The sequence below is a fragment of the Adiantum capillus-veneris genome, chromosome 2 (genome assembly GCF_014529385.1).
Source record: "Adiantum capillus-veneris isolate H3 chromosome 2, ASM1452938v2, whole genome shotgun sequence".
Lineage (NCBI taxonomy): Eukaryota > Viridiplantae > Streptophyta > Polypodiopsida > Polypodiales > Pteridaceae > Adiantum > Adiantum capillus-veneris.
The window spans coordinates 81,299,767-81,371,855 of record NC_140932.1 but is presented as its reverse complement, the minus strand read 5'-3'; the positions used below and the strand labels follow the sequence as shown (position 1 = coordinate 81,371,855).

Here is a 72,089-nt window from a genome sequence, read left to right as displayed (position 1 = left end):
CATAACTTGCTCAACCAGAGTTCAAACTAAATTTTGTGAGTGGACAAAGCATAAGGGGGCTACTGAGAGTGAGCATAACCAAAATAGTCTAAATCTGTGAAAAAGGACATCATACGCGTATAATGTCTTTTTCAGCATAACTGCAACAAAATTTTCACTTGATGAAACAGAAGTTGTCCAACTGACAAGATTAAACAATTGACAAAGTATCAATCAGTTTGGATCAATTCTGACCACAAAAACTTGGGGAAAACAAATTGCTGAGACGGAAAAGTTAAAGTCCTTTAGGGGAATTGATGAATTTGAGATCGAGCAAGAACCTCCAGAATAACCAACCAAAACAAGGGGAACCAGCAAGTGTCATATCAACCGAGGGAAGTGTAAACCAAAGTTGGGTGCAACCATTAGAGCCGATCTTTGAAGGAAGTGTCTCTGATACTTCTTCGGAGAGATCTTACGAGATTTTCACTGAACACTTGGAACACTTGAACCTGAACAACAGAGAAAATATGGCAGCAGGATCATCAAACCCTTCCGCCACAATGAAGCTATTGTTCATAAAATACCAGTACGACAATGAGCAAGGTGCCAAGATCTACAAAGATGGAATGGACCGCTATTGTGTAAAGATAGAGGAGAGACCTAGTGAGTTCAAAGACTTAGTGCCTGTGAGCTATAGCGGAGATAGATATCTAGATGACGAGGGTGCCATGTACTTGGTAGTCCTAAACCCTAACATTGTGGACAAGTGGGGATTGATGGGCACCAAAGCCAAAGTAGATGAAGAACTTGAGGAGAAAGCACCAATAATGAACTTCCCTGATGCGAGGTTAAGAAGAGAGAATGAAACTACAAGGATCAACACTGATAACATCTATGTGGGGCTATACAAATATAATAATGGGGAGCAGGATCTCTATTATAGATGTGAAGAACCCTACACTGGAGAGTTGACAGACCGAAAAAGACTTTATGTCTTTATCTACACAGAGGGATCGGAAGTGAAAATTACCGCTTACAACAAGTATGGGAGGCAATACTCAACAATGGGCAAGAAAGAATTAGAAGGATATACATACTTTGGGGGACCACTACATCAGTATTATGTTACTTCTAGCTCACTAAGACCAACACCAACAAATGGAGTGCAAAACCCAATGACGACAGGAGGACAAAGAACTCAGGCTGCTGACTCTTTCAGTCAACCTCAGTACTCGAAGCCCGGACCAATGGGATCATTACATTCCAGAGAGTCAATGGATACGAATGGAGGTAGTGCAGTTCCAATCCCCACGTATACCACTCCAGGTCCAAGGTTTGAAGCGGAACCATCACATTTACCTCCTAGTAGTAGATTCAGAGCGGGGGAACCGACAAGGGTAACCCATGAAGTCCATGATGCTAGAGAAAGCTTTAGCCGAGACACAGGAGCAATGAGATTGGTAGCAGACCATAGACATATGAGACCATCTCAAGTAGCGAAGTGTATGCCAAAGAAGTATGGTGGTTCAGGAGATCCGTATGCACATGTGTCACTCTTTAAGCAAGTCTTAAGAGCTGAGCAGATAACAGATTTCCATACACAATACGAGGGATTTGGTCTTACTCTAGAAGGTACGGCATTGACATGGTTTCAACCACTGAACATAGGGGGATTCCATGACATTGACCATTTGCTAAGAGAGTTTACTGAGGAATTCTCAAAACGAGGGATTAAGCACAATATGGTCTCACAAATATATGCTTTTAAACAGAGAGAACACGAAAAAGTGAAGGAAGCTTCACTTCGCTTCAAACAATACATTGAGAGATGTCTAGTACGTGAACGACCACAAGATGACAGACTATCTGTTCTCTTTATTGAGGGACTGAGAAACGACACTCTCAAGAAGGACTTGCACTTGAAAGCTTGTACAAGTTTCGAGCAAGTAACGAGAGAGGCATTGTACTTAGTGGATAACTGTACGGTTTATGGAGAGGTGTCAGCAGATACAGATTTTGCATCCAGTAGCTCCTCCTCCGTAGCAAGCGAGACTACCACTAAAAAGAATGTTCAAACAACAACCATGCCAAATGTAGAGCAAATGATAGAAGATGCTCTAAAAAGGATGGCACCATACCAAAAACCATTGCCAAAAACACTGAAATGGTGTGCTTTTGAACAAAAATGGACAAACCATCCAACAAAGGAGTGCTATTACAACAAAGGGTATGTAAGGGAGCGTCAGTATGCACCTCCTGCTCAATTAGCACCACCTCAAGTACATCCAGTACCTCGATACCCAACGGGAAATGTGCCAGGACCTATGGGGATAGAAAGACCGCAACCGGTATTGGGACAACAACCACCTTTACCAGGAGCAAGACCAGTGGGCATTAGATATGCACCAACCTTAGAGAATAAGGAAGAACAATCCCTAGTGCCTGTTCAAGCCTATTATGAAGAATCTGGTGCACACACGTCTCCAACTGTGTATTACCCACCAGAAGAACCCAAACAACCAGAACCATGGGGCATGATTGGGAATGTTGGAATACCAACAATTACAAGTGCTTCTGATGAAGAGAGATACAATTTGGACGCAAGAACATTGATGTTCATAGCTCATGGAGGGTTAACAGGACAAAGACCATCCTATCCACAAAGGACGAATCAAGTGGGACTAAGACCAGCACTAGGACCCTGTTACAAGTGTGGAGGTGACCATCTGATGAATGTTTGCCCACATACGGAAATCATTAGAATTAACGCTTATTGCATTGAGTGTGGGGTTACTCACTTCATTGAGGATTGTTCAAAGAATCCAAACAAAGTGCAAAAGACGACATTGAATATGCTAGAAACTATTCCTACCACCAGTGGGTCTGAAAATGAAACTCTGATACCAATGCAAGTTGTTACTAGAGCTCAAGCTAAGAAAACCACTAGAGAACTTGAGAATGGAAAGTTAGCGACTGAAATGGTTAGTCAAGGACCGCGGAGTCAGAAAAACACATGGAAAGCTAGAAAAGCACGCATGAAGTTGAGAAAAGAACGTGAAGACGCTATTCTAGCTGAGGAACTAAAGCGAACTAAAGATAGATTAGAAAAACTTGAGAGTCAAAACGGGAAACGAGAGATGAGCCCGGAAAGAACGAAACAAAAGAGTATCAAAGAAACAATGAGCTTAAGCTCAGGGGGATCAGTGCTAGTCGACAAAGTACACGAACCATTGGACGCACTGATGAGAGCTTACAAAGCTAGGTTAAAGAACAACCAAACACAAGAACAGAGGTGGATGACATACCCAAACGTGGAATTGGAAAAGTAGAGACTTGAAATGTGCCAGAGAATGATCGAGACTGCACAAGCCTTATTAGAACCACCAAAAGAAACAATGAATTGTGGAACGGAAAACCCAATTCAGGAAGAGACTATTGTTTCACGGGTAGCTGAAAAGACTCCCAGTGCACAAAAGCCTGAAAATACACACAAGGATGACCGCATAGTGTTGAACACAACCGATCAGGAGATAGAGAGTTTTCATCCAGTCATACAGAGGTCTTACGGAAGAGATGATGATTACAATGAATTTTGGAAACAAGTGAGAGAGGCAAACTTTGCAAACGAGCTAAGTTGCCAAGCTAATCAGACAAATTGGGAAAAGGACATCAGGAATCCTCCCATAGTGGAATTTGAGGCAGGATCTCAAGTGGACTTGGATCTGCAATCTTACTAGGGAGATGGGGGCTCTGTTAGAACAATGGAGAGCAAACCTCATTCACTGAATGCCTTACCTTCATACTTAGAAGAGTATGAAGCAAAATCCGAGATTAGAGCACTTCCCTCACGAAGAATCTCATCAGAAAAAGTCATGGACTCGCAAGGATTGATAGAGATCTTGTCAACACCAGTGACATGCACTATCACTCTAGCCGAGCTTTTGAGGCTAAGACCACATATGTGGACCACTATAGGAAAATGCTTGGAGAAATTTGGGATAAAAGACCCAACATCGAGACTGCAAGAGGGTATACAAGAGATGAGTAAACCACAAAAGAACGCTAAGCCTGTACCCTTAAACAAGGTCGGAGAGTATTGCGAAGGTGAAGAGAGGAATACAACCTTACCAGTTGAATTCCAAGGAGTGAAGACGATGGCAATACTAGACAGCGGAGCTGGGGTAGCCATTGCTACAAAAGAAATCTGGAAAAAATGGAGGAAACCAGCAATAAGGAAGACTAGGTTGAAACTCCAATTAGCAGATGGACACATGGAGAAACCTATGGGGTTATTAGAGAAAGTCGTAGTGACTTCTTGCGGCATTGAATACGAACTTACTTTTGCTATTGTCGATTTTGGCAATATGATATCATATTGGGAAGACCATTCATGAGACAGTTGAAAATGGTCCAAGATTGGGGCTACGATCACATATACCCGAGAAATATGGAAACCACTACACGTGTGAACCTGAAAGATCATAGCTACAAAGATGTGAACCGAACACCGGTGGAGGAGTTTGATTCAGCTACTTTGGCGGGATCCGAATTTCCAGCTTGGTTAGGTAAACCCAAGGAGTTATGGATGTGTGGAGCTTCGAAATGTGGAAGTCTGAAACGAGAAGAATATGTTTTAGAAAGGGCCATCGAAGACGAAACTTATATAGGAGAACCCTTTCCAGAGGACACACTTGAACCATTAGAATGGACACACATTCTAGCAACCCTAGATGTTTGTGCAATTCCGGATGGTCCCACAATAAAATTTTGCGACAAGGACGGGTACGACGTGGTTCCGTACTTCATGTTGAGAACTGTACTCGAAAAAGAAACTGAAAAGAACGATACACTGGAAAAGGAAGATGAAGAGGAGGTGTTTCACGAAATTCCCGATCATCCTGAGTGGGGAAATGAAGCAGACAACGAGTCAACGGACAATTCAAGCGAAACGAAGAAACTATAACGGATGTCGATTTTATGATTTTCCGAACCAAACTAAACAACGCCAGAAACGCTATAGAGCAAAGAGAAAAACAAAGGGGGTTAGAACCAATCCGATGCCTAGAATAAGAGGAAAAAATCAATTCCTAATGCTAGTAAAGGCGGAAGATTGTGTTAAGGACAAGGTTTCTGGAAGAATGAGAGGCAATGATCAAAAGAGCTTACGAAAAAATAAAAAAGGCTCAAGAAATCAAGTTCAAAGGAATGGAACGAAAACAGAAACAGAAAAATTAGAAAAGAATAAGCGCAACAGAGAACACACGGAGTCCAAGCTAGAACGTAGAAACAAGTACAGAGAGCTCAAGAAAACTCTGAAAGAAGTTTGGACGACAGAAATTGAGAGTGGAGAGGACGAAAACGCCAAAATCAAGGAAAACATGGATGTTCCCTCTCACTATAGGAAATTCACAATAGAGGATAGGAAGGTGGTATTAACCCAACCTATTCGAGAGAGAAAGGAGAACGAATCTTATGACAAACCGGAGGATGCAAAAAAAGTTGATTTAGCAGCTCCAGGTGAGCCACCTAGACCGGTGTACATAGCCACAGATTTGTCTCCAGGCGAGGAAGAGAGACTTTTGAGTCTTCTCAGAGAGTATAGGGATGTGTTTGCATGGTCTTATAAGGACTTAAAGGGAGTTGATCCATCGATATGCCAACACACAATCCCACTAAAACAAGACGCAAAGCCTAGCAGACAGAGACCATACACATATAATGATACATTTGCTAAGCGAATCAAAGAAGAGATAGATAAGCTAATGGAAGCTGAATTCATATACGAGATTGAACACACCGATTGGGTATCTCCGATTGTGGTAGGACCCAAGAAGAACGGAAAACTCCGAGTGTGTGTCAACTTAAAGAAAGTGAATGCTGCAACAATCAGGGACAATTATCCCTTGCCGATAACTGATCATGTTCTAGAGCGTGTATCAGGGAAAACAACATACTCTTTTCTTGATGGGTTTTCAGGATATAACCAGCTAGCCATAGCATTGGAAGATCAACATAAAACAACTTTTGCAACGGAGTGGGGAATTTATGCTTATAGGGTTATGCCTTTTGGTCTAACCAATGCTCTCGCAACCTTCCAGAGGCTGATGACGCATGCTTTCAAAGAATACTTAAGGTTGTTTCTAGAAATATACATGGATGACTTATGTGTACATTCTCTTCTGAGAGATGAGCATCTAGAACACCTAAGAAAAGTATTTGAGAAATGTAGGACATATCGCATTTGTCTCAATCCTGAGAAATGTGTGTTTATGGTCCGACAGGGCAGAATTTTGGGACATATTGTCTCACAAAACGGAATATCCACGGATTTAGAGAAGATAAAAGTTATAGTGGATATGCCTAGACCAACCAATGCGAAACAAGTACAGAGCTTTATGGGACATTGCGGATATTATAGACGATTCATTTACATGTACGCTATAATAGGCCAACCACTTTACAGGCTAATAGTGAACTTTGAATGGACAGAGGAGTGTGAGGAATCGTTCAAGAAATTGAAAGAGGCACTCATTACTGCTCCAGTCTTGAAATCACCAGATTGGGAGAAGATATTCCATGTGCATATAGATGCTTCGGCATATGCAATAGGATGCATTCTGGCTCAGCCAGAAGAAGGAAACATGGATTTTCCTATCTGTTACGCCAGTCGACAGCTCAACAATGCAGAGAAGAATTACACCACAACAGAGCGAGAAGGATTAGGAATGATATATGCTGTGAAGAAATTTCGGCATTATCTTCTAGCCAACAAGTTTGTGTTTTTTACGGATCACCAAGCCTTGCTCTACCTAGTGAATAAACCATGCAATACCGGGAGAATAGTGAGATGGTTCATTATCTTACTGGAATTCGACTTCACGGTAGTAGTAAAGAAAGGAAAAACACATCTTAGAGCTGATCATCTTTCGCGATTGACGAATGGAGAAGACCCTATAGGAGTAGATGACGACATGCCAGACGCGTACTTGTTCAACATAGAAATGATACCGAAGTGGTCTCAAAATGTCGTTAACCTATTAACCTATGGAGGAGAGTTCGATAGAAGAGAATACAACCAGAAACATATTGCTATTCAGCAATCCAAGAATCTTCAATTGGTTGCAGGAAGGTTGTATCAATTGGGAAATGATCATGTTTTACGACTATGCATCAATCCTGAGGAATATAATATATATCTGCGCGAAGCACATGTTCAGGAATGTGCATTTCATTGTTCAAGAAGGAACACATATAGGAATTTGTTACAATTGGGAGTCTATTGGCCAGGAATGAAAGAAAGCGTACATGAATATGTCACTGTATGTATTGTATGTTCATCAAAACCGCCAGCAGAGTATTCGACATTATATCAGATAATGATCGCTCCAGAATGGAGTCAGTATATTGTTGAATATCTCACAAATAGAACTTTCCCAGAAGGAACGTCAAAAGCTCGTCAGAAATCTGTAGAGACAGAAGCTAGAGATTACGCTTTAATAGGAGATCAACTCTATAAGAGAGGTAAAGACAACCAGCTTAGGATTTGCGCATCAGAGTCTGAGTATGTGATAATCCTGGAGCAAGCTCATGGAGGAGTAGGTGGAGGCCATTTCTCAGGTGATAAGACAACAAAACTTGTCTTAGCCGCAGGAATATGGTGGCCAACATTACATATGGACGCTGAGGAATACGTTAAACGGTGTGATGACTGTCAGCGGACCAAAGTACCACTTAAAAGAGATGATATGCCGCTTAGACCAATGATGGGGGCAAGAGCTTTTGCAAAATGGGGGATTGATTATGTCGGACCCATTTCACCTCCTGCATATAAGACTCATGCACAATACATCGTTGTGGCTACAGACTATCTAACAAAGTGGGTCGAAGCAAAGGCAACTCAAAAAGCAGATGCCAGGACCACGGCACAATTTCTATATGAATACGTCTTTGTACGATATGGATTGCCAATAGAAATTGTGAGTGATCGAGGCACACATTTTATAAATGAAGTGATAAAGATCCTTCTAGATGAATTCATGGTAATCCATAGGAAATCAGCCCCGTATCATCCACAAGCAAACGGACAAGCTGAAGCAACAAACAAAACCATATGCACGGTCCTTACGAAGATTGTATCTGAGTCGAGAACTGACTGGGACCAGAAGTTGCATTCAACATTATGGGCATATAGGGTAGCATATAAAACATCAATAGGAACGACCCCATATAACATGGTTTTTGGGCTAAATGCTATCTTACCAATAGAATTCTTGATTTCAACCTTAAGGGTGGCTAAGGATCTAGAGTGGACAGGGCACGAGCTTTCTGATAGAATAGATGACCTGGAAAAGCTAGACGAGCTTCGCCTAAAAGCAGTAGCTTCTATCTACGCTCAAAAAAGGCGACAAAAGAATTTTTTGATAAGCATGTGCGGACTAAAGAGTTTAAGGTTGGGGACTATGTCCTAGTTTACACTCTGAAACAGCATGCTAAGAAGCTTAAAAAGCGAGGGATGGGACCTCTGGTGATTAAAGATCTATCACCAAGTGGAGCCGTCAAGCTTGCTACATTAGACGGAGAAGAAATGCCCAATTGGATTAGTGGATGCAGAGTGAAAAAGTATCTTTTGCCGCTAACCCAAGACATGCTTCTCAAAATACATCAAGAAAAGCTGCGTGTCCAAAAAAGAAAAAGATTGTGGAGGAAGCGCAAGCCGAGGCGAAGGAAAGAATGGAGAAAAGAAGACTACTGCGTCAGAAACAGCGCAATGAAGGAGCAATACGAATAAACGCAGTCAGTATAACAGAAATGGATAATGACAAAGAAGAACCCATCATTGAATGCAAAGTAGGAACCAACCAAATCAAAGCCAGAGCACTATTGGATTCAGGAGCTCAAGCTAACCTACTTTCACTCAGTTTGTATAGACAATTGACAAATGACACTAAACTACAAACTGCCAAGCAAGAGTTAAAGAGTTACTCTGAGAATTCAATCAAAACTGTCGGATGCACAGTTTTACATATACAGATTAACCAATATGTGTATCCTCATATGTTTTACGTGGTTGAAGACCAAGCTACACAACATCCATTATTGCTAGGACAACCATGGCAGAAGCAATACAATGCAATGATTGACTGGAGTTCTAAATCAGTGCTTATCAAATACGAAGGTGAAAGTCAATCAGTTAAGTTCACCAAAGGAGCAGAGCCAACTCCAAAGGACGAATCCAAAGACAAAGGTAAACAACAACCAGAGAAAAAGAAGAAGCAATGGCAACCAAAAGTTTCTATACAACCGGATTACTCTTCGACGAGGAACTCTCAACAGTGGATAAGGAAGACAAGCAATAATATAACAGCTCAACCTTGGGAAAAAACGGAGTCAAAGTTGGTATGGAGACCAAAAAAGGTTGTGCCAGAGAACACAAAGGTGGAAAACAGAGTCTTCAATACCAGACAACAGAGTGATTCCAGACAATCAAGGACAGTGAAACAGATCTGGATTCCAAAGAAGTTCATGACGGCACAAAGCTATAGCAAGCAAATTTGGATCCCAAAGATTTGTAAACAGGAACTCCCTTCAGTACAATCAACGGAAACTCCTAGGTATTTCAAGGCGAGGAAATCAACACAAAGAACAAAGCAGGTTTGGGTCGCAAAGAGTTTGTGGCAAGCACAAGCGAAGCGGAAGCAGATTTGGATTGTGAAAAGAACAACAAGGTAAAGAAGAATCCATCTACTGATTCTACTACCGAAGTATCACCAACCCAAAACCCGACCACCAATCCTTCAATCAAACAAAGAGCAGCTTTATTGGAAAGACTGTTGTATCATCGCTCTACAATTGCATTGGGAACTTATGACCAAAACAACTACAATGCTTCGCCCACAGACACTTCATAGTCGTCCGGGAGGACTCAGACTAGGAGGGGGGGAGGTATACAGGTATACAGGAGTTACAAAGCAGCTACAAGCGCCAAAAACAAAGAAAAACAAAAATTATATTACAAGGGCAGTGTCTTACATGATTTTGCAATTTTTATGTTTGATTGCGGATATTGATAATATTTATGCCCTTATATACCTTGTTTTGCAACAAGAAGAGATCAAATGATGAATTTGGGTATCTAGACGTGTAAATATCATTAAATAAGAGTGTGTTTGGAGCTAAAAAGTGGTAATCCAAGTCCAGAAATCACAAATAAGTGTATATTCATATACACAGGGTTACCAGCTATTTATCATGTATGTTTGGAATTTTTTGGCTTCAATTTGCTATTTTCCTTTATTTTTTATGATTTTCTTAATAAAAGTAAAAGAAAAATAAAAAAGCAGGTGAAATGAGATCGGAAAAAAGAAAAGAATAGACGGTGATGGTCCTAATGACAAGGGCAACCCATGGTAAAAAATTGGGTACAATTCTGAAAAAGTTGCGGAAAGCCCGAAATGACAGAATTTTGGCAAAGTGGACAGATTTCTCAGAAACAGGTCAAACGGAGTCCAAATTGAGAAATTTCAAATCCTAAAGTGCATTTCATGACGAGATAGGAGCACATGTCAAATTTGGTAACAAGTGATCCGGGAAGTCCGAAGTTAAGTATTTTTCACTTCACTTTCAAGCTCATTTCCACTATTACCTTCTTGGAGAGAGCAAAGAGCACACAGGAGCATCCGACCTTCTACCGCCTTCTACGACTGCTACGAGAGCTTAGAGGACACCAGACATGAGAGGTAGACTCGTTGCCATAAGCTTTTGATGCTTATCGTTAACTTTTGTCGCGAAAACTGACCAAAACCAAGAAACAAGAGCAGACGGGGAATGGGGAGGAACGCTAGGTAGGGGCACAACCGCCTAACCAAACCTTGCAAGAACTTAGAGGTGGGTTGCCCTAGTATAGAAGATGGGTTTCTAACACTCAAAGCTCGAGAAAGAACGACTTGAAAAACCCTAGGTCAACAGAGCCTGCAAGAGGCAAACAGAAAAAAGTTGTCGAAACGACACAAAACTTCTCAGGAAGCTTAACAACATCGAGGGCAATGCAACCATGGAGTATCTCCGGGTTTGGATCACCAAAAGTAGGTCGGAACAACCGATTCGGCTGCGGACACACAAAGCGTCATTTTGGCATAACGGCTAAAATTGACGACCAAATGACATGAAACTTCACAAGCAGCTTCAAATATACATGGATGACTTATGTTTGCAAGCAAAACCCAAAAGAAAGCTGATTCACTTACCGATGGTGAAAAAGACGCTTTCGGGCAACCAAATGGAGAAAGATGGAGAACGGGGAGCCAAAGTCAAGTTCAACCAAATAGGTGGCTTCACAACATATCCAATGAGCTGGAAATGCAACTCTCGAGAAGAAAAGTTGAAGAAATTCAACTCCAAGGCAAAAAGACGACTTCGGAGACTGAAATGCCTATAAGGGGGCTTTTTAGCTAAACTAATGACTTTTTAAGTTGAAAACTAGTTAGCAGGGCTTAGGGCACTAGCACAAAGCATTCTTTGCACAAAAAGACCAACATTTCAAGAAAAGACATCATACGCGTATGATGTCTCACAGCATGATTTTCACATCCATTTCAACATTTGAGTGCATAGCCTCATTCCACATGTTAATCACATCCTATGAACCAAGTATCATGAGAATTGGAGTTAGAAAACCCAAGGAAAACCAAAAAGACGCAAAGTAGGCCATAAAATTGATTTTTGGTCCTAATTTTGTCAAAATAACTCCAAACTCATTGAAACTTTGTAGGATTGTTGATTAACACATCTACAAGCTATCTGGAACCAAAAAGCACCATTTTGACACAAAAGACATCATACGCGTATGATGTCTATTTGCACTTACAGAGCCAAAACTGCTCATTTGTCATCATACATCCATTATATATATCTAATACATGCTACATATGAAGTTTGGAACCATTTGGTCAAGTGGATCACCCCATTAGCTCCAATTGAGGGAAAATCCTTCATCCAAAGCCTATTTTAGCCCAAATTCAACATACTCAAGTCCAAACCAAGATTTGAGTAGAGACAGTCCTTCACTAGTACATGGGGAGTCCACAGAACCAATCCCATGAAAAATTGATGAAAAAGACATCATACGCGTATGATGTCTCCAGAGCCATTTTTAGCCCAAAATCTATCCAAAATTCATAAATCCACTGAATAAGCCTATCTAAAGCCAATCCAAGCTTATAGAGAAATTTGGTCCAAAAATACACTAAAAGACATCATACGCGTATGATGTCTCACTATGTGATTTTGGCACCTCAGGGCTTCAACCACCAAACAGAAGTGATCTACATGCCATTTGAAGGTGAACCACCAAGTTTTATCCAATTTGGATCATAAAATCCAATTCCCTTTCAAAATTTTGCCAAGAGCCTGAACTGGACTAAACTGGCCAAAACTTGACCAAATGGGATCCAAACTCAAATCCAAGCATATGATACTCATGTATACACTATCAGCTACAAGCACAACCAATATGAAGTCATTTTGACACAAAAGACATCATACGCGTATGATGTCTCCAGCATGATTCTGAGCCCAGTTTGCATATTTTTTCACCTACCCTGCATCCTTAGGCCCTGAATAGCTCATGTTTCAATTTTCAAGTCATTTGAATAGTTAAAAGCTTCATTTTGGCTTTCAGTACTAAAAAGACGCTAACTTCTGAAATTGGAGTTACAGGATCCATGGATTCCGCCAAGTTATCGGCAACGAAGAGAAAAAGACTGACAATCAAAGATGCTCTTGCAGAAGCGGAACCCTTTGACACAGAAACCCTCAAGCCAACCAAAACTTGGGTGGAGGAAGCAGTACTGGAACAAGAGGGAATAAAGATCTACCAGGGGACTTTCAGAGATCCTCAAGGGCAAGCGGTGGATATACCGATGATCCCACAAGAATTGGTGGATTATAGCAGCTCAGAGAACATCAGCAGGTACCTGAAAAGGGCAGACTTGCACAGATTCTTCACCTCGAGACCATCAGGTGTAGATACAAGAAGAGTGTATGAGTTGGCAACCTCCATTCAGAAGGATGGGAAAGCCACATTGACAGCAATAGATGGAGAGAAAGTAGAGGTACAGATCACTCCACAGCTCATTGCAGATGCATTGAAGCTGAACAACAAAGGGAGCTCTGTCAAGGAAAGAAGGGAGGCTATAGAGGTTTATGGGTCCAAGAAACAGAATGCAACTTATGGAGATATGGCAGACCAAAGAGCGGCAACCCTTTGCCGACTGTACAACCAATTTCTCGATATTTGCAGTAAAAGACCGCAAAAGTATACGACACCGCCCCATGCCATTGCAACTACCATCACATGGGTTTTGAAGAGCAATATGCCAAAAGAGGTGAATTACGCTCAACACATCCACGAGCAAGTAATTGCCATGCACAACGAGAAGCCAAAGTATATAGGAGGAGCTGAAGTTCTGACAAGAATAGCTTATGAAGGTATTGGAGCTAGAGATCAATGGCCAAAGGTTCCCTCCCAGAATGAGTGGCTTAGAGAAGCCGATGAGGAGGAAGAACAGCCTGAAGTATCCAAGAGGGCGTCCACAAGAGCACGCAAGAAACTAGAAATAGTTTCAGAACCTGAAGAGAATGTGGATGAGCCGATTATGAAGAAAGCAAAGAAGAAGGTTGCTCCCAAGCAAACCAAAAGTCAGAAAGCAGCAAGAATGGAAAGACTGGTGGAGCAGTTTAGAGTGGAAAGAGCTCTAAAGGGGGACTTTGAAGAAAAGTGGGTGCCAGACCCCACTAAAGTCGGAACTGGCTCAGCCAGGCCACATGTTGATCAATATGATCAATATATTAGAGCTTATGAGGAGTCAGAGGCTATACTGGAGCAGCAACCTGTCGAGCCATACACTGAAGAGGAAGTACAGCTTTTAAAAGCTGAGCTGAAAAAGGACGACAAGGGGAAGAAGAAAGTAGATGAGTCTACTGAACCTCAAGAGAAAGGCGGGCAAGCAAACAAAGGGAAAGCCAAGATGACTGAGGACAATCAGCCCTCCTGTACTGATGTACCAAGCCCGAAGAAGACGGAAATCATTGTGGAAGAGACCACAGTAGAGATGGACACGACTGGTATGGAAAAGCCAGAGGCCGGGACCAAGGAAAAGGAGATAGATCCAATTCAGCAAAAGAAAAATGATTATGAGGATCTGGTAGCGATAGGGTACACTGAAGAAGAGGCCCTTGAGGCGGTTTATGGGATCACCCTACAAAAACGAGATGATCGGAGAGGGACAGAGGAAAATACAAAGAGTACAAAAGAGAGTGAAGAGAAACTGGATGAGCAGAACGTACTAGAAGAGCCGAAGCCAGTGGAGGTGGTGGCCAAAAAAGCTTTAGAGTTGACAGATGAAGATGAAAAAGACATGCACATGGTGCATGAACTGCTCAACAAGATCAAAGAAAGATCCAAGGCAAAGGAAGTGGAGATTGAGACAGCCAAACAAAGGGAAGCCGAGTTGCAGAGGAAATTAGAGGATGCTATGACTGAATCTGAAAGTCATAAAGCATCACTCTACGATGCGGAAAACGAGAGAGATGGCTTGATACTCCAGCTAGCCGAGGCTTCAAGAGAAGTAACAAGTGCACAGGAAGCAAGGGAGCGGATGGAAGACGACTTGGAGGCGGCTAAAGATGAGCTCATTGAGCTAAGGGAAAGAGTCAAGCTCCAAGAAAGAACAATCACTAGACTCAGGACTACCCCTAGAGCTAGCAGAGCAGGAACCGAACAAGAGGGAGCTCTTGTACCAGCTCTGGAAGACCAGGTCCGAAGCTTACAAAGAGAGCTAAGATTAGAGCAAGTGCAAAGGTTGCACATTGCGGAGGGATCATTGGCAGCAGAGGAGAGGCTCACTTTAGAAAATCAAACACTAAGAACAGAGAATGAGACCCTCCGCAAACAGCTCCAAGATCTACAAGAGCAACAAAGAAGAGAGACAGAGACACCACAAGAAGGATCAGGTGGAGCAGCCATAGAGCTACCAGAAACTGGAGAGGCAACCACAATTGAAGATCCAGCCCCAGTTCAAGAGGTGGCCTCAACTTCAGGAATCTCTGAAGAAGAAGAACAAAGGCTCCATGACCAAATAGAAAAGTCAACAGAGGAGAGTGCCAAGGCGGAAATGGAATGGGAGAGGAGACTCCTAATCTCCATTAGACTTCAGGGATTAGACACAAAAGTGCTCCATGAAGAGTGGATGCAACCCAGCCTGCCTTTCCCTTTGATGAATTTTGAAGTGATAAAAACAAAAAAGAGAATAGAGGAGGAGCAGTATGTTGCTCTTTACGAAGGCGACATCACAAAAGAGGAACAATCAAAGAAGATGTAGATTCGCAGCCTAGATGGAGGAAAGGTTGGCTGAACAAATACCCAGCCTACCTCATCTACTTGGTAGAGGCACCAAAGGAGATTCGGGAGGATGCAACCTTCTGCCCGGTGCCAAGAGTCAGAAGCTGGAAAGAGCATGGCAGGATTGCAGAAAAGAAGCCAAATTGGCTTAATTACCCAAGGATGCTAGGACCAAAGGCACGAGAGAGAATAGGTAAAGCCTACATGGTGAAAACCCTAACGGGCACCATCAAGCTCTTTACTCGATCTCCTGACCTTTCGTGTCAGATGCTCAAGAAAATTTGCAGGACTCTCTTAGCTTGCATTGAAGTGTTCGCGCCAGATAAAGCCACGACCTCGAGTCTACTATCGACGGCCGACACAGTGACTGATATGATGTATGACCTTTCATTGCAGCCTTCTCCAAAAGTGTTGCACCTCCTATACCAGAGGATTATGTTTTTGCCTAGCTTCCACATGCAAACATTCGAAGAAGCTTTCTACACCGGCTTTTTCACCCACGAAAGCAAAATATTCGGCCCAACCTTGACCATCGGCAACCTGCGGTACGAATCACATTTGCAGATGCTCAAGACGACAGGACTTTATTGACCAAGCATAAAGGTCATGTCAGGGACGACATGAACGCGGAGGGGGGGAGTGTTGAGCGAGCCAGAAGAGGATCACACCCACATTTTTGCTCACACTCATCATTTTTGTAACCATTGATTGTAATAAATGTCTTTCTGACATTGATTTTGAATTGAGCCATTCATTAAGTAACGGGACTCAATTGAGTTTCCAGCTTGTAATCCCGAAGTAATTTCACTTGCTGATATAATTAGTTAGAGATGTTCTCACCTCCAAGGCTGAGGTATATAAGCCAAAGTTTTTGTAACCTAAAGAGATTCAGTTTTAATCAAAGTGAGTTTTTGAGCGCCGTGACTGTGTCTGAGAGAGAGAGTGAGAGAGAGAGAGAGTCTTATCTACTTGCTACGCGAGCTACGGAGCCGCCATTGGAGAAGAGACGCCGCCATTGTGTTAGCAACGGCGAGAGCTACGCACAGATACCAAGAGTGCGCGCTATCGGCTTCTATGTGTGGTAAGTTCCTACGAGCTTCGGTGTGAGTTTTCTTCCAACTCGTGTGTCAGAATGGAGCGTGCAGCATATCTATAGAACCACAACGAGTAGAGCTACACATTGGTACCATCGGGGTCAAGTTTTGATCACCTGTATTTTTCGGCCTGTCTTCATACGCGTTTACCGCACGGAGTGGTTATAGGTTGATTTTGCAGTTCAAGTCTTTAGGGTGTTGTTCTTACCTAGTGTATAAACTTCCCCTTGAGTTTGAGATCGATTCAATGATTCTAGATCCTGTTTCGTATAGCATTCGTTCGTAGTACGGATTTCAGTCACTTGCGTAATTTAGAACTTAGATTTGATTTCCTTAGTAGTGATTGTCATTAGAAGGTCGAGTAGGTGATTTGACACCCACCTAGTTGTTTCCATGCGCCTGCGGGTCAAGCTTCGTCCTCGTTTGACAAATTCTGTTGTTGGTTGAGTTCTCGCTATTTAGCTTCCGTTAGCGGCGTAACCGCCTTAAGAGGCATGCATGTGCTGAGTATACGCATACGATAGAGGCCAAGACAATGCAGTGCAGGCCATTCACGGACAGGTCCGTTGGAATGCCAGTCGATGAAGTGCATGGAAGAGGAGTAGGACAATGCATGGCAGGAGCAGATCACTGCATGGCGCAGAGGGAGGGCAGTGTACGAGCATGCAGGGCTAGGTTCATTTTTGCTCTGGGGAAAGCGACGAACATCTTAATAGGGCACGTAGACCCAGCATGGACGCTAGAAGATGTCACGGAGGTGGCGCCATAGAAGGGGAGCCAGTTGCGCTCAAGCTGGAGGGGAGCAGGATTGGAGACGGTGCTGTGCGGGGGCGGAGCAAGGTTGGAGACGATGCTGTGTGAGGGGCTGTTCTCCATGGCTGTGCAGGCACGGGGCGAAGCAGCAGAGGGAAGAGAGAGAAGAGAGAATGATTATTTTGCATCTTTTCGTTTCTCGAAGGATCTGGCCAGATTCGGGTTAATCAGCATGTAGACCGAGTAGTATAAATACACGATATAAATTATAAAATCCTATACAAGTGTTCCTAGAATGCACCCTCCCAAGGAACTTTGTAAAATCAAAAGTAGAAGATGACTTACGTGATTACATCTTTCTAGGACTTTTATCCTTGATGTAACATCGCATGTAGCAAACTTGAAAAGGTGAGTGGTCAACATTAGATACTTATTATTATTATTTTTTTCAAATCCCACATTATGTGGGTAGATTGTATTAAGAAAAACAAGAAAGATACAATTAAGCCCTTTTACAGGGAGCTTTCAACCCTTACATCATCAAACATCATAATTGACCATAGGGAGAGAATCTACTTCTTTTTTCTCAGACTAGTGCTTGACAATTTAGGAGTACTGATGAGGTGTTGTAGGAGGTTGAGAGTACCTGTTGGAGTGGATTCAACCATGAATTCGCACATTTGAGTCTTGACACTTGACTGCTCCTCATGCAAGGACTCATCCAGCGTCAACTGCTCCCCCGAGAGACAAAGGTTGAGATTTTCCAAAGGAGTGGCTTCAACAAAAATGACTTCGTACATTGCTACCTCTTGCAAAGGTTCTTCAAGTTTACTATGATCCTCAATTGGAGTAAGGAGGGCAATCTTTGCCCAGTTGGTTCAATCTCAACGGTAATTTGCTCTTGGGTTTTTCCATACATCATATCTATAAACTCGGACACATTATACTCTTCCTCCTATTTTGTTGTTGTTAGAGGGCAAGTATTCTCAGTGGCTGCAAACCTAGACACACTTTTGTCACACTCTTGTTGTGTTGGCTTGCCATGGCTACTTGAGGTCTCTATTAGCTCTTTTCCACGTGGTTTTGACCGTTGGTTTATTGACAGCCCCAGCCATAGGGCAATGCCTAGCAAAGTGTCCAACTCTATAGCATATGTAGCAAGCCATAGCAAGCCATAGGGAATGAAGAAAACACCAATTCTTGATGATAGTCTTCAAAGCACCCCATGTTCAAACCTAAAAATTTCAAAATGGGTATGTCCATGTTCCATAGGATGCACACCTTAATATCCAAACTGATCTCATCCCTTGCGGCTTTGACATGAAGAGCATCCAGTCCATCTTGGCAATGATGGATTGAACGTGGTCATGAAGCCATATTGGGAGACTTTTGAAGGTGACCCACATGGGGCAAGAGAGCATTATCTCTTCATCCGGGTAAAATTCCAGGGTACATGGCTTATTTCCATGCGAATCAATTTTAACAAGCTAATAATCAGAATAATCATAATAGGAAGAAGACCGTCGTCAAAACCATTTGGTTAATTTCATTTAGAATGGGTACTTCTATTGCCTTAATATATAATGACAACAAAGCTTAGGAACATTAATCAAATTAACCTAGCTACTAGTTGGAAAAAAAATGATAGATCTTTTGAACGAGAATAAAATAAAATAAAATAAAAATCAATGACTGAAGAAAAACAGTGCATCATATACATAGTAGATAGGACTTTTGAATGAGAATAAAATAAAAATCAATGAATTAAGAAAACAATGCATCATATACATAGTAGATAGGACTAGCTTTGAAAACATATTAGAGCCATATCTAGAACACTTGACAATACTCAAGGTTTGTACTTTGGAACATGCTACGCCTACTTATCGTTCATGAACTTGCTACAAGTGGTTGTAGTTCCATAGCTAACAAAGAATTACAATGTGGCAGGCATATTAGCTTAGATTTATCTTGGTCAAGAAACATATGTAACAACATCCTCTAGAGATAGGGGAGAAAGCACCATTAGTATGAGATCACAATTTTGATTATTACTAAAATCAAATTAGGACAAGGTTAGGAGCTGGGAGGGTTTTCAGTGTGATCCCTTTTTAAGAAGAAGCGGTCCTTTGAGGTCCATACTTTTGTGTGTGTGTGTGTTGGGGGGTTTTGTGTTTTTTGGGGGGGGGGGGGGGATGTTGACAGTTTTATAAAGAGGGTAGAGTCTTGATAAGGTAGCACATTATTCCCATGTCCAAAAGTGATTGAGGTTGTAAGGGGCACACATAGTGTTGATCCTAGTAGCATCTTAAAACTCAATTGTTCAAACTAATAATAATAATAATAATTAATGTGTTAAAATATTAAGGAAAATGCTCGAAAAAAGTGTGCCTCAACTTACAAGCTCACTGCTTTCAATTGCCAAGGTATATGTAGGAACGAAGAGGAAAATTAAAGTCCCATGTAGATTTTGAGGACAATAGTGTAAAATTAGTAAAAGTGTCCTTGGGAAAATCCATTAAAAGGAATTTTGTACGGTTACAAAAATAATTTTTCAAAACACTGCTTGAGAGCATGCTCTCTTCCTAGCTGGCGTCCATCACACTCATGCCTAGAAAAGGTGGCTACTTCTCCCTTCATTAAGTTTCCTAAGTCTTTATATATGTTCACCTTGTCTCTAAGGTATGGTTCTATCCCTGTTTACTAAAAGGTATCAAAATTCCTTTGTGCCAAATTTTGAGTGCTTGATTTCAAAGTCTGTCTTCAAAGAGTGATGGTCGACCAATTGAAGCGTTCAATTTTCAGCCCTAGGTGGATTCTCTGACACTCACTATAGGTCATTATATGGGACAGGCAAACTGTCGTGCATGTGGATACCTCTATACCAACAAGTGATAAAATCACAAGGCATGCCAAATGAAGATGCACCTAACAAAAGATGGTGGTTCACATAGATAGCAAAGGATAATCTAAGATCACAATTATAAGGTCTCCACAATTTTATGTTAGAATCTCAATCTTATCGTCTATTTTTATGGATAATAGAATTGAGGATGTAATATAAAATGAAATGGTCCCATTATGCTATAATCTTGTCAATTATAAGGTATTCCTAATGGCTTCCAAAAAAATCACTGCCTATATGGTGCAAAGTGTTGGGCTTACGCCGTTAGCGGTGGCTATGATAGCGAGAACTCAACCGACAAACAAGAATGTAAGACGAGGACGGAGCTTGACCCGCAGGCGCATGAAAACAAATAGGTGGGTGTCAAATCACCTACTCGACCTTCTAATGACAGTCACTACCAAGGAAATCAAACTTAAGTTCTCAAATGCGCAAATGACTGAAATTCGTACTACAAACAAATGCTATCCGAAACATGATCTAAAGTCATCGAATCAGCCTCAAACTCAAAGGGGGGTCTCTACACTAGGTAAGGACAATACCCTATGAATCTACAATATAATCTCAACCTGTAACCACTCCGCGCGGTAAACGCGTATGAAGACAGGCCGAAAAATTCAGGTGACCGAATTTCAACTCCGATGGTACTAATGTGTAGCTCTACTCGCTCTGGTTCTATAGATATATGGCACGCTCAATTTCGACACACGGATAGGGAGAAAACTCACATAGAAGCTCGTAGGAGCTCACCTCGCGTAGAAGCCAAATGCGCGCACACTTGGTATCAGTACGTAGCTCTCGCCGTTGCTAACACAATGGCGGTGTCGCTTCTCCAATGGCAGCTCCGTAGCTCGCGTAGCAAGAGGATATACTCTCTCTCTCTCTCTCAGACACAGTCACGGCGCTTCAAAACTTATCTTGATTAATGATTCAAAAAAACTGTCCTTAGGTTTACAATAATTGGCTCTTATACCTCAGCCTTGTAGGTGTGAACACATCTCTAATCTAATTACATAAGCAGGTGAAACTACTTGGGAAATAGAAGCTGGAAACTCAATTGAGACCCGCTACTTACAATGAATCGGCTCCATCAAAAAAATGAAATGTCGGAAAGACATTTATTACAATAAGTGTTTACAAAAATATGAGTGTGAGCAAAAATGTATACGTGTAGTCCTCCGCTCAACACTCCCCCCCTCCGCGTCCATGTCGTCCCTAACATGACATCCTTGCTTTGTCTTTAGTGGAGTCCCGTCGATTTCAGCATCTGAAGATGTGACTCGTATCTCAGGTTTCCAATGGTCAGTGTAGGGCCGAATATTTTACTTTCATGAGTAAAGAAACCAGTATAGAATGCCTCCTCAAAGGCCTGCATGTGGAAGCTCGGCATAAACATGATTCTCTGATAAAAGAGGTGTAATACTTTTGGAGATGGCTGCAAGGCTAGATCATACATCATATATGTCACTGTGTCGGCCGTTGACAACAATGTTGAGCTGGTAGCTTTATCCGGCGCGAACACTTCAATGCAAGCCAATAATGTTCTGCAAATCTTTTTGAGCATTTGACACGAAAGGTCAGGAGAGTCAGTAAAGAGCTTAATGGTGCCCGTTAGGGTTTTCACCATGTAGGCCTTATTTATTCTCTCTCCCACCTTCGGTCTTGGCAGCCTGGGGTAATTAAGCCAATTCGGCTTCTTTGCTGTGATTCTCTCATGTTCTTGCCAACTCCTGACTCGTGGCACTGGACAGAATGTTGCATCTTCTCTAACTTCCTTGGGTGCCTCCACCAAATAGATTAGGTAGGTTGGATACTTTGTCAACCACCCTTTCCTCCATCTCGGCTGGGAGTCTACTATCTTCTTTGATTCCTCCTCTTTTGTGATGTCGCCTTCGTATAGTGCGACATACTGCTCTTCTTCTATCCTTTTCTTTGTTTTCAGCACTTCAAACTTTAGTAGAGGAAGGGGCAATGTAGGTTGCATCCACTGTTCTTGCAGCACCTTAGTATCCACCCCTTGAAGTCCAATGGAGAACAGGAGTCTTCTTTCCCACTCCATGGCCGCCTTTGCACTCTCCTCTGTTGCCTTCTCTATCTGCTCATGCAATCTTTTTTCCTCACCTTCGGTAAGTCTTGATGTTGCGGTCTCATCTTGTGCAGGGGTTGGATCTTCACTTGTTGTGGCTTCCCTAGTGTCTGGAAGCTCCACGGCTGCCCCGCCTGTTTCTTCTTGCTGATCCTCTGTATCTTTTATCACTTTTTCTTGCAGATCTTGGAGTTGCTTTCGGAGGGCCTCATTCTCCGCTCTCAGTGCTCGGGTCTCTGATGTCAGTCGTTCTTCTGCAACCAATGATCCCTCCGCAATGTGCAATCTCTGCACTTTCTCTAGCCGCAATTCTCTTTGCAAACTCCGGATTTGATCTTCCAGACCGGGGATTATTGCTCCCTCTGGCTCTACTCCTGCTCTGCTAGCTCTTGGTGTGGATCTAAGCCTTAGGATTGTTCTATCCTGCAGCTCCATCCTTTCTCGTAGTTCAATGAGCTCGTCCTTTGCAGCTTCCAATTCCTCATTAATTCTTTCTTTGGCTTCTTGTGCACTGGCCACCTCTCTTGAGGCATCAGCAAATTGGAGGATTAGTCCATCTCTTTCATTTTCTGCTTCCAGGAGAGATGCCTTGAGGTACTCTGATTCTTCTAGTGCACTCTCATATTTTGTTTCCATCTCCTCTTCTCTCTTTTCCGCTTCTTCTTTGCTGTCCCTCATTGTCTTTGATCGGGCTTTGATCCGCTGCAACAGTTGATGCACTTTCTGGATATCTCTTTCATCCTCATCTTCGAGCTCATCCTCCTCTTCAAGCTCATCCTCTGCCTTCTCAGGTACCAGCCTCCGCTCTCTGTCGAATCGATTCTTGGTCCTCCTCTCCTTTCCTCTCTGGTCCCTTGCTCCGATAGCTTCATAAGCTATCTTAGTCAACACTTCGGCTCCCCCAATGTACTTTGGCTTCTCGTTCTGCAAAGCAATTATTTGCTCATGAATGTGTTGAGCATAATTGACTTCCTTCGGGATGTTGCTTGTTATTACCCAAGTGATGGTTGTGGCAATGGCATGTGGTGGTGTGGTATACTTTTGTGGCCTTTTGCTGCATATGTGTAAGAATTGGTTGTAAAGCCGGCAAAGCTTTGCCGCTCTCGGATCTACCATGTCTTCATAGGTGACATTTTGCTTCTTTGGCCCATACACTTCTATAGCTTCTTGTCTTTCTTTGACTGAGCTTCCTTTGTTGTGTAGCTTCAGAGCATCTGCAATGAGCTGAGGAGTGATAATCACTTCAACTTTTTCCCTGTCCCAGGCTGTGATTGTAGCCATTCCGTTTTTCTGTATGGTGGTTACCAACTCATCACTCTTTGAGTGTCTACTCCTGATGGTCTGGAAGTAAAAAAACTGTGGAGATCTGCCCTTTCCAGGTATCTGCTTATCTCCTCTGTTCTGCTGTAGTCCACCAGTTCTTGGGGAATCATTGGGATAATCCACTGTTTGTACCCGTGGGTCTCTGAAAGTACCTTGGTATATCTTTATCCCATGTTCTTCCAACAATGCTTCTTCTATCCAAGTCTTTGTGGGCTTGAGAGTCTCTGGGGGAATAGAAAATGGCTCGGCTTCTGCGATTGCTTCCCTGAGTGTTGGTCTCTTTCTCTTTGATGAAAACTTCCCCGAATCCATGGATCCTGTAACTCCAATTTCAGAAGTTAGCATCTTTTTCAGTACTGAAAGCCGAAATTAAGCTTTTAACTATCCAAATGACTTAAAAATTGAAACATAAGCTATTCAGGGCCTAAGGATGCAATGCATATGGAAAAATATGACATTTGGGTGCAAAATCATGATGGATACATCATACGCGTATGATGTCTTTTGTGTCAAAATGGCTTGATATTGGTTGTGCTTGTAGCTGATAGTGCATACATCCATTCTATATGCCTGGATTTGAATTTGGGTCCCATTTGGTCAAGTTATGGTCATTTTAGTCCTGGTCAGGCTCTTTGCAAGATATTGAGAGGGAATTAGGTTTTGTGATCCAAATTGGATGAAACTTGGTGGTTGGCTCTCAAATGACATGTAGATCACTTTTGTGTGGTGGTTGCAACTTTGAAATGCAAAAATCAAGTAGGGAGACATCATACGCGTATGATGTCTTTTTGGGTAAAATTGAACCATTTTGCATTGTAAGCTTGGATTTGGCTTTACATAGGCTTAGACAATGATTTTATGAAATTTGGGTATAGTTTGGACTAAAATTGGCTCTGGAGACATCATACGCATATGATGTCTTTTGTGCCATTTTTGCATGAGATTGGTTCTGTGGGCTCCTTATATGATAGTAAAGGACTGTGTGTACTCAAATCTGGACTTGAAGTTGAGTATGATGAAGGCTTTAAACAGAGGATTTTCCGCTGATTGGGCTAATAGAGTGATCCCCTTGACCAAATGGTACCAAACTCCATATGTGGCATGTATTTGATATATATAATGGATATATGATGAAAAATGATCAATTTTGGCTCTGTATGTGCAAAATAACATCATACGCGTATGATGTCTTTTTTGCCAAAATGGTACTTTTTGGTTCCAGATAGCTTGTGCATGTGTTGAACAACATCCCTACAAAGTTTCATTGAGTTTGGAGCTATTTTGGCAAATTTGGGGCCATAAGTCAATTTTTTGCCCTACTTTGCGTCTTTTTAGTTTCCAATTGGTTTTTCAACTCCAAATCTCATGATACTTTGTACATTTGATGTTGTTAGCATATAGAAAGAGGCTATGCATTCCTGTGTTCAAGATGATGTGAAAATCATGCTGTGAGACATCATACGCGTATGATGTCTATTCTTGATAAAAAGCGTTTTTTGTGCAAAGCATGGTTTGTGCTAGTGCCCTAAGCCCTGCTAACTAGTTTTCAACCTTAAAAATCATCAATTAAGTTAAAAGCCCCCTTTGTAGGCATTTCAGTCTCCGAAGTCATCTTTTGGTGTTGAAGTTGATTTTCCTCGATCTTTCTTCTTGAGAGTTGCATCCCGAGCTCATTTGAGGTGTTGGGAAGTCTTCTATGTGGTTGGACTCGACTTTGGTTCCTTCTTTTCCACCTTTAGCCATTTGATTGCCCGAAAGCGTCTTTTTCACCATTGGTAAGCAAAACGGCTTTCTTTTGGGTTTTGCTTGTACACATCTGTCATTGATGACTATTTGAAGTTGCTTGTGAACTTTCATGGCAGTCTGTCATCAATTTTGGCCATTATGCCTGTGAGTCTTCCGTCGAATCGGTTGTTTTGACCCACTTTTGGTGGTCCAAACTTGGAGATACTCCATGGTTGCATTGTCCTCCATGTTGTCAAGCTTCTTGTGAAGTTTGGTGTCGTTTCGACAACTTTTTCATGTTTGCCGCTTGCAGACTCTATTGACCTAGGGTTTTTTCAGTTTGTCTTTCTCGTAATTTGAGAGTTAGGAACTCATCTTCTACACTAGGGTAAGCCACCTATTGGTTCTTGCATGGTTTGGTTAGGCGGTTGTGCCTCTACCTAGCATTCTACCCCTTTCCCCGTCTGCTCTTGTTTCTTTGTTTTGGTTAGTTTTCACGACAAAAGTTAGTGATAAGCATCAAAAGCTTATGACAACAAGTCTACGTCTCATATCTGGAGTCCTCTGAGCTCTCGTAGCGGTCGTAGAAGGCTATAGAAGGTCGGATGCTCCTGTGTGCTCTTTGCTCTCTCCTAGTGGGTAATAGTGCAAATGAGCTTGTAAGTGAAGTAAAAAATACTTAACTCTGGACTTCCCGGCTCACTTGTTACCAAATTTGACATGTGCTCCTATCTCGTCGTGAAATGCACTTTAGGATTTGAAATTTCTCAATTGGACTCCGTTTGACCCGTTTCTGAGAAATTTGTCCACTTTGCCAAAATTCTGCCATTTCGGGCCTTTCGCAACTTTTCCCGAATTGTGCCCAATTTTTACCATGGGTTGCTCTTGTCATTAGGATCACCACCATCTATTCTTTTCTTTTTTCTGATCTCGTTTCACCTGTTTTTTTATTTTTCTTTTACTTTTATTAAGAAAATCCTAAAAAATAAAGGAAAATAGCAAATTGAAACCAAAAAATTCCAAAAATACACCATAATTAGCTGGTAACCCCGTGTATATGTATATACACTTATTTGTGGTTTCTCCGCTTGGATTACCACTTTTTCCACTTTTTGGCTCCAAAAACACACATATTTAGTCGTATTTACAAACTTAGAGACTCAAATTCATCATTTGATCTCTTATTATTGCAAAACAAAGTATCTAAGGGCATAAATATTATCAATATCCGCAATCAAACATAAAATCATGTAAGACACTGCCCTCGTAATATCATTTTCTTTGTCCTTATTGCTTGTAGTTCCTGTATACCTGTATACCTCCCCCCCTCCTAGTCTGAGGGTGAAGCATTGTAGTTGGTGTGGTCATGCCTGGTGAATTCAATTGTAGAGAGATGAAATAGTTATAGTTGCAATAATGCCGCTCTTTGTTTGATTGTCAGGTTGTTGGGTAATATTTGGGTTGTCTGTAGCACTTGTGTTGTAGAATCAGTACCTGGGTTCTTGTTTACATTTGTGTCCTTTTTGATAATCCAAATCTACTTCCGATTTGCCTGTGCTTGTCGGAAACTCTTTTCTACCCAAATCTGCTTGACTTTAGGTTGTGATGTCTCTGTCCTTGAATACTGAGGATTCTCTGTTGATTGTACTGAAGGGAGTTCCGGTTTACAAATCTTTGGAATCCAAATTTCCTTGCTATGGCTTTGTGCTGTCATCAACTTCTTTGGAATCCAGATCAATTTCACGGAATTTGGCTGTCTGAAATCACTCTGCTGTCTGGTGTTGAAGACTTTGTTTTTCACCTTTGTTCTCTCTTGCACAACCTTCTTTGGCTTCCATACCAACTTTGAGTCTGTCTTTATCCAAGGTTGAGCTGTGCGTGTATTTTCTGTCTTCTCTACCCATATTTGAGATTTCTTCTTTGAGGAGCGTTCCGGTTGTGTAGAAGTGGCTTTTGGTTGCCATCGCTCCTTCTTCACCTCTTTAGGTCGTTTACCCTTGTCATTGGATTCTTCGGCTTGCACCTATACAGTTGCTTTGGAGAACGGAATTGATTCACTTTCCTCCTCATATTTGATGTCAACTGAATTTGAGATCCAATTAATCATCGCATTGTTGCTTTTGCCATGGTTGTCCTAGTAACAACGGATGTTGCGTAGCTTTGTCTTCGACCACATAAAACATATGTGGATACACATATTGATTTATTTGTATGTGCAGTAATGTGCATCCGATTGCTTTAATTGAGTGTTCTGAATAACTCTTCAACTCCTGTTTGGCAGTTTGCAGCTTAGTGTCATGTTTCAATTGTTTGTACAAACTGACTGAAAGTAGGTTAGCTTGTGCTCCTGAATCCAATAGTGCTCTGGCTTTAATCTGGTTTGGCCCCACTTTGACCTCGATGATGGGCTCTACTTTGTCTTCACCTATTTCTGATACACTGACTGCGTTTATTCGTAAGGCTCCTTCATTGCGTTGTCGCTGACGCAGTAGTCTTCTTTTCTCCATTCTTTCTTTTGCTTCCACTTGCGCTTCCTCAACAATCTTTTTCTTTTTCTGAAGTCGCAGTTTATCTTGATGTATTTTGAGAAGCATGTCTTGGGTTAGTGGAAAATGATACTTCTTCAATCTGCATCCAGTAATCTAGTTTGGCATTTCTTCTCCGTCTAATGTAGCAAGCTCAACGGCCCCGCTTGGTGATAGATCTTTAATCACAAGTGGTCCCATCCCTCGCTTTTTAAGTATTTTTGCATGCTGTTTTAGAGTGTATACTAGGACAAAGTCCCCAATCTTAAACTCTTTAGTTCGTACAAGCTTATCAAAGAACTCTTTTTGTCGCCTTTTCTGAGTGTAGATTGAAGCCACGGCTTTTAAGCGAAGCTCATCTAGCTCTTTAAGGTCATCTATTCTATCTGAAATTTCATGTCCTGTCCACTCTAATTCCTTAGCTACTCTCAGTGTTGGAATTAAAAATTCTATTGGTAAAATAACATTCAAACCAAAAACCATGTTGTATGGGGTCGTTCCTATGGATGTTTTATATGCTACTCTATACGCCCATAATGTCGAATGCAATCTTTGGTCCCAATCAGTTCTCGACTCAGATACAATCTTTGTAAGGACCGTGCATATGGTTTTTTTCGTCGCTTCAGCTTGTCCATTGGCTTGTGGATGATATGGAGCAGATTTGCGATGTATTACCATGAATTCGTCTAGAAGGATCTCTATCACTTCATTTATGAAGTGTGTGCCTCGATCACTCACAATTTCTATTGGTAATCCATATCGTATGTACTTAACAAGTGTCCTACAAAAGCTTTGCAGTCTATGACTCCTTATGAATCATGGCATAATAAAAAGCCATCTATTGATCCCATGTACGTTTTTGGTAGTTTAGCTTATGCTTCGGTGCCACAAACACAAGACAAAAAATTGGATGATAAGGGTGTTAAATGCATTTTTGTTGGTTACAGTACTGACAGCAAAGGTTGCAATTATACCATTTGTAAACAAAATGTATCTTGGTTTCATGCAATATTGTGTTTGTGGAAGATTCTATTTAGCCTGTGTTATCATGTACAAGAGACAATGATGTTAGCTCACACAACATTATGACACTTTTTTGCCTCTTTTTAATGGTGGAAACTTGAATGTAAATTCCAATGAGGCAAATTTACAACCTATGGGGGTTTCAAAAAATGTAATGGATCACCCTATTACTCATGCAGATGTACATGATGTACATGATGTGGAAAGGACTGAGAATGAGGAGGTGAGGAGGAGGCTAGAGGTATGCCAAAATGTCTAGTGCATACTTTGTGTGATGGTAAATTGGATGCAACTATTTCTAGTTGTACTTGTTCAGATTCTTGCCATGCATCTTATGTGTCAGATTGTTATGCTTTGGTTGTTTCTAGTTTATGTGGTATGGAGGAACCTTGGCCTTTTGATGAAGCACATAATTCAAAAAATTGGATGGCTACCGTGCAATTAGAATATGATGCACTTTTAGAAAATGACACATGGACTTTATGTGATTTGCCTCTTGGCAAAAAGGCCATTGGTACGAAGTGGTTTTATAAGTTGAAACATAAGCCGGATGATAAGATAATCACTACAAGGCTTTTGTTACAAAAGGTTATGCACAACAAAAAGGCATAGATTATGAAGAGACTTTTGCTCCTACTTGTCATATGACCACTGTCCATTCTGTGTGTGCATTGGTAGCTCATTTTGGATGGGGTTTACATCAATTAGACATTGTTATTGCTTTCTTGAATGGTGATTTATTTGAGGAATTTTATGTAACACAGCCTCACGGTTTTGTCAAGAAAGGACAAGAAGATAAAGTGTGCAAATGTAGGAAAACTTTGTATGGGTTGAAGTAGTCTTCTCGTGCTTGGTATGAGAAATCTAGCACTCATTTGGTTAAACAAGGCTTTCATAATAGTCAAACAAAAAGGACTTTGTATGTAAAGCGTGGGGGTGATGTATTCTCATGATTGTTCTATATGTAGATGATTGGTCCAAATGAGACACATATTGCTGAATTTAAGGCTGATTTTAATGCTACTTTCAAGATGAAAGAATTGGGAATTTTGCATCATTATTTGGGCATACAATTTAAGCAGTGTGATGGTGGTATTTCCTTGTGTCAAACAAGATACATAGAGAAATTACTATGTAAGTTTGGAATTGAGGACTACAAACCTATTGCTACTTCCATGGAAATAGGTTTGAAATTGAGTCTCCATGATGCTGGTGATCCTATCGATGGCACTCTTTATCAACAGACTGCTATTGGATGGCTTATTTATGTATGTAATATGAGGATTGATATTCAATTTCACACTAGTCATCAGATTTATGCATAGCCCAGGGTCAAGCATTACAAATTGTCAAGAGTATCTTTTGCTACTTAAGTGGTACTTTACATCTTGGATTGTTTTATCCCAAGGGTGGATCATTGTTGCTAGATTTACATGCTTTTTCGGGATCAAATTGGGTTGGTTGAGTGATTTTTGTTTTATGCCCGATAGTTCATGCATATCATGGTTGAGCAAGAAGCAACTGAATGTGGCCACTTCCAATTATGAGGCTAAGTAAAGGTAATCTTCACAACTATGATTGAGTGTGTATGGCTCATATGCCTTATGGTTGATTTGGGTGTTCGACATGACACTACCATCATCATCTACAATGAGAGCCTGAGCGCATTGGAAATTGCAAGAAACCCAGTTTTTCATGATCGCATAAAGCACATTGAGGTGCATTATAAGTATGTCAGAGAGAGATTCTCACTGGGAAAGATCAAACTTGGCTTATGTGTCGACATAGGACAACCTTGCAGATCTTTTCACAAAGGCATTGCCTTGTGAGAAGTTCAAAGTTTTCCACAAAGCTTTGGGGTTTCTTCCCTTTGTGGATTGATCATGCAATCGGGGCATGCCACTTCCTCTACATTATGTGCCATCTCTTGTTCACTGCATCACTCCCATGGGGGATTTGTTATCATATACATGTTGTAGTGATGTGTGTGAACATACTTAGGACTTTCGGGGCATTTTTTTCCCTCAATAGGAGGTTACCCCTGGTGCATTGTATACACGCCCATCATTCTAGGGCTAACTTATCGTTCCATTGTGCACTAAGAAATATATTCTTTATTGTGTGCCTTGAGATTCTTCATCTTCTCTAAGCTGTCGTGTTTCCCTGCACCAATAGAGACCTCTAAACTATATGCATGACATGTGATAGGGCATTTCCCTAAAGACTTTCCCAACTTTTCCCTTAGGACCCTTTCCCTCACAGTACTTCCCCCTTGAAGAAGGGTTTTCATCCTTGAAAATGAAAGTGAAAATATTTTTTCAGTCAAACTAATGTTCTTTGAGGGAAACCTTCTTTAGTCTAGTCCTTCTAAAACTTTGTAAGCATCATAAAAGTATTGTCTCCTCAAATAGACATGTAGATTGAAGAGATGCAAAAAGAAAATTAGAATGCTCGTAGCATAAGCACTTCATAAGTGGAACATCTAATCAAATATTTTGTTCATCGGCCAATTTTGGACTTTCTAATCAAATTCTACCTCACAGATAAGGGCCATAACATTACTCAAACCTTCCACCACTCTAGAGACTAGAGTGGTTGAAGACCTTTGACCACTCTGGAGACTAGTAGGATTTTCATTGACGTCAAACTAGGTAGCCACTTGGTCTACTTCTTTCTTATTTAGGTTGTTTTTGTTCTAGAATTGAGTTAAGTGTATTAATCCGTTATTATCGAGTTTCCCGGCTATTTCTCTCTAAAGGGGCTTCAATGAAACATCTTCAATATTAGTGAGCCAAGGGGTCCAATGGGTGATGGATTTCTTGAAGTATCTCCCCCCATTCAAGTGCTTATGATGCCTTGACACACTTACATACTAGCTTGCTTCTAATGTCACCTAGTTTCACATTTGCCCAAATTGGTGCCAATAGTTTATTGTGAACTCCTACCCCTTTCCATGCTCCCCCAAGTGTTGGGGGTACCATCCTAGCATAGCTCCAATGACAAACAAAATTATCAGTCCAGAGAGATGAGCTACCCGGATAGGGATGGTAACATTCACATGATTGGTGAGCTAATCAAGGCAACACGAATGGTGACTCTAAGAGGTAATCTTCTCCACCTATGGAGGAGCTAAGCCACAATGATTGGACATCTCCACATCCACTTCTCTTCATCTCTAATCAACCCAATTACACACACTAACGATAGAAAGACGCACACACCACTAATCCTATCATGCAACAGACTAAGCACAAGCACACACACACATAGATCTATCGAGCACCACACTCCAATCAAACCAACATGCACACACAAGAAAAAGAGCAAAATCACACAAGATTAGAGAGGGATTAACCACTAACCAGTTACGATCTAGCTAATCAAAGCATCATTAGCAATCACAAGAAGTATGAGGAGGCATAGTGAAAGGGAATTAAGCATTGATTAGTGTTAACCAAGTCACATGAGCAAGGAGAAGCTCAAGGACTCCATAGACACACACTTCATGAGCTCTTACCAAAGAGTGCTCTCAAAAAATGAGTTTGAGAACCCTAATTTCTTTTACACACTGCCTTATATACCTAGGGTAAAATATGCAATGTTCGGGCGCCTAAGGCCTTTAGGGCTTTGTTACCATATACATGTGGTAGTGATGTGTGTGAACACACTAGGACCACCGGGGCATTTTTTACCTCTTTAGGAGGTTTCTTCCCCCGTGCATTGTATATACACCCATCACTCTAGGGCTCTCCATCTTTCCATTGCTCACTAAGTAACACACTCTCTATTGTGTGCCTCGAGATTCCTTCGTCTTCTCCAAGATGCGTGCATTTCTCTGCAACCCTAATTCTAAAAATTGGTATCATAGCCGGTTGTTTCCTCTAGGGCTTAGTGGCTAGCTGCTCCAGCATACGCCTGCTCACTATCTCCAATTTCAGTGAGGTTTGGCGAGCGTTTTTTGAGAGATTACTTTGCAAAGATAACAACATAGTTATAACAATTAGTTAACTTGTCATGAAGAATACTTTTGCAAGAGAGAGAATTTAGAGAACATGACAACAGTTGAGGACCGGATTTATGTGGAGCCGGTCCCCCCTCCAATAGGCATTTGTATTATGATTTCTCCCATTAAGAGAGACTTGTTTTAATACAATCTTTGTGTTCCTTGTGACCTAGGTGGTGCAATGAAGATGGAAATCTTTATGCATCACAAGCATAACATAAATTTTGAAGAAGGCTTTGACTATCCCAAGCCTCAGTCCCAAGACCTCAAACACCTTCCAAGGTGGAGAGAGCTAGCAGGGAATGAGGGTAGGGAAGAGGAAGAAGAAACATTTCATAAGAGAAATAATTAACTCCTCACTTATCATAACTCTACTTGCTAGCATACATAATAGCATAGTGATGAAGAAGAAGGAGATGGCAAGCTTAAGCATTGAAGCATGGCTCTTGGTTGGATTTGCACTCCATAGCCAAGAGTGTTGGTGTAGGCTCTCAACCTCTACTTGCTTGGAGAAGGAGAGAGCGCTCTTGCACTTTGCATAGCACACAATGAAAGTGTGTGTGGGTGAGCATATCCCCTAAGCAACCCCCTACCTTGCTTGCAATCCCCCCTTGTAGCTCATGCTTGAAGCTCATTGGACCCCTCCAGGCCTAGCCAATCACAAGTAGAAGGCATTACAAGCAACAAGGATAGCCCAGGGCAAGTGTCCCCCTTTCCCCTTTGAGAGAGAGGACTTGATAAATGCAAAATCAATCAATTAAATCTCCTAAATTATCATTGGACCCCTTGGGTGGCCAACCAATAGGCTTCAGGCACACCATGAGGGCAACATGAGGAGGAACTTGACAAGTGTCCCTTTTGCTTTCTTTGTACCATGCATGCCCTGTGTGAGTGTGTGGGTGTTCTCTCTTATCCGCCCTCTTGTAGGGCTCGCCCCCTCCTTGTAGGGATTGAATCTTGAACTTTTGAAAACTCAAGCCCCTCATGCAGAGGCCCAGTTCCCACCACAAGCTTGGCCCTTAAGTACTTTAAGCTTAGGCTGGGTTCTCACTTCAAGTGCAGCCCTAGCATCTCAAGCATGACAAGCACCTCAAGCATCTCCATCATCAAGCACCTGAGGCATCGCAAGCACCTTAAGCTTGGGCCGGGTTACCACCTTAAGCACCTCACCTCAAGCTCAACCCTAGCTTACCTAAGGTCAAAGGACTTTTACACTAACTATTGGAGGTCTTCAATGAAGCTAACCCTAAGGTCTTATGCTCCATTGGTTAGCCTTGCTCTTTGATAGACCATCTCTCATTTGGGCCCCTTTACCATTGGCCCCGTGTTGAGATAGATCTATAAGCACATCTCAATATCTTAACCCTTGTTCCCGTTTATTCTCACACATTACCTGATCAGTTTAATATGAGAAAATCATTTGGGTTGGTTAGAAAGGTTTCGAGGGGTTCTTTAGAAAGATGGTGTAGCTATAAAAGCATATGTCGTGGCTTTACTAGTTGGCACCCCTTTAAGAATGATTCTTGTTGTCAAGGATATGTGCTCTCATCTTACTGTGTTGTGCATGAGTGTTGGACTCTACAACACTCCACCATGATTAAGTTAATAGACTTTGACTCTTATGCTCATCTCATCTACCATGAGCGACACGACTTAAATATGCTAAACTCTTGCAACTTGAGCGTAAGCCTAATAACTACGACTCTTAGCACAAAGTTTATTATGACTTGAAGCTTTGGGACTAACGTTTTGCTCATTTTATGGCTCAACAACTGGACTCTAACCATGCCAAAGAGTGTTTTTTGCACCCTGGCGACTTGACTTTTTACATTCTTGTGCTTACTACAAACATTTATTCTGGTAAGAGTAAGCTTGAATCCTCAAAAAGAGGATTAGTGAAGGACCAAGTTGGCATTGAAAGTTTATTTTTCTATACTTGTTTTATCTTCTTTGAATCTGCAATCGCGTGTGTTGGATTGTCCTTCTTTAACTGTGAAGACTCCATTATCTGTTTGATTCTCCAATTGGGCCTGTTGTAGGAAGTCTTTGATGTTGTTGTAGGCCTTTGTTCACTATTGGCATTTGGATTTTGACTAGGAGCATTGAAAGACTTAGGAATCCAAATCTCTTGATGACCTTTGTATCTCCTTTGTTGCCTTTGCTTCACTCTAGGTCTTGTTGAGTTCTTGAGATCTTAATGTAGTCTGGTGTAGTTGCAGTTGGCTTGTGGTTGATTGGTAGCCAAATCTTTGTATAGTCTGTGTAGAATTGTTGTCCAAGAGGAACATTATTTGAGACCCTTCTTTGTTCTGTATCCTCTTGAAAATTGTGGTAGACTTTAGCATCTTTCGATGTTGTTCTGTTGATACTTTCTGCTTAGATATCCTAGGTTATTGTCGAGGTTGATACCTTGTGGGCCTTCTTTCTTGGGAGGGACTTGAAGTTACTTCATATGCTCTAACCTGCAGTTTTGGCACCCATATCTGTCCGTTACCTCTATAGTACTCCTGTTCTTTTAAGCTCCATTGTAATACTATTCATCCCATGTGTTTGTCTTTTTGTATTGATTTCCAAACTGGGTCATTGAATTTGACTAAACTACTTGGAACAAACACTTGCTTGACTATATTTTTCTTTCTTGAGGACTTTGGCTGAAATATCTCTGATTTTTTGGGTGGCTCCTTAGAGGTTTTAGTTGGGTCAGCAATTGACTTGAAATCTTGAAAGCCTAACTTGCTTGAAGAAGCTGATCCATGAGGGTTCTTTGATGTAGAGGAATATGATGTCACACCTTCTTTGCCAGTCGGTGGAAGGTCCACTTTGGCATTACCTTTGTATGCAAGATTTGTCTTTAATTCTTGTGACTTTTGTAACTCTAAATCTATGATTAATAGTATCTATAATAACTGTTGCTTGCTACTACTTGGAAAAGAGAGTAACAGCATTATGTCTTCTTTGTATGCTTTGTATTGGTCTAACCACTGATGTCCTAGGATGACATCTGCAAGCATTTCCTTTGAAGGCTTCACCTGAAATTTTACTTGCTCTTCTTGCTGTTGGATGCTAAGAGTAGCAACCATTTCTTTTTGACTTGTAGCCTTACCCATGCTTTCTCTATTATCCAGCTTGTCTAGAGTAATCTCTAGAATGCTTTGAATGTTGTCTGCAACCATATTGCACTTTGCTTCTTTATCCAATAGAGAATTTCATCTAACACTTGATCCATTACACCACCGAGGACTATAGCTATTCTCATTGGAGGCGCTCTTGAAGATTTTTGTCGTACTTTTGTCATGGTGTCATCTTGATCTAAATGTGTCTCTATGGAGGATGCCTTGAGACTTTGCTTTCCAATCTGATTTACCTTGACTGATTCAACTGGCAATGTTGGATCTTTGGACTTCCTATAGATTCTTGGTTGTGTGCAACCCCGTTCTTGTTAACTTTTGGCTTTGATGGTATTTTTTGCTCTTTTTGATCTGCACTTGTTATTACCTGATTTGCTTCTAGCTCTTTTGAAGTTCTGTTCGATGGAGATGAATCATCTTCAATAAGCTTTGCTTTGCAATCAATCTCCATTCTAACTCTTCTTGAGGACTTTGTGCTGTTGTCCGTGGGTGACCATTGCTGGTCTTCATTCTTAGATGTCTCTAAAGAATGAATCTTGTTTGCATTCTGTATCTCTAAAACTTTTGAGATAGTGGCTTTCCCAATATGAGGCCATCAGGTACATCTTTTACTGTGATCACATGGAATTGGGCTATAATGTTCTGTAAAGTTACTTCAATGGTGGTGGAGATGATTCCCTAACATTCTACTCATTTGTCTCCAGATATGCTCACAAACTCAGGAGCATCTTCCAGTTGTGGTTCGCCACATCTTTTCCAAGTGTGAAAAGACATAATCTAGCTTTGCTTCACTCGACAACTTTTCTTTGTGTTCACCAGGACCAGTAATGTTGCACTTGATCGTCTTAGGATTCGTGTCTAAATTGACCGCTTTTGCTGTGGCAACGTCCTTTGATTGAGCTTTATATGTATTTTCTTTGCTTTGACCACCTGCTTCAATTGATGTTGACTCCATTGGCTATAATATTGCACCTTTTGATTGCAACTATTAAGAATTATCTGCCTGCATTTGTGTAACTTTTGATCTTAGAAGATCCAATGTACTTTTTGACAGAATCTGTCTCTTTGGAGGAGATTTTGGTGTTGAAATTTGTGTAGCTTTTTGAACTTTAGCTTCTATTGACTTTGGCTTTATGTCACCTGTTCTGGCAGCTTGAGGGTGTGCATCATCTTCAGATAGTCTTTGATTTTAGTCGTACCATCCATAGGGGTTTGTACAAGGTCATGATGTTACTGATATTCGTTGCCCTGTGCATCTTGATATGCATATGCGAGCTTGGTCAGATACAATTGCTTAAACACTATTAGATTTGTCGGCTTTTGACTCTGACTTGTGAAGATTAGCTGAAAATCTATCCTTGATAATCTTGATAGAGGTATTTATTTGTAGACTCTGATGGAATCTGGGTCACTTGGAAACTTCCAAAAACCATATGATCTTTCAATGGTTTTTTCTTTGAAGGGGTCTATTGGCTAGAGGCTCTAGGTCTTCTAATTGACATTGGGGTTCCTAATACATGAGCTAATTTCGATGGATTTACAGCTCCCCCCTTCCTAGGGTGATCACTATAGCCTGCTTCATTATGAGAGTTCAAAACTATTTGGCTTTGGTTTAGTCTCACCTTTTGGGACTGTGAAGACACACTTTGGGTAGCATTGTTGATGTCGGGCATCTGTAAACCTTATGTATATTTTCCTATGTATCTCCATGAAACATGACAAATTATTCCCCAAGTCAAGCTATAGATAGCGTTATATTTTCTCTAATATTGTCTATCCCATGGGTCTCCTATGATATGAGATTATGTGGTTTCAGAACCCAAGTCATCATAGATCTTAGACTCTCGTCTATATCTACAACTGTTTTGGTCAAAGTATATGCTCATTTGGTCACAATGTTGAAGCTTGATTTTTGATGGAGGAGATTTTGGCTCTAAACAGATTTCTAGGTTCACTTGGGTGATATCCTTTAGCTCTAGAGAGGATGGGCTATAATAATTTCTATCCTTTGAAATGAACCTCATGTCTGATCTATCACTAGGCACACTTCTATGAGCTGGGATGTGGGCCGTTCAAACACTGGTTGATCCTTTTTGTACAATTGCCCTTTTTGGTCTACATAGTGTACATATGAAGTATGTGTGCCATACAAAGCTAACATCATTCACTTTGATGTGTCCCTTAGACTCGTGAATGATTGCACACTTGTGGCAGTGGGTGCAGAATCATTTGCAAACCTAACAATCTTTTCAACATTCGGTGATATTTGGACACCTCGACCAAATTCACGCAAGAGTTTGTTTTTCAAAGATTCAATTTTAAGTTTTTTAGGTGCTTGTAACATTTAGTGGCCTAGTAACTTGTGTGTAGTGGAAAATAGCATGAACATAGTGAGCATTTCATTAGAATAGATTCCTAATGAGATTAACAAGAGTGCTTGGGTGGAGAGAGCAACAAAAAGCATAACACCTAGTTAGATAGCATGAACAATACTTCAAAAGAGAGAGAAATTAAGCAATTGACAATAGTTGAGGACCGGATTTGCATGGAGCCGGTCCCCCCTCCAAAAGGCTTTGTATTATGGTTTATCCCATCAAGAGAGACATTTTACAATACAATATCTTGTGACGCACAAAGTCAGTTCTTGAATGTTGGAACTACGGCAAGAAGGGCCACGTCAAGAAGGATTGCTGGTCCAAGAAGAAGAAGGAGACAGAGTCTCAAGACAACAAGCCAACATCGGAGGCCAATGTGGCAGGTAAAGTAGAGCAAGATGCTCTAATTCTCTCATTAGACAATGTGTCTAATTCTTGGATAGTAGATTCTGGGGCTTCATTCCATGCGACACCACACAAGCAACATTTCCAAGACTACACCAAAGGTAATTTTGGGTATGTATACTTGGGAGATGATGAAGCTTGTGAGATTGTCGGCAAAGGTACAGTTTCGGTCAAAACTGCTAACGAAAATGAATGGAAGCTTAAAGATGTTAGGCATGTTCCTTCTCTTCGCAAAAATTTAATGTCTACAGGACAATTGGACGATGAAGGTCACAACATTGCATTCGGAAACAAACGGTGGAAGATCTCAAAGGGATCTTTGGTGGTTGCCAAGGGAGAAAAGGTCGGTACACTTTACTTGTGTACTATTAGCACGCAACCTTCAGCTTGTGCAGCAACTACAGAAGTTGGCAGTGCAGTGTGGCACTACCGGCTTGGGCATATGAGTGCCAAAGGAATGCAAATCCTTCAAACAAAGAAGCTTCTACCAGGTTTGAAAGAAGTGGACTTAGAGTTTTGTGAAGATTGTCTTTATGGTAAACAAAAGAGGGTAAAATTTCAAAAATTAGGAAATGAAAGAAAAATAAAAAAACTTGAGTTGGTTCATTCTGATGTTTGGGGTCCAGCAAGTACACCATCACTTGGTGGCTCATTGTACTATGTAACATTCATAGACGATGCGACTAGAAAAACATGGGTTTATGTCATGAAGAATAAATCCGATGTATTTTCCATATTTCAAAGGTGGAAAGCCTTTGTGGAGAATGAAACAGGTACCAAGGTTAAATGCCTCAGATCCGACAATGGAGGTGAATATTGCAGCCAAGCTTTTGTGCTAGCAATGGCATTCGGAGGCAAAGGACAACCCCAAGCACACCTCAACAAAATGGTATTTCGGAAAGGATGAACAGGACAATCATGGAGCGAGCACGAAGCATGCGGCTACATGCAGGCCTACTGCTTGAGCTTTGGGCGGAAGCTGTAAGGACGTCTGTGTACTTAATCAATAGGGCACCCTCAACGGCATTGGATGGGGGAGTTCCAGAAGAGGCATGGACAGGTAAACCGGTGAATTATGCATTTCTCAAAGTGTTTGGGTGTGAGGCTTTCATGCACATAGATAGAAGCCTAAGATCAAAGCTAGATGCAAAGTCTAAAAAGTGTTTCTTCATTGGCTATGGAGAAGGTGACTTTGGGTATCGCCTATGGAATCCTAAAGATGGTAAAATCTTAAGGAGTTTGGATGTAATTTTTAACGAACAAAATATGTACAAAGATTACTTGGAAAGAAATCAAACAAAAGAAACAGGTGATGAGTACATGGAGCTTGAGGACGGGGAAGACTTAAGGACTGCAAACGGTGACAATGTGCAACAACGTCAACCAAATGAGGAGCCTCAACCTATTCCCCGAAGATCTACAACAGCAAGTAGACCTCCAGAAAGGTTTGTTCCTTCCTTCAACCATCTCTTGATCTCAGATTCTAGAGAGCCGGAATTATACGAAGAAGCTATGCAACATGAATCCAAAGAAGAATGGACGAAGAGCATGCAAGTGGAGATGGACTCACTACATCGCAACCAAACATGGGAATTGGTTGAGTTGCCTAAAGGTAAGCGGGCACTTCAAAACAAATGGGTGTACAATGTGAAGGAAGAAGAAGGTGGGAAGAAAAGGTACAAGTCTAGGCTTGTGGTAAAAGGGTTTTCTCAAAAGAAAGGTATTGACTTCAATGAAATATTTTCTCCTGTTGTAAAAATGAACTCAATTAGGCTTGTCTTAAGCCTTGTGGCTGCTCATGATTTAAATCTCGAGCAAATGGATGTAAATACGGCATTCCCTCACGGTCACTTAGAGGAGGAAATCTACATGCTTCAACCAAAGGGGTATGAAGTAAAAGGTAAGGAGAAAATGGTTTGCAGATTAAAGAAGAGCTTGTATGGTTTAAAGCAAGCATCAAGACAATGGTACTTGAACTTTAATCGATGGATGTTGGATCATGGATTCACAAGATGCAACTCGGATCACTGCGTCTACACGAAGAATTTGGGAGATGGGAAATTTATCATCCTAATGTTGTATGTTGATGACATGTTGATTGCAAGTGCTAACATGTAGGACATCAAAGACCTAAAAGAGGAACTGTCTAAATCTTTTTCAATGAAAGATTTAGGTGCTGCAAAGAGGATACTTGGTATGAAAATATCAAGGGACAAGACGAAGAAGACAATAAAGCTATCTCAAGAAGATTACATCAAGAAGGTACTAGAAAGGTTTGCAATGCAAAATGCAAAACCAGTTTCTACACCTTTGGCTGGTCACTTTAAACTAACAAAGGATACGTGTCCAAAGACACAAGAGGAGATAGCCTATATGTCTAAAGTTCCATATGCTGCAACGGTAGGTTCTCTAATGTATGCTATGGTCTGGACAAGGCCAGACATTGCACATGCAGTGGGAGTTGTGAGTAGGTTCATGGACAACCAAGGTAAAGAGCATTGGCAAGCTGTGAAGTGGATACTTAGGTATCTAAAAGGGAAAACAACAAATGCTTTGTATTTTGGAGGAACTGATATTTTTCTAGAAGGGTATGCTGATGCAGATATGGCAAGTGACAAAGATACTCGAAGGAGCACTACTGGCTATGTGTTCACAGTTGGAGGCACAACAGTAAGCTGGGCTTCAAAGCTGTAGAAAGTGGTTTCACTTTCTACCACAGAAGCAGAGTATGTAGCAATGACGGAGGCAAGCAAAGAAATTATGTGGCTTCACATATTCTTAGAAGAGCTTGGATTCAAACAAGACAATTGTGTCTTGTACAGTGATAGCCAAAGCGCTATCCATCTTGCGAAGAACTCAACCTTTCATTCAAGGACAAAGCACATTGAGGTGAGATATCAGCTCATACGCACTCTTTTGGAAGAGGGACAACTAAAGCTAGGAAAGGTGCATACAAGTGAAAATCCTGCAGACATGTTTACAAAGGTGGTCAACAAGGAGAAGTTGAGCTTTTGCTCATCTTCAATTGGCATTCAAGGATAAGAAGCCAAAATGGAAAGCAGTCACAGGTTTGGTTTGGAGATCAGTCTCCAAGTGGGAGATTGTTAAGTATGGAGCCTGATTTACCCTTGTAATTTTCAGTGGTAAAAGCGCACATTTGTAAGGCCCCCATTATGAGGAGAAGCCATCGTGCGTGAAGGAAAATCACTCACCGGAAACCAAAATTTTCACGGACAAGAATCAGGGGCAACTTTAGGGGCCTCGGGGGCGGAGGCCCCCGAGACTTTTTTTTTCCCTCGCCGGAATATTATGACCGGCCGGCGGCCGGAAAGTGGTCGGAAAACAACCGGTCGGTTGGCCGGTAGTCAATGGCCGGTGGTTGGTGGTCGGAAGTCAATGGCCGGTGGCCGGTGGCCGAATTCAAAAGGGACTTGTCTTCTCAAGGGCGGCCACACATGGGCGGATTGGAGGGTCCGATTTGAACTTATTCGCACAAGGGCGGCTACACATGGCTGCCTCTCATAAGAGAGGGCAGCCCTTTTAGCCTATAAAAAGAGGCCATTCCTACACACATTTCAGAGTGTGAAGTTGATGCAACAAGGTGAGTGTGAGGTGGTGAGAGTGAAGCAAGGCGGGAGCTCTATTAAGGGTTTAATCCCTTTGTAAACTACTTCTTCTTTTGAAGTGCTAAAGCCATTCAGTGGCTGCTTTCACGTGGATGTAGCCACATTGGGTGAACCACGTATATCGTGTGTACTCTCTCTCTCTCTCTCTCTCTACTCTATAATCTCTTGTGTGTGAAATCTATCTCTCTCCATTAAGTAATCTACTCAAATATCTATTTAGCTACGTCTTATTTCCTAACAAGACAAAGTTTGATAGAGGGAAGCAACTTGGATATTGCTTCAACCTTTGCCAATCCCTAATTCACCATGGGAGAGCATATCCATGGATTTTATCTTTGGATTGCCTAAGTCTATCCATGGGAATATGGGAATATGGATGATAGTAGACAGGTTCAGTAAACAAGCTCATTTTATACCTATCAAAAAGACTATCAAAGCCCATCAAACGACAATCCTCTTCATTTCTCAAATCTTCAAGTACCATGGCTTGCCAATGTCCATAGTGTCGGATAGAGATCCTAGAATGATCAATAATTTCCGGAAGGGTCTCTTTGAGAATTTAGGAACAAGGCTAAACTTCTCTTCGGCCTATCACCCGCAAACGGATGGCCAAAGTGAAATAGCTAACCTAACAATTCTCGATCTACTAAAAGCCTATGTAACGGAAGTAGATCAAAGATCCCAATGGGAGAAGTACTTACACTTAGTGGAGTATGCCTACAGTAACACTGTACATGTACTTCCACGGGAAAAGCACATTTTGAGGTAATTGAGGGAAGATCAAAAAGTCCCTTGCTACTTAAGGTACACGGGAAGATCTTCGTTGCAGATGAGTATAGCCGAGACCTACAATAATCTTTCCAAAAGATTAAGGATGCTATCTCTATCTCACAGCAAAGGAAAAAGGCTGCTACTGACAAGCACAAAAAAGCCCAAGCCTTTAAAGAAAATGATTGGGTCTTACTCAAATTTCCCAAGGCTCGATTAAGGCACACGACGGGAAAGAATCCTACGGGACACCAAAAGTACTATGCTAAGTTAGCAAAAAGGTACTATGGTCCCTTCCAGATTCTTAGGCCAATCAATGAGATGGCCTATCAACTCAAGTTGCCCAACCATTGGCTCATACAAAATGCTTTCCATGTGAGCCTACTAAAGCCTTAAAAAAGAGAGCCACCTCAAGAACCAACTATTGAAGACCCACCGGAGATCAAGGACCAAGAAGAGGTGTTGTAGCCCGAGTCCATTCTCCGACATGAAGACAAGGTACTAAGAGGCAGTAAGACTATCCGACAATATCTTATTAAGTTTAAGAATTATCCTTTTGAAGATGCTAGATGGATGCAAGGCATACAATTAAAGGATAACCTAAACCTTGTCAATGCTTACAATGCTTCCCAAGAGTAAGCAGATGTACAAATGTTAAAAATGAGCAAAAATTTTGTCTTATAAGACTCTTTTTCTTTATTGTGCACAAAAATGAAGTAGTATGCATGCTTAGATCAAGTTTGCGGAGACGACGTCTCCCGAACACCAAGTAGAACTTGTCACTCTACTATGAAAGATGATAGGACTAATGTGCAGACATGCTTGCGGAAACCTCAGGTTCTCAAGCACCAAATGGACTAGTCATCCATTGTGGAATGATGTCGTAGGGTAACATAGGGATCCTCTACCCGCTAGTAAAAAGGACTAATGAATATGCTTTATCTTCTCTACCCCATAGTCGAGGACGACTACGATTTCAAGAGAGAGGTAATGTCATAATAATCAATATCTAATTCTCCTAAATGATTTTATCATGTTAAACTGATAATTTAATATGGGGAAGTGCCAGGGGAGAAAAAACTAGAATATTGGTTAAGCTAGCAGACCGGGCCACAGTAGGGATCCAAAGGGGGGGGCCATCTGCAAAAGAGCAATGTGCAACAATGGGCTTAAAAGACCCTAAGCTTCAGCCCATTAAGGCTTCCAAAATGCTAAGGTTCCAAAATTCAAAGGTTGTGTCCAAAGGCCAAACACTAGGGAAATTGGATGCTTAGTGTGTGTCACAAAAAGTCTTTGTCAATCCCTACATAGGAGGGGGCGAGCCTTGCAAGTAGGGGATGAGAGAGAAACTCACACACATACACACAAGCTCCCTTTACACAAAGGAAATGAGGGACACATGTCAGCTCCCTAGCCCAGATTCCCACAAGGTGTACCCAATTCCTATTGGATGGCCTTGGAGGTGGACCAATGAGAATTAGGCTAGAGTAAATCTAGTTTAATTAAGTTTAAAGCACTTAATAAAAGAACAATAAGAATTAAGCTCTCTAGAAGACTATTGGACAGTCTCCCAAGGGGACCAATGAGCATTCAGTAGCCCAATGGCTTGCCTGATTCCTATTGGCCAGGAGGCAAAGGGGTCCAATGAGAGTTTAGTTGAATTAAATAATTACCTAAAGCTCTCACAAAAGGGGAAAGGGGGACACATGTCAGAAGGCTATCACTTATACTGCTTAATTACCATTGGCTAAGCCTGGGGAGGTCCAATAGGATGCTAGCAAGAGCAAATAGCAAGAGGGGTCGACCAAGAGAGAGAAGGGGCTGATTTTTGCAAGGCATTATCACACACACACTCACACAATCTCATGTGTGAAGTAAATAAGACTCTCTCTCCTTCTCAAAATTTAATGGAAAGCTTATCACCTACTCCAAGCTTGTGAGAAGGAAGGCCTACACCAACAACTCTTGGCTTTGTGATGCAAATCCAACCAAGAGCCAAGCTTCAATGCATGCTCATCTCCTCTACCATACTAATTACTAAGCTAAGCTATGCTAATATGAGTGATTATGTAAGGATATGTACATCTTTCTCGTAAGAATACTCCTTCTTCCTCTCAATCTACCCTCATACCCCGCTAGCTCTCATCATCTTCGAAGGTGTGTGAGGTCTTGGGTCTAAGACTGTGAGGGAATTGATGTTGTGTTTGATAACTATTTTGTATAGTGCAGGAAGTTTCCATCTTCATTGCACTAGCTAGTTGTGACTTGCTCCGTCTTGAGCGATCACGACCCTTTTGGTTTTTGAACCTCTCCTAAGGCCTTCCTCTTGTTTCTACTGACAATGCAGCACTTGATGATTCTCCTGTGCTTATCCTTCGCATTTCCTCGCTTAGGAGAACACCCACAACATCATCAAACTTAAGAGTATTTGTGCCAGAAATAGAATTACTTATAGCCATCACAAGGCTGTCCCAACTATCCGGTAGAGATGATAGTATAAGGAGAGCTCGCACTTCGTCATCGAAATTGATTTTCACCGATCAAAGTTGACTTATGTTTGTGTCAAAGTCATTTAGGTGTTCTACAATTGAACCATTCTCTGCCATCTTTAGATTGAACAAGCGCTTCATAAGAAATACCCTATTGGATGCCGATGGTTTCTCGTAGAAGTCATCAAGTGACTTCATCAAGTCCTCCATGGTATTCATCTCCGAAACATTGAAGGCCACCGTTGATGCCAAGCTTAACCGGACAATCCATGCTTCATCTGCCATTGATGCGGGCTTCTTTGCAAGACCGCCTAGTGGCAAATAGAGGTCCTTCTGGTAGAGATAGTCTTCAATATGCATCTTCCAATGTTGGTAGTTTTTGCCGTTGAACTTCTCAATCTTGAGCTTCCCTTCCTCCGCCATAACTCCCACTCAATTCAAGGAATCCTTTCCTTGAGATAATTTAGCTATGAGCAAACTTTGCTCTGATACCAGTTGTTAGGAAATAAGACGTAGCTAAATAGATATTTGAGTAGATTACTTAATGGAGAGAGATAGATTTCACACACAAGAGATTATAGAGTAGAGAGGGAGGGAGAGAGAGAGAGAGAGAGAGAGAGAGAGAGAGAGAGAGAGAGAGAGAGAGAGAGAGAGAGAGAGAGAGAGAGAGAGAGTACACACGATATACGTGGTTCACCCAATGTGGGCTACGTCCACGTTGAAAGCAGCCACTCAATGGCTTTAGCACTTCAAAAGAAGAAGTAGTTTACAAAGGGATTAAACCCTTAATAGAGCTCCCGCCTTGCTTCACTCTCACCACCTCACACTCACCTTGTTGCATCAACTTCACACTCTGAAATGTGTGTAGAAATGGCCTCCTTTTATAGGCCAAAAGGGCTGCCCTCTCTTATGAGAGGCAGCCATGTGTAGCCTCCCTTGTGCGAATAAGTCCAAATCGGACCCTCCAATCCGCTCATGTGTGGCCGCCCTTGAGAAGACAAGTCCCTTTTGAATTCGGCCACCGGCCACCGGCCAACCGACCGGTTGTTTTCCGACCACTTTCCGGCTGCCGTCCGGCCATAATATTTCGATGAAAAGGAATATTCCAGCGAGGGGAAAAAAAGTTGCCTCCGATTCTTGTCCGTGAAAATTTTGGTTTCCGGTAAGTGATTTTCCTTCATGCACGATGGCTTCTCCTCATAATGGGGGCCTTACAAATGTGCGCTTTTACCACAGAAAATTACAAGGGTAAATCAGGCTCCATACTTAACATGTCTTTTGGCATACCACACATTTAGAAACATACTCTTGTATGTTTGCTTTCATGGTAGGCCAATAGAAATATGTTTCAATGCCCTTTAGGGTAGACTGAATCCCTCTATGTCCTGCATAAGGAGGAGCATGAGATTCATACATTACTTTCTCATGTAGTGAGCTAGTAGCGCAAAGTCTATTGCTATAGAGAAGATAACCATCTTGTAAAGTAAATGGCTCCTCTTTCTTCCCCAGTGTAGGGACTGAAATCACATCTCTAAAATCGAGATCAATAGCATACTCATCTATCATAGAAGATAGATCATTGTGAGTTTCTATGGAAACCGCATTCACTCTCGGCCGTCTTGAGAGTGCATTGGCTACTGGATTATGCTTGCCAGCAATGTGAGCAATATGAAAATGAAATTGTGAAAGAAAATTTTCCCACCTCATTTGTTTGTCGGAGAGCTTGATTAACATAAAGTTTATTCTCTCTTAGAACTTGAAATATTACCCGGAGGTTTCGCTTAGAGTAGATGATGATATCATCAAAGAACACTCCAGTAAAGGTTCCTGTGAGGCTTGAATAGCTTCTCCATCAAGCGGTTGAATGTGGTTGGTGCATTGGTCAAGCCAAAAGGCATGACAATGTATTCATAAAGACCAAACATAGTGCGAAAAGCAGTCTTTAAAATGTCTTGATCAACTATCCTTATTTGATGATAGCTAGTTTTCAGGTCACATTTCTCCTACTTGGGTTTGACAAGTATTATTTTTCCAAAGCACTTTTGCAGTTGACTGCTCTTCAGACTCACAAGAGTTGATTAACTCTAGCTTGAAAGTGTCAGAATTAATTGCAGCCTTTAAAATGATGAAAATCTAGGCCTTGAATAGCCTAACCTGCAATCCACCGTGATTTGTGTCCCTGTTCGTGCAATTAGAAGCTCAATTTGCAATGCAATAACTTGCACTTGCCTATTTCTGGTCGATATGATCAATTCTAGCTGCTTGACTGAATCGTGAAAACTCTATCAAAAATTAGCTAGAATAATGATATTAGTGGCCAAATTAATTCAGTCCTAGTTCCCGAGGATTTTTCCAAAATCTAGCTTGAAATTCTAAGCTTCGATGAGTTTTACAACTCTGATTTGTCAATTTCTACTCAAAACAATGTCAAAACTTGCCTCGATTTGCAAGTTCCATGCGTGAAACTACCCTAATGGCTTGATTTTACCCAAAAATTCAATTTCGAATTCAGTTTTGTGTGTCCTACAGAGACTCGGTTCGTTTTCTGCTTGATTTTGAAAATTTTTATGCCGCTCATGGCTTTGAGTTGGTCTCTTTTCTCACTTTTTTCGGTGGCTCTTTTGCTGATCTGGTTCGCTTCTTCTCGATTTTGTCCCGGCTGCTCTACTCGACTTGCTCGCTTTTGCGGCGTGTGAGTCTCTTGGTTTTGCTTTTTACTTTTTTTGCCTCTTTCGATGACTCCTCTTTTATTTTTATTATTTTTTGTGAAGTTTTGAATTATCTAAATTTTTTGGTATTTTTGTGATTTTTTAATAGATTTTCCTTAAGAAAGTTTTGATTTTTAAGGAAATTTTTAGTGAAGTTTGTAGTTTTTTGGAATTTTTTGAAGGTTTAATAAATTTTTTGCTTTTTTTTTGTGATTTATCTAGTAATCTTTGTTTTTTTAATCGCTTTTTTGTGAGTTTTTAAGATTTTTCTACATTTTTTGTGAATTATCTGTGCAATTTTTGATTTTTTGTAAGGTTTTTGATTTTTTTGTATAATTTTCTAAAACATTTCTTCTTTTTACTTTGTAAATTTTTGTTTGACTTCTTATATTTTTAATGAATTTTAAGACCCCCCTTTTTTTAAAAATAGACTTTTTTGGTTTTTTATTGTTTTTGTTATTTTAAATGGTGTTTTGTGATTTTTTTGAATTTTTGTAATTTTTAAAAACCCCTTTTTAAAATTATTTTTTTAATGATTTTTTTGGTTGAATTATTTCCCCTTTTTTGTGGATTATTTTTTCAATTTTAACTTGTTTTGAGTTTTATTAACTAAAACTAACACTAAATAAAAATTAGGGAAAATTACCAAAATACCCCTCTAATTTGTGGAAATGTCCAAAATACCCCTCAAATTTCAAAAATTCCCAAAATGCCCTTGTATCTAATTTAGCTAGATTGTTCATGATTTTCTAATCTTTATTCTTTTTTGACAATGTATGTCCGTTTTTTAGTGCTTAGCATGTAATTTGTCACAAATTACCACCCAAAAAAAGACAATTACGTTTAAAATAATGAAGCAATCCATCTCCAAAGCCTACATAACCAGCTCAAATTCTAGTTTTAGTATCTTGTATTCATAGACAATCAGTCTTCTTATGAAAAGCTAATTTTTTTTTTAATCTTTGGATAAATTTACTCTCACAACCAAGGATATTTTGGGAATTTTGGAAAATTTGAAGGGCATTTGGGAATTTATGACAAAATATGAGGGTCATGTTGGGAATTTTTGAAATTTGAAGGGTATTTTGGGAATTTCCACAAACTAGAGGGGTATTTTGGTAATTTCCCCTAAAAATTAACTAATACCTTGGCACATATCATCGGGGTTGAGCAGTAGCACGCCTTGTGCGAAACAGGGGGAGAGAGAGTTGACCTGTTAGCGACCCCACTTTCTGTCAGCGTCGATTGCGGCAGAGGGGCGCGCAGTAGTCAAAGAGAGAGAGACCTAGAGAGTACGACAGTGGGGCCAGGGCCTAAGCGGGGCAGAGAGAAGAGTACCCCACTTTCTGTCAGCGTCGATTGCGGCAGAGGGGCGCGCAGTAGTCAAAGACAGAGAGACCTAGAGAGTACGACAGTGGGGCCAGGGCCTAAGCGGGGCAAAGAGAAGAGAGAGACGTCGATGACGTGGCATGCTGTCAGTGCCGACTTTGGGCAGAGAGGGCGGGTACATGACAACAACGATGATCAGAGGGAGAGGGACTACCCAACAGCGGGCCTGAGCGGGGTAATAGAGAGAGAGAGTGGGTCAAGACTGACGTGGCACAACAGGGTAGAGAGAGAGAAAGTTAGAGAGAGAGAAAGAGAGATAAGGGACAGCGGGGAGAGAAGAAGAAGAATACTATTTTAGCGTCGTAGGAAACTATCTTAAGAGACCTTAACCGATGAGAGGAGAGTTGAGAGAGAGAGAGAGACAAGAGAGAGGGGTTTGGGAAACGATAGGTTCGCTTTATCCAAAGCCGAAGCTTGAATTTTGACCGCCAAGTCCGCACAACCATTGAAATTTTTCGGATCGTACGCCTAAGCTTAAGATCAATCACCGACGCTCGTGGAAGCAAATTTTTTAATTTTTAATTTTCAAATGCTCGAAAATGCCAATTTTAGTCCGTAAATTAGCCAAAAACGTTAAAAATCACCCAAAAATCCAAAAAATTAGCAAAAAAATCCAAAAATTTCATGGAAAATTCTAGAAATCTCAAAAGATCATTAGCAATCACAATCAAACACTTTCAACTCGCATAAGCATACCAAAAATAACGTGATTCACGACTAAATCAACAACCCGGTCCTTGGAAATAGCGAGACGCTCAAAACTCGACCCAGGAGGGTACAAATGCGCTCAAAATGATGCCGTAAGTAGGCACACAAAACAACTCATTAATATCACAAGATATCAAATTTTTACAAAATTAAGTGAACATCAGTGCAAAAATTAGCAAACAATTGCCAAAAAATTACAAAAATTATCTAAAAATTACCCAAAAAAATTCTCCACACAAGAGATTAGTTCAGCCAAATTAAATCACAAAATCACATTGATTCAATTGCAAAACAATTTCATCAATAAAATCCAAACTAAGCAATTAAAATCGACAAAATTAGGTAAAAAATTGACGCATTTGGAGTGTGTAAATCGCTGTTTTGAGCTAAAAAATACAGCAATTAACCATTACACACATCAAATATGCAATCAAAAATTGAATTAATCATGCACATTAAGCACTTTTTAAGCACACACACACACACACACACTCTAATAATTGGTAGTTTTTACCAATTTTTAGGTGCGTACACAAAAGGGTTAATCTTGTCGAAATTGCAATTTGAATTCACAAATCTCTAGTTGGACATGACCACAACATAAATCAATCATCACAATTGAAAAACACATTGATTTTTAAAAAGGTGCACAAACAAGGGCAAAATAGTGCACACAAACCTAAAATTAGGCATACACACACTTGCAATTGACCATTCAAGCATGCAATTAGATCAATTAGGCACACAATTAGCAATGTACATTTTCCAATTAGCAATTGAACTTGTCAATTTCATACGCCTCCAAATCTGAAAATTTTTGGCATTACGAGGGCATGAAAATGAATGTTTTAAAAATTTTCATAGCATAACATAGTATCGACATGTTGTAATTAACATAACATAACATAGCATTGACATGGTGTTAATTAGCATAGCATAACATAGCATCATCATGGCATCTCTACTCATCTCTACACATGTTTAGATTCTAGGGAGGTTGAAAATACCACCTTGTTTAACTTTCCAATGAAGATTGGTTGAATGGTTGAAAGCTCTAATCCTTAGTAGAGAATTAGTGTGTAAGTTATCAAAAATTAGTGAAATTAGCAAGGAGTTAGTGTGAAATTAGAGTGTGTAGGCACACAATTGGCAAGATATGGTGACAAATTAGGAAAAAATGAGCACATTGCTTCATGCACACACATCCAAAATCCACAAAACCATAAACACACAAGTGAAATTAGTGAGGAAACACATCCGATTATGCCATAATTACGCTAGCGTAGGCCATCGCCTCCGCCATCGGTGCCAAATGTTGGGGGTACCATCGTAGCATAGTTCCAATGACAAACAAAATTATCAATACGGAGAGATGAGCTACCCGTCTAGGGCATGGAAACACTCACGCAATTAGTGAGCTAATCATAGCAACTCGAATGGTGACTCTATGAGGTAAGCTTCTCGGCCTATGGAGGAGCTAAGCCACAATGATTGGCCATCTCTACATCCACTTCTCTTCACCTCTAATCAACCCAAGAAGACACACTAACGATTGTAAAACTCACACAACACTAATCCTATCTTGCACCACACTAATTACAAGCACACACACATAGATCTATTGAGCACCACACTCCAATCAAACCTATAGGGCAATCACACAAGATTAGAGAGGAATTAACCACTAATTAGTTACGATCTAGCTAATCAAAGCATTATTAGCAATCACAAGAAGTATGAGAGAGGCATAGTGAAAGAGAATTAAGCATTGATTAGTGTTAACCAAGTCACATGAGCAAGGATAAGCTCAAGGACTCCATAGACACACACCTCATGAGCTCTCACCAAAGAGTGCTCTCAACAAATGAGCTTGGGAACCCTAATTTCTTTTACACAGTGCCTTATATACCTAGGGTAAACTATGCAATTTCCGGGTGCACAAGGCCTTTAGGGCTTCACCACTTACTGAATCTACAACCTAGGTACACTAATTGACCTATTCTTTACAGCTTGGAACTCCCATTGAGCCTGTAATACATTAAAAATATTACAATGGCTTAAAATAAATCAGAAATTTACAATACATGACCATTTTGGGAAAATGTGAAAAATGTATAACTCCAATCTTTACTGCTTCTTCATGTTGTTCTTCGATGTGCATCCGTAAGGCTTGGGCCTTTAGCAGCTTTTATTAACTGACGTCGACTCAACTAACACCAAGGGAGTAGAGTTTGACATTATCCATCGTATCCCATGTGATAGTGGCTGAGGATTGATGATTGCCACCTCAACCTTGGCACATTGAGCCTTCAAGTGAATGTTCGGGTTGAGTATTCCAACTTCGTCCTACTCCTTGGGTCTAGCAATCCACTCCCATTTTCCATAAGAAATGTTTCATAGGTTTTAGGAACTCTTTCTAATTGTATTTTGACATCTTCAAGATTGAGGAGAAGAAGGACAAGCAAGGGATCATGAAGGACTTAATAACCTTTGCTTTGTTGTGGAAGGGAAGGAGCACATATTCACATCTTTTCATCTTGCTTCTAATTTTTTCCATGACCCACAAAAACCTTTGCTTGTAAGATATTCCCACCCGTAATGGGGCTCCAAGGTGGTGAAACATTGTTCCTTTGGAGACAATTTCACCCAACCAATTAGAGGACTCAAATGAATCATTCTTTGATAGGGAGAACAATCTCAACTTCTCAATGTTGGATTTGGAGCTTGAGGTGGTGGTAAACATTCACACTATTTCTAGTGCTTTTTTGAGAACATGCAAGGTGGCTTTGGGGAGCAACATGGAGTCATCAACAAAGAGCTTGTGTTTGTTATTTGGGAGAGAGTGACCTTGGATGTCCCTTTCTTGATGCTTTCCTCAAGCATGGTAGCAAGGGGATGAGAGCCAATTGCAAACAAGAGAGAGACAATGGAAGGCTTTTGGATTCAAAGGCTTCCAAAATTCTACTATTAAAGAGAAGTTATAAAGAGCTTTTTGCTCCTAGGGTCTGTATCATCTGACACATATGGGGTCCAAATCCTAGAGCCTTCACGAGTCCTTCTCTATGTAGGACCAGGAGACCTGACGCTAAGCTTCAAGGTCTAGCTGGAGAAGGATACACTCTTTCTTGGTGAAGTTTTCATATTCAATGCCAACCATTGATGCTAGAATGTTGTTGTATATTGACCTTCCTTTAATGAATTGATGTTGGTGGGGGGTGATTACCTTTTTGAGGATTGGAGATAGCCTTAGAGCAATAACTTTAGCAATAATTTTGTATGCCACTATCATCATTGTGATAGGTTGCAAGTTTTTTATGTGGGGGAGAAACACACCTATTTAGGGATTGGTATGATAATACCTCTTTTCACACTAGGACCTAAAGATCCCTCTAGGAGGGCTTTGTTAGCCGGGCAAGTGATGGGAGTTTTCAAGTCATCCCAAACTCCTTGAAGATCTTTGTTGCCGTTTTCTCCTACCTGACCAATCAAGTGTGCTTTGTTTGCATGTCTTAATAACTCCCTCATTGGAAGAATGTGCTAACAAATTTCAAAACCCGCTCCCTTATGTTCCAGTAAGATCAAGCAAAGAACACTACATACTCCTTAGAGTTTGGATCATTTGATCTTCCCTTTTTTATTTTAGAATAGTTGGAATGTTAGATGGTTTTTACACCTCTTTTGATTTTGTTATGTTTATTTTCTTGGTAGATCCTAGTCTAATACACAAATTTTCAGGTATTTCCTTCACCTAACTTCTCTAGTGAGGTACTATTCTCCGGTACTGAACAATGTACTATTGATACTTTAAAGGAGCATTAATCTTGTCTTCACCCTCATTAGTCTCATCTTGTCCAATACTAAAGAATGTACTACTGAAACTCTAAAGGAGCATCAATACTAAAGAATGTACTAGTGATACTCTAAAGGAGCATGTATCTTGTCTTCACTCTCATATAAGAACGAAAAGTAAATTACATAGGAATGAATTTTTCTTTATTGCAAGTTGAGCTCATACACTTAATGTTACTTTATGAAAATCAGAGAAAATCAATATGTGCCTAATGTGAAGATGAAATGAGAAATATCTCTCCTTTGAGCTACTGGCACAAAAGGTAATCGAAATCACAAATTTTTTATATTGGGACACAATAAGTTACAAAGACGCTAATGTTTTAACATCCATTGGGAAACTATATGTACTAGAGCCACCATCCCAAAAGGATTTATCAAGAAGATAATAAGTAGCTAATGTTGGATGATATTGATCCCATAAAATATGTCGATCAGTGTCCCTACATGTTACAAAGTTGGGCAAGCATGGGCACTTCTTGAATTTTTGAAACCTGTACGAATTTTCTTTATCAAAATCACTTACTGTATTTATAAAATGAGATAGGGTCATTAGTAGGATACTTTGATGATACTTATATGTCAATAAGATTGAATTTCTTCCTATTAGCTATGTTAATTAATTGCTAGCAGTATAAATTCCCTCTAGATTGAGTTGTGGGGTGCTTGTTATGTTAATCATTAGATCATAAACATTGTTGAAAACTAGCACACTCCCTTGAAGATCCTTGCCAAGGGATGTTAACATGGATAGAAGACCATTATTGTAATTTTTGTAAATCAAATTCAAGGAATCGATAGAGGAGCCATCAACACTCTTAAACTTAGCTAGTTGTGATGGAATTGAGCCCATTGGTGATAAGGATGCTGATAAGGATGCCAGAACTATCTTGCACACCCCCAAATTGTAGAGTCTCTAATCAAGATCAAAATTGAGAATGTTGCTTGAAAGCATTACAATCTTGTATGAAATTGCAAGATGGAAATCAAAATTATGCTTATAATGACATTAAATTATGGGGTACTGGTACTTTTTTCAGATACAGACATTTATCAACAAACATACAACTTCCTTTTGAGAGAGGCTTGCTTTGAGAGGGCCTTTGAATTCAAATAAGCATCTTTGAGGTGATTTTCTTTGAAGGGACAAAAAGAACATTTTCAAAAGTAGCTTTTACTAGGGTGTACACACATTCTTCGATGACAAATTGCAATGAGTATAAAATAAAGATAAAGAGTTTAAGAGTGCATCCACATGTGAAAATCCAATGCGTAATTTATTAGTGAATGTGAAAATTCAAATCAATCTTAATACTATCGAGGTCATAGGACTAGTAGAACTACTTGGATACATTCTTGAGTCCTTTGGGCAACAAAAAAACATTGTGATTGCAATTTCTCAATCATTTATATTTTTCATGTCTTAATTGATCTCTTCTTTTGTTCCACTAATCTGGATGCATGTGTGTGTGTGTGTGTGACACACACACACACACACACACACACACACACACACACACAGAGAGAGAGAGAGAGAGAGAGAGAGAGAGAGAGAGAGAGATTGACTTATCCTTCACGGAGGTCAGATATGACCTATGGGATCGAGAAAAGAACATTACAAGGGGTTCTTTCAGGCGAGAAGGTGTGAGATACATCTCAGTTAAGGACTGAAAGTCCAACAAGGGAAACTGAAAATGAGACAACATAGGGTGAGATGAACAAAACTCCCGGGGAGGTCACCTAATAAAAATGTAACCTAACAGAAGGGTATTTAAAGTTCTTGAAACTTACATAAATATATATACAGAAGGGCATTATTTTTTCAAATTTGAAAAAAACTTACAGATTTTAAAAGAAAAGGGTACATTATATTCCTAACAAAATTCACAGATAAGGGGTTTTACAAACATGTCTTGAACGCACGTGATATGGTAGTTTTACACATAGTGAACCCCTCGAGACAAAACTTGTGGAGGGAGAGGTGAGGAGGAAGCCGTTTTGGAAGTCCAAAACTCCTTAAATAGTGGCTTTACCTCCTTGGTAGACTGCCCATTTTCCTGCTGAGCACGCTTCTCGCATCTTTTGGAGTTCTATCTTCTTCATTTTGAGTTGAGCTTGTGTAAGATCTTTTGCAAACCACATTTTAGTGTCCTTGAGGAGCCTCGATTGCTCAAGAAGTTTGATTTGATCCGCCTTGGTTCTGAACGTGAGAATTGCATGGTTGGTGCGATGTTTGTGTGTAAGAGAGGAGATTGTTGCTGGGTCCCATTGTACCATGGGGATTGTTGCTTTAATATGGGAGAAGGACTTATGAAACTTGAGGTTCCCACACACACACACACACACACACACACACACACACACACAGAGAGAGAGAGAGAGAGAGAGAGAGAGAGAGAGAGAGAGAGAGAGAGAGAGAGAGAGAGAGAGAGAGAGAGAGAGAGAGAGAGATTATATCATCCTCGAAGGTCAAATATGACCTATGGGACCAAAGATACATGTGTGATGTAGTATGTATGGGGCTGGTAAGTGATTCTCAATGACCTAGAATTGTGGTGATAAGAGTCGCAATGGAGAGCCCACTCTATGGCTGGGAGAGAAAAGTGTCTAGGTTTGAGTCATGATCGAAAATGTGAGGGAAGAAAGTATGAAGAGTGACCCACTGAATCCCTCCCAAGCCATAATACATTGGCATTGTAGAAAAGCTACATTCAATTGGAAGTCTATTGAGGCATCATGTAGCAAGTGTAATGCATCCCATCTCCCAAACCACTTCTTTATGTCTTGCCTCCATCCCATGCTTAAGATCTTGCTTTTATGCATCTTTTGAACCTTTTTGCTTGCTTCCCATACAATTGTAGGAAGTCGATGTGAGGGGTTTGGATGCATTTTTATCTTGTACTCCACAACCCTTTCCATTCTCATAACCTCAATTGGAAGAGACAGTGACTCAAGAAGTAGGAGCATATATGGTGTTTGTGTCTTAACTTGGATAAAGTTTGTAAGAAAATCTTTTGGACATTCTCAAACTCTTTCCAAGTAGACTTTTAGATGCTCCTGCCCCATACTTCAACTCCATCAAGAAGAACCGGTGTCACCAATGTGTCAAAAAGGTACTTCTTGAGAACCCAATTGAAATCTCCCACATTACACATGTTCATAAATGCATAGTACCAATGCATTGCACGTTCATTCCACTTGTGAAGCTATCAACAACTTAAAGTGTCTCATTGTTGTACACAATGAATGGCTTCTCCTTATGGTTGTGAAGCTATCAACAACTTAAAGTGTCTCATTGTTGGTTTTCACAAGATTAACCTTTGTTTTGGATTCATTAACCATCAACGTGCTATGCAAGCAAAAGTTCTCAAGTACAACCATAAGCTTTTGTGCATACTCTAAAGTGTGGAAGCACTACATCATCCGCATACAACAAAAGCATGATGACCGCATTGGAAATAGTAACCTCTTCAATGCCTTCTTGTTTAAGTATGAATATATAGCAAGATGTAGACTTCCTTATTTCTACATTCCTTACATAAAGTACATCTATGTATCCAACTATGGATGCATCACTATTCTCTAAGCGCGTAAGAGCTTGCTTGCCATACCTTTCAAGTACTTGAGGATATGTTTCATTATTGTATCCCTATGTTTTTTACTAGGGTCAGACATGTAACAACTCACCACTCCCACTACAAATGCAATGTCTGGCCTTGTAGCCACCATAGCATACATGAGAATGCACACTATTGAGGAATATAGAATCTTAGCTATCTCAGCTAAGATAATGACTCACCATTCCCACTACAAATGCAATATCTGGCCTTGTAGCCACCATAGCATACATGAGGCTACTCACTACTGAGGCATATAGAATCTTAGCTATCTCAGCATTCTCAACATTGGACTTAGGAGAATCATTCTTGATAAGTTTCAAATATGATGGAATGGGGTTTCTCAATGCCTCCCCCCCATGCATATCGAAATGCTACAAGACCTTGTGAATGCATGACTCTTGAGAAAGTTCAAGAATATCCTTTGACTTGTCACACTTGATATGCATACCAAGGAAGTGACTAGATTCTCTCAAATCCTTCTTGGAAAAAGTATACTCAATATTTTCTTTAGATTTGTAATCTTGTGAGTGTTCTTCCGGGAGATCAACACATCATCAACATATAGCACAAGAAGAATAAGTGATTCATCACTGAGCTTCTTCGTGTATAAACAGTGATCCTTGTGACTCTGTTTATATCCATGAGGTCCATGAGGCTACATGAAAGTATTGAATTTTTCATATCATTGCCTATAACCTTGTCTTAATCCATAAAGTGATTTCTTGAGTCTACACACAAGCTCTTCCATGCTAAACCTTTTAGGCTACTACATGTACACATCTTTCTGGAGATCTCCAGGAAGGAAATCCATCTTCACACCTGTTGAGACTAACTTTAAGTCCTCTATAGCTACTAGTCCAAGAACCATATGCAAAGTAGTCATCTTAACCACATGTGAGAAAATTTCATCAAAATCTACACTTATTTGATGCTTGAAGCTTTTAGCTACGAAAATAGCCTCATATGTAGGCTTTGGATCTCTTGATGTATAGTTATTTTTGTAAACCCATTTGCAAGGTAACACTATCTTTATTTCAAAAAAATTGACCAATTCCCAAGTTTCATTATAACTGACTATTAAATCATCCTCTAATTGCATTGCTTAGTCCCACTTGTCCTTATCATCCAGCTGCATGGCTTCTTGGAAACAAGATGGTTCCTTGGAATTCTCCTCACTAGACTCCCGAGTCTTGAACAAATTTGAGGGATCGTCTTTGAATGTGAGCCTCTAGTACTCTACATCTTTTATGGACTTCTTGTGTATCTTGAACCCATTGAATATGACATTTGAACTTCTAATGATCTTATGAGATTTTTGGTGCCAAAGAAGATAGTCCATCTCTCCATCTACACCATAATCAATAAAGATACATTTATCAAAAGTTGGTTCAAGCTTCCGTCCAAGATCTTTTGGCACAAGTTCATATGTTTTGCAACCAAAGACACATAAATGATAATATTGTGGTTTCTTGCCTGACCACAACTCCTCTAGAATTTGGTAATTCAGTGGCATACTATGTGATTATATATCGCTGTCAAAACAACCTTGGCCCAAAAGTCTTGAGTCAAGTTTTCCATAGGGAGCATAGTTGTGACCGTTTCCTAAATTGTGCTACTCATCCTTTCCGTTACTCCATTTTGGTTAGGTTTGTAAGGTGCAATGAAATCGAAATCCCTCTTCTCGCACACTAATGCAAGAAAATTCTAAAATGCAAAGAAGGCATTGTCCTTATGTTTTGAAAAATATACCCACACCTTCTTAGTAGAGTCATCTATGAATGTCAAAAAATAGCTAGCCCTCTCTAGAGACTTGGTTGGCATAGGATTTCATATGTCTCTATGTACAAGTTCTAGTGGCTCAAGATGCTTTTTGTTTTCCATAAAGACAATGCTCACATACAAAAATATCATTGAAACTCAACACAGGTAAGTAACCAAAATGCGCTAGAGTCTTTATTTACTTTTGGCTCATATGGCCTAGCTGGCTATGCCACAGCTGGGTAGATGGAAGCTTTGTTATAGAGATGAAATCAACATTTACATAAGATACATGCATGGACTAAAGAGTATCATGCTTATGACCTTTGAGAACCCCAAGATTACCCTTCTTGATAATCCAAGGTCTGTTCCCAAAGACCATAGTGTACCCCAAATCATCTATCTATGCACCAACAGATATCAAGCTCTAATTTGCTTGCTCGACTACATATCTTAGATTGTGTATAACATAAACTCTATGCCACTATACCACATCATCTTTATGTCTCCAACGCCAACTATATCAAGCACATAAGAGTCTCCATACTTCACTATGTTTTGAGCCTTTGCATAAGTAGAGAACCAATCTCTATGTGGTGTAACATGGAAGCTCATACCAGAATCAATGACCTAATTCTATGTGAAAGTGGCAATTTGTGCAAAAAGAGAATTCATGCTAAGATCATGTTGTGAATACAAAAATGTTTGAAACATTGGTCTTGGGAGACTCAACCACATTGATCTCCTCAAGCTTAGCCTTGCCCTTTGTGTCATTGTTGAATTTCTTACTTTCATGAGACTTCTTGTCTCACTGTGCTACTCCAAAATCCTTCTTTATACATTCCTTCTTATGGCAATAATAGCACTCCCACATTGTGCATGGAACCATGAGACTTGTTGCGATAATATTTATGACTTTTTGATTTGGCATAATCATAAGTGCAACCTTGCTGCTTCTATGAGGTAGCAACATATGCATCACACTTTTGGTAGGATCAATAGATTTCTTGGAAATCTCTTTAGTGAGAAAACTACCGGCTGCATCATTGTAGACCGAATTGCCTTTAGGCACATAGTTACTTATGGTTATGCAAAAAGTATCACATGAGGAAGGTAGAGAGCATAACAAGAATATAGACTACACCTCTTTGTCAAAGTTGAGTGTTTGTGATGCCAACTAATTGAAGATTATGTTGAACTCATTTAAGTGCTAGAAACTATGCCACTTTCTTTCATATGAAGCTCAAATAGATTCTTCATCAAGTAAACCTTATTACTTGCTCTTATATGTAATGCACATATCCTATAAGGCTTCAAAAGTAACAATAGTGAAATACACTAACTCTGCAAGATGTAGATGGATAATGGATATAGTTTTGGTACAGAGTGCTTTCCAATGGGCATCCACGTAGACACCATCACCTTATTGGCACTCAAAAAGTGGCTCCAATTAGCCTTTCTGGATCAAAATATCCTAAGGTTTCTCTTTCCATATGGAAAAAGTTTGTGCCATCCAACTTCCTTATGTTATAGATATCTTTGTTAGAAGAAGGGAGTATATAACTGCAGGAGGTATACACTATCGCAAGAAGACCAAAATACTATGGAGAGAATTTTTGGAAAAATTGGGTAGTTGGAGAAAGATATCAATTGAAATGGATAGAAAATGATCTCAAAATCAAAGATTGATGCATAAAGAGTATGATTGACTAGTTGTGTGCATAGATTGATCACCAAATTGAACCAAATAAATTGTCAATAGCGTCAAAAGCATCTAGTCCTCTCTATACATATCCTAAGGCAATGCCTCATAAAAGGGGTGCTCCAAAAAATATGTATAACTGAAAGGATATCAACAATTGAGAATTCCCCAACTCAATATAACCTCACCGCGACCCTCTAAAGGCTCAACATACTAGACTATGGTCAAGCTTAGTAATGATCATCTTTTGATCAAGTCTAAAAAATGATCGAGACTGTCTTATGTGCCAAAAATATTTCCACAATGATATACCATGGCAGTATCTTCAACTCAACGTACATAGAGTATATGTCAGTTCTAATGAAGCAGGACTTGTGGACAAATAGGTGCCAATAAGATGCAAGCAATACAAAGATACTATGGGGATAACTTGCTCTCAAAAGAGCTAATCAACACTCAAAAAGTGCTCACACATAAACCATAGGGCAAGCACTGATTCTCTGCATCCTAAAATATATTTGCTGCAAATATATCTAAACAATTGCCAAGAATATTGAACCTATATCCAAATGTACCTACGAGCTGTGAATGCAATTAATCAAGCCAAACAATGGCTATATGCATGATAAAAAAACCACAGTGGCATTCATAAGCCAAAACCATATGACTGTCAAACCCTTTTTGAAAGTTGCAGAGAGAGGATAAAACATGTGTGTAAACAATGGAGGAAATTGCATGTATGAATGTGAGTTTTACCAAACACCGAGCAGTTTTCCGAGCAACCTATAGTCTCTCCATTGCCCCAACGTTCTGTCTTGCATCGATGGGAATGGAAGCTAAGCTGAATGGCTACAATAGTGTGTATCACCTACAAGGGGATAGGCTCAAGCATGTAAGTGGGAGTGCGATTTCCTCTTTGAGTGAAGAACATGGTTTTGTAGTTGGGGCAATATGGGTGGTGTAATGTATGAAGCATGACCCACCAAATTTCTCCCAAGCCGTAATACATTGGCGTTGTAGAAAAGCTTCATTCACTTGGGAGTCAATTGAAGCATCATGTGAAAAGTGTAATGCATCCCATCTCCCAAACCACTTCTTTATGTCTTGCATCCATCCTGTGCTCATAATCCTGCTTTTATGTGATTTTGATCTTTTTTGCTTGTTCCCATGCAATTGTAGGAAGTTGATATGAGGGGTTTTGACGCATCTTTATCATGTACTCCACAACCCTTTCAATGCCCATAACCTCAATTGGAAGAGATCTCAACTCAATAAGTAGGAGCATATATGGTGTTTGTGTCTTAACTTGGAGAAAGTTTGTAAGAAAATTCTTTTGGACATTCTCAAACTCTTTCCAAGTAGACTTTGAGATGCTCCGCCCCACACTTCAACTCCATAAAGAAGAACCGGTGTCACCAATACATAAAAAAGGTTTCTTGAGAACCCAACACTTTAGTTTCCTGCATTACACATGTTCTCAAATGCATAATATTATCTCTTTCCCACATAAAAGATGCATAGCACATTCATGCTACTTGTGATTGGACGGAACCTCAAGGCCATGGTACTTAAAGCTCTCAACAACTTCAAGTGTCTCATTGTTGTATACAATTCATGGCTTCTCCTTATGGTTGGTTTTCACAAGCATAACCTTTGTTTTGGACTCATTCACAATCAACCCACTATGCAAGCAAAAGTTCTCAAGGACAACCATAAGCTTTTGTGCATCTTCTAAAGTGTGTTCTAGAAGTACTACATCATCCCCATACAACAAAAGCATGATTACCGCATTGCAAATAGTGACCTCTTGAATGCCTTCTTCTTGCATAAAGTCAAGTACCATTTCTTCCAATTGATTAATGCATAGACCAAGAGAGTCGGTGACAACATACATCCTTGTTTAACCCCAATAGTGCTTACAATGTTTTTTGAAATTCCTCTTCCATGTGCAATTGACACATCACCTTCTCATAGATTCGAGAAACCGCAAGCATAAACTCACTTGGCACTTGGAGCTGTTGCATCCTTCTCCACAAATTGTTACGTGGAATCATATCAAAGGTTTTCTTAAAGTCCACAAAACAACAATACAATCGCTTTCCTTTCAACTGCTTTCCTCCATGAGAACACGAAGAGTGACTCCACAATGGTTTTGGACCTTGTTGAAGAAGAAGAACCCTTGCAAGTGCCGGAAGACATTGTATATAAAATAAGAGATGAGAGTCAACTCTCCTGAACCTGTTCACTTCAGAAGTGCTGCTACAAAAACGCCTTCCATAACTTTGAAATTTTTTCTCTTTATATAAGTGCGTAGAGGGCATTGTGCTCTTTGATTGAGGCTATGAATACCCCAAATCAGAGTTTGGATGAAGAAGTTATGATCAAAAGAGTGAAATGTTGTCTACTAGGTCAAAAAACGGCTGCACTAGAGAGAGAGAGAGAGAGAGAGAGAGAGAGAGAGAGAGAGAGAGAGAGAGAGAGAGAGAGAGAGAGAGAGAGAGAGATTGAATTATCATCTGTAGAGGTCATATATGAACATGGGACCTGATGACAAAACATTACAACACTTGCTTTTTAATGAAGCATAGATACATATCAGTTAAGGACTGAGGGTCCGTCAAAAGGGTAATGAAAATGAAAAGGAGGATGACGGATGAAACCTAAGGGGGATCCAATGAGGGGGGGGCGGTTTGGGAGTTTGAAACTCCTGGATGATAGCTTTACCACCTTGGTGAACTTCCCATTTGCCTTCTTTGTGAGCTTCGTGCATCTTCTTGAGTTCACTTTCTTTGACCTTGAGTTGATTCGGGGTCAACTCTTTGGCGATCCAAAGCTTTGTTCCCGAGGTAAGACTGGCGTAGTAGCTTCCACCGCTCTTCTTTGTCCTTGAAAGTAGGGATACAATGCTTGGGTGGCACATTTCTATGTGTGTATGTCATTAAGCTTGGTGATTGCATCTTCAAGAGTATCCTCGTCTATGCACCATGGCGGATGGAGTCCGCCAATCCGAACCTTCATGCCAATGGATTCTTGTAATCAATTTTCTTGTAATGCCGCTTGTACTTCAAAGGACAATCCTTTTATGTGTTTCTTCATGAGCTTATTCCTCGGATGCTTTGATTTACACCTTGTGTGCTTTTGTACTTAGAGCTTGGCTCTCGATGTCCTTCATTTCCTCAAGCTTGCTCAAATGCTCCTTGAACTGAGCACTCTCCTCAATGAGTTCCTAAACCTGGGCCTCTAGAGTTGTGATCCTCGCATCTTGACGAGCAGAAGGGTCCTTCTTGGTGTTGCTGTGAGTGCAAGAAAAGTCTTGCGGGTGCGAGCGATTGGCGTCATGGTCATTTCTACTCCGAGGGTGGGAGCACTCCCCTATTTTTGAAGTTAGGTTTAGAGTCCTTAGTTTTTTTTTATGGTGCCACCATGCACGCTATTTCATCCTGCAGACCCTTGAATGCCAAGCAGCACGGGGATGCAACAGCTAGACAGAGCGGGATAGAGTGAAGATGCAGTAGCAGCAACAACGAGGCTTGTGTGACAGAGTGCGGATTAGCACGAGTGTGACAGAGTCAAGAGAGGGGCTGAAGGATGTGTTTCTTTGTGCAGCAAGCAAAGCTGAGGCTAACGCCTCTCCAAAGGGTTGCCTTCGCTCAGGGGGAGACTCGATGGCGGTTGAGGTTAGAGAGAGAGAGAGAGAGAGAGAGAGAGAGAGAGAGAGAGAGAGAGAGAGAGAGAGAGAGAGAGAGAGAGAGAGAGAGAGAGAGAGAGAGAGAGAGAGAGAGAATAAGACCAAGGGGCCGGGTGTATATGAAGGAGTCGGAACCAAGAAAGTAGAGGCCCATAAGGGTCTCTTGGACCTCCTGAGGCCCTAGGCTTAAAAATGCTATACCTTGAGCTAGAGACACCATATTTGAGCATTTTAAAGTTCTATCCTAAGGTTTTTGGACATTTTGGATGCATTCATAGCATTCCTTTTGTACCTCAAAAACATATCTTATGTGTTTTCTCACATCACACATCACATCACTCATTATGATTCATGGATATGGATTTGTGTGCTAAGTGCACTGCACTAAAAGCCCATTTTGCATCAACATCAGTATCATAGTCTCCTTTCACAGAAGACTCAACAATAGCTACATTTGTAATGGAACCTGCATTTGCAATGGAACCACCCTCTTTCTTCTTAGCCTCTTTGGACTTCAACTTAGGACATTGCTTAGTGATCATTAGCTTTACAATAATGGCAACGCATCTTCTTTTTTCCCTTATCACCAAAATTTTGAGACGAATTGCTGCCATTAAAAGCATTAGAAACATGGGAATTTCCACTCACAGAAGAACCATAAGAAGTGGCTACATTGCTGTTACCACCCTTTCTTTGAGAAGCAATAAAAGCCTCTTCAACTGCATGCTGTCTAGTCCTGTTTTTTTTGGAAAGTGACTTGCAAAAGCAATGTGCACAATGCATCAAACTTAACAACTTCAGGATTTCCTTGGCTCATAAGTCTCCAAGTACTAGCAAAAGTCTCTGGCAAGGCATCAAGAACAGTCTGCACAAGGGAACTGTCTGGAATGACTTCACCTATAGAAATAAGTTGCTCATTGATAATTTTGACACTAGGAAGGAAAGTGCCCATATCATCTTCCTCACATGCATAATCTTTGACTCCAGCTCTTTACGCAGCAATGCAATGTTTGCCTTATTGCGGCTTGCATAAAGACCAGCCAGAATATCCCAAGACTGTTTTGTAGATTTTGGTGAATGATTGTGAGGAGTAATGGTGCGCTTCATAGACAATGCAATCAATGCATGAGCTTGTGCATCCTTTACATCCCAATGAGCTTGTTCTGCCGTAGGCAAAACAACTCTAACATCAGCAATCCTTGCAACAAGACCTGCAACATCCTCAACATCGCCTACATCCTCAGAACCAGGACGTACACCAATGCTCTGCACAATATTCCAGACACCCTTTGACACAAGAACCTGTTGCATCATGTAAGCCCACACATGGTAATTGTCCCCATCTAATCTGTCCTCAACAACAAGCATCTTGAACACATCTGTGTTGTTGTCAGCCAGGTAAAAGTTGCACCTGATGTGAAAACTGCCCGAAAAGAGGGTAAACAAAGCGAGAACAACACGTGCTATATAGCACAAACCGTAGAAGATTGTAAGGGACCTGTTACATAGAAAACAGCACTGATAGGAATTTTGCACAAAATTATGAAATAGCCTATGCAGTACTTCCTGTAGTGGAAACGAAGGCCGAAATGAGCCCGAATCAAAAATCTGAGCAGACTGAGCTCTACGACCAAACCCAAAATTTTTGTTGACCTGCGAACGCTGGTTAAAGCTTATCGAAATCGGAGAAAGTGAGCAGGTGTGTGTTGGAGCTGCTGGCAACTAAGCCCGAGAGGAAGCAACCTGCTTTGATGCCAATTGTTGGAATTAGGAATGCAAGAAAACACACACAGCTTGGAGAAGACGAAGGAAGCTCAAGGCACACAATAGAGAGTGTGTTACTTAGTGTGAAATGGAAAGATAGATAGCCCTAGAGTGATGGGCGTATATACAATGCACGGGGGAAAAAACCTCCTAAAGAGGGAAAAAATGCCCCGGCGGTCCTAAGAGTGTTCACACACATCACTACCACATGTATATGGTAACAAAACACTAGTGCGGCGTACAAAATTATTGCCAAATCTATTGCCCTAAGGATCTCTCCCATTCTCGATAAGGCTATAACTCCTCACCAACACGGATTCATCAAAGAGAGATCTATCTACAATAATATCCAGGCAACCATGGTCGGAATAGAATACACATCATGTACTAGGCAAGGCTGTGTTTTTCTTCAGCTTGATCTTGACAAAGCCTATGCTAGAATTACATGGTTCTTCATTGAGGAGCTTCTGAAGGCTTTGGGCTTCGGGCCACAAATGTTTCAGATAGATATCATCCTCAGTGTTGGAAGCCACTCTAAGATACTTTTTAACAACATAATTGTGGGCATGTTTGAGGTCAAGAGATTGATCAAACAAGGTTGCCCACTCTCTCCTCTGTTGTTCTCCATTGGTTCACATCCACTAGTTTCAATGCTGAAGACAATGCTGCAAGAGGGAATATCCAAGGTTCGTCCCTACCTAACAATGAACAACTTATAGCAAAGTTGTTTGTGGATGACTCCCTCCTCTTCCTCAAATCTTGTCCCCAGTTGGTTAGAAAAGCTCTAGAGATTGTGCAAACGTTCGCGGTGGCCTGATGGTCAAAATGCAATGTTGAAAAATCAAGATGGATTTCTTTGTCAAAAAACAACTCTTTCATCGGTGTGAACCTGAGAGGTAGTGTCAAAAGGTAAGATCTTTAGACACCTTGGTGCTCCACTGGGGGTTGGGGTTACACACATGCAAAGATTCCAATGGTGCTTGGACAAAGTCAAGAGCAAGATGCAAAGATGGGAGTATGTGTTGCTCTCCTTCCAAAGCAAGGTGAAAGTGAATAGTTTGTTTATGATCCCATACATAGCCTTCACTAGCTTGATTCTCAAGTTAGCTAAGTGCCATTGGAAGGAGTTCCTTAAAAAAGTGAAACAATTTCTATTGGATGCGACGCCTTGTCAATGGGCATGGTGGGAATTTGCTGTGAGACCGGTGGAGCAAGGAGGGTTGGGGATTATCAGCCATGTTACCCATGTAGAGGTTCAATGCACCAAGTTTTTGACGGAAGTATCTAAGAAGGACTAGCCATGGGCTAGTATGATAAGGGCCTCAGTTGATAAGTCTAAACTCTTCTCTCAGGGTGTCCAATGGAAAGGCTTAGAGATGCACGACAACTTGATCGCCCCTTTGTGGTCCAACCTTAAACTCGAAGGACTAACGAGGGAGCTAGTACAGAAGTGCGATGAAGCAGCGGAGGCACTAGAGTGGGTAGAGTTAACCCGATACTTCCATAATTCCATCACTCATTGGTCCCCCTAAAGCCAGTAATATACCATTGAACCCTCTTTGGAGGGACACTTCCAGGAAGATGAATAACAAAGGTCTAAGTCATCTGCCCCATTTCTGGGATTGCAATAACAGGAAATGGAAAGATATTGATCAACTAGCTTCTCAATGCAACCTTAGTGGGAATGAAAGTCTGCTAGCAATCAAAGTTCTTGAAGGACTGGAAAACCATTGTATGCCAATGTGTGAATCCGAGTTCAAGTGGAAAGCCGATCGGTGGCCCAAGTGTAGGAAATTTGGGAAACAAAAAAAGAAGGAGGTATATCTGTCTCTAATTGTCTCGACTGATTGGTTCTCTCCCTTCAACAAACAACAGGGTAAACAGTGGCCAAAAGAAATTAGATGGGCAGCGGCAGTGAAGAACATTTGAACCCTACAATGGCCCATGGCAATGAAGTGCTTTATAGGGAAGGTTTTACTTGGGGCTCCGTCGACAGGGGTGAGAATTAACGTCACAGGAATCGGCCCAGATGGATGTAGTGGCTACAAAATGGCTTGTGAGGATCTTTCCCACGTCTTCAAAGATTGCACGACTATCAATGGCCTGGTAGGGAAATATGCAAGTGGGTCCAAAGGACTTGGAAGATAGTATTCTTCAAGGATGACCTGCTCCTTGGAGGGTCAAGTTTGAAAAGCCAAGCCTGCTCTTGGTTTGCACGCAAATCATCCGGTTTTGCTACTTTAAAGAAATTTGGAAGGCCAAGAACCATAGGTGTTTGAGAAGGCTATGGTAGCTGCTAGCTTCACTAAAATAGTACTTGAAAGCAAGGAACTAATTTTCTCCATTGATAAGAGGAAGAACTCAAACGAATGGTATTGGGCTATCAACTCATTGCTATTGGGATAGAACAAACTTGTTGAGGGTTGTTTGGTTGGCAGAAGCCCAACTATTAGCCATTGTAATCCGTTGTCACTCAAGGCTCGATACAAGCTTGATGTTTCTTTGTACATTATTTTGGTGAATACAATACATATAGTCACTATTGTGAGTTTGGGGAAAAGAAAATGTTATGCCTTGTAATAGTGAGGGTACCTTCCAAGATTCATATCGTGGATAGCAATTCTGGCAACTTCAGTTTGACATGGGCCAAGAAAATAAGTGGAGTTGGAGATTGATGCACACTTGAATGTCACAAGTCTTTCTTTTGTGAACTCACAACAAGCCTATGCTAAGAGGAAGGATTTGTACAAGTAAAATACAGTGTAATCTATACTATATGTAATGGGGGAAGGGATTCCAGCCCCTCCCCCAGACACATGTTAGCACCTCTTGCTTCACGCGAGTGTGCCTTGAAAGTTGTAGCTCCGTGACCACACAAGTGGCACAATGAGTGAGAGAGAGAGAGAGAGAGAGAGAGAGAGAGAGAGGCGGCCTTCGGTCGCCAACCAAACTAGTATTTATAATAGTGGGCCAAACAAAAAAGTAGTGTTTGCAGGACAAACAAAATGAGGAGAGTAAGAGGCAGTTCATGTGAGGCGATGGTTTGCAATTGGTTGCAAACTAGTTGCAAACATTTCTAGTTCACATGCATGGTTTTCAAAGAAAAATTTACCACTTTTTGCAAGTGAGTTGTCGAATCTACTCTTGCTCAAGAGAAGGAGAAAACTGCAAATTTAGGAGAAAGACAAGCTGATTGGCATTAAAAACACATCCTGAGGGATTTTTTAGTAGAAGCATATCACTTTTCTCTAAAAATTATAGGTTTTCTAGATGGCGCCTGCATATCATTGTTTTTCATGTGAACTAAAAAGGCTTATTTGGTAGTTGCAAACAAATGCGCAACCCAAATAATATTTGGACAAAGTCTCTATAGATTGGGAGGGCATCATATAATATTTGGACAAAGTCTCTATAGATTGGGAGGGCATCTCTGCTCAGTGCATGCGCTTCGAGGAGAGGGAGAGAGGGAGAGAGAGAGAGAGAATGAAAGGTAGTGGCTATGTTTATAGCAGAGATGCCCTCCCAATCTATAGAGACTTGGAGGGCATCTCTGCTTAGTGCATGCGCTGAGAGAGAGAGAGAGAGAGAGAGAGAGAGAGAATGAAAGGTAGTGGCTATGTTTGTATTCAAACACCTTGTTAGCTCACAAAAAGTTTGTTCTAAGAGGAAGAATTTGTACCAAGGCTTTAGGATATTTGTGGTAATGGGTTACTTAAGAAGCACACAAACTCTGTTTATTAGTATGTCCTCCAAGTGTAGTAAAAAAAATTACCTGGAGAGAACGATACAAGCACTACTTTCATGTTCTCTCGTAGTTTCTTTTCCCAACGAGGAGGTCTTGGATACAAATTCCCCAAGCCAATAAGAAAGAATTGGGTTGGATGGTGATTGGTATTTCATTCTAGGGATGATGGGGCCTCATGTTGCAGGTCGTTAGCTGCATGTGAGGGGCACACGAGCAGGGAAGGGGAAGAGGGAGGGGGGTGCGGCACTCTTGGTGGTCTATGGCAAGGTGGACACTCCTTGCGGTAGTGAGAAGGCTCTAGTGGCATGTTGGGGAAAGGGCTTGAGCCGAGACCCAAGGGGTTGGGTTTGGCTCAAGAGGGAGGCCCCAATAGCCCCGCCCAAGGGCGAAGCCCCGAGGGGTTGGGTTTGGCTCAAGAGGGAGACCCCAATAGCCCCACCCAAGGGCGAAGCCCCGAGGGGTTGGGTTTGGCTCAAGAGAGAGGCCCCAATAGCCCCGCCCAAGGGGGAAGCCCCGAGGGGTTGGGTTTGGCTCAAGAGGGAGGCCCCAATAGCCCCACCCAAGGGCGAAGCCCCGAGGGGTTGGGTTTGGCTCAAGAGAGAGGCCCCAATAGCCCCGCCCAAGGGGGAAGCCTCGATAGCTCCACCTCAAGAGGGAAGCCCCCCCCCAAACCCCTAAAAAAAAAAATAAAAAAATAAAATAAAAATATTTCCAAGGGGAGAGGTCTGTCCTCCTACCCTTCTCAAGGAGGGAAATATGACGTCCGGATGTATTTCCCTTGTCTCGACGAGGGGGATTGTAGAGGTGGAAGATCTACGATGCACTAATGGCATCATCGACAAGGTGGAAGGGACGAGGCTCCCGAGTTTAGCCCATGGTGTGTGCTTTTTCGATTTTTGGTTAGTGGACTGTTGGTGTCGCTGGCTATGCCTCTTTGGCTTTGTTGGATCTTCAACTTTGTCGCAGTTCTTGCCTTGTGGCAAGCAACCCCCATCTAGTTCCTAGTCACATCAACAAGCGGCCACAACCGGTTGACAAAAAATAAAGTCAACGTGCAACCCACACACTCTACACTAGTGCCCTCTAAAGCTACATCGCTACCATTGAACTACATGCGCACTTGTGCTTGTTGGAGGCACTCAACTCACTATGGCTTTAGTCAATGTGCCCCCCCCCCCCCCCCCCCCCCCCCCCCCCCCCCCAAAAAAAAACCAAAAAAAAAAAGAAAAATTGCATGACTGGATGTGCCAGTCACCTCAATACTTAACCATTACCCGAGATTTGGTTAGATATCGGGGTGCTTGCCATCGTGGCAAGCAGCCCCCATCTGTTCCCTCAATCCTTGCAAGATTGCCTCCTCCACATACGTAGTAGGTACTTGCACTTGGTGGAATTAACGTTTCAGTGCAACATCCTTCTACATTGGCTTCCAATACCTAGAGAAGGTGGCTCCAATACATTGAAGTTCACCACAAGATGTTGCCTTGTCTAGACCTCCTCTCGGGTTTCTGCACCTTAGCAATGAAAAGACGATGTTGGATTGCCCTTGCA

General features: G+C 41.0%; 1 protein-coding gene across 1 annotated transcript; it reads right to left on the bottom strand.

Annotated features, from left to right (window-relative positions):
* Positions 1 to 17,798: 17,798 nt before the first annotated feature.
* On the bottom strand, positions 17,799 to 22,190 carry LOC147463069 (uncharacterized). The gene is made up of 2 exons (XM_086495371.1): positions 21,654 to 22,190; positions 17,799 to 18,089 (listed from the first exon to the last, which is right to left on the bottom strand). The coding sequence occupies exons 1-2, from the start codon at positions 22,188 to 22,190 to the stop codon at positions 17,799 to 17,801; spliced, it is 828 nt and encodes a 275-aa protein (XP_086351497.1).
* Positions 22,191 to 72,089: the final 49,899 nt, after the last annotated feature.

Bases quoted from the DNA above. Each gene is read 5' to 3' on its own strand.
- LOC147463069 (XM_086495371.1), bottom strand. From the start codon at position 22,190: ATGGAGTGGGAAAGAAGACTCCTGTTCTCCATTGGACTTCAAGGGGTG. The intron at 18,090-21,653 runs GTGTTCGCGCCG...AACTGGGCAAAG, and splicing joins CATTATTGGCTTGCATTGAA to ATTGCCCTCCTTACTCCAAT.